Source organism: Aegilops tauschii, chromosome 4, assembly GCF_002575655.3.
Source record: "Aegilops tauschii subsp. strangulata cultivar AL8/78 chromosome 4, Aet v6.0, whole genome shotgun sequence".
In the NCBI taxonomy this organism is placed as follows: Eukaryota; Viridiplantae; Streptophyta; class Magnoliopsida; order Poales; family Poaceae; genus Aegilops; species Aegilops tauschii.
The window spans coordinates 179371-240318 of NC_053038.3; the positions used below are offsets into that span (position 1 = coordinate 179371).

Here is a 60948-nt window from a genome sequence, read left to right on the forward strand (position 1 = left end):
GCCCTTCAATGATATGACCGTTAGGTGGGTAGATATTTTGGGACAGCTGGCGCGTAGCACAGCAACGGTCGGAATTTTGAGTGTCAAATACCTGAGGGCTATCATGTTCCTCACTGTGTAGGAAATCCGCACTGGCGAATTCCTAACTCCTCAGTCAGAACAAATTCCTCAGAGACCAGAAGAACTTCGTCTCTATCACTGAAGAATATGACTGAACTGTATGAGATTTCCAATGGCTTCACTCGAAGGGATTGGTAGGTGTAGGATTTTGAGTTGAGCATCACATGGAAATTTTTCCTTAGTATTTCCTCGACCCCCTTTAACAGTACGGTGTTTCCTATGACTCAAGAAAGAGAAAATGAAACTACGAAAACAAAAGTCTTCACGCTTCATGTTCCTCGAATGAATACCAAGTCTTCAAGGTCACACCATTTTCTTCACTTTCGAAGTCTTCAGAAAGTCTTCATAATCCAAAGTCTTCAGTCGAAGAACTTCATTTTTAGGGGTCGAATTTCTCTGTAAATATCAAACTCCTCATAGACTTATAGACCTATGTACACTCACAAACACATTAGTCCCTTAACCTATAAGTCTTCAATACACCAAAATCACTAAGGGGCACTAGATGCACTTACAATCTCCCCCTTTTTGGTGATTGATGACAATATAGGTTAAGTTTTCAACGGGGATAAACATATGAAGTGTAAATACTGATATTGAGGAATTTGATTGCAAGATATAGACGAACTCCCCCTGAAGATGTGCATAGTGAGGAATTTGCTTTTGAAGCAATGCACACTTGAAGAGTAGAATCATGGAGATCTCCCCCTATATCTTGTAATTCATACACGCATTTGACATATAACATGAAGAATTTGAAATGCATGATGAAATATGGTGACTGATGTAATTCAGCATGCGTGAATTAACATTAACGAGGAATAAGCATGCAGAAAACCTCAGCAAAAGTATCAGACCACCATAGGGTTTAAGTTTACAACTCGATTGAATAAAGTCTCAGAAGAACGAGAGTTGTAACTTAGCAAAAACGCCCATATCGATAGACCCGCTTGAAGACTAACTCAAATCTCTCCCCCTTTGTCATCGAATGACCAAAAGGATCAAAAAGTGAGGACTAACGCCCCTGAAGAATATCAAGATGATGGAGGAGCGCCAGCGTTGTTGGGATCGTTTGTTGTTGTAGGGCCTGCCGCATTGTCGTCCAAGTCTTCATGCTCATCGGTTTCGCGTGATGAAGAATATGAGCTGGCCACCAAAGAAGGAACCTTGACCTTCTTGAATTTCTTCGGTGGAGGAGCAGACCAGTCAAAATCCTCCCGGAGACCCATTTGCTTCAGATCTTCTTCACCATATAGATGTGACAGAATAACCCAGGTGCGACCGAAGACTTCATGGAGGTAGAAATGGTTTTTCTTCACTGCATTATGTGTAGCAGTCATGTTGTGAATAATAGAACCAAACTGATGCTTAACCCATTTGTGGTTTCGATCCACCTTCTGGTGAAGACTAAGAAGAAGCTCACGGTCAGTCATCACCCTGGGAGCAGTGTCTTGAGGATTTGGCTTTGATGCATGAGCGGCAGAATCATGAGTGGCAGAGTCATCATTGGTAGAATAAGATGCAGCTTTGCGAAACTGACCATCCAATGGACGAATGCCTTCATCAATAATAGCAGGTGCCTTGCCCTTGTCATCAGCTGAGGAATTTGTCCGCTTGAGGACTTCAATTGGGGGCAAGTAGCTGAGGTGATTCTGAAAATCAGCCTTGTAGTTGAGTGAAGACCTTATTTTGAGGAATCTCATAATCCAAGGTGCGTAAGGCTTCAACTCGAATGGAGAGAGTGCAACATTTTCCAGAGTCCTCATGAAGAAATCATGATAATTGACAGGAATGCCATGCATGATGCCAACGATTTCCTCATCAGATGAGTCGTGGCCTTTGATAGGACTCAAAGTCTTCGTCAGAATGCGATAGACTGTTCTTGGTACATACAACAATTCCTTCACGAGGAATTTGGTCCTTGGGGCTTGACCGGGCTTCAGAGGCTTCATTAGCACTTGCATGTAATGAGCAGTGAGTTCAGGCTCTTGGTACAAACAACGAGCACCTTCAAGGGGAGGACTGATTGGCAGGGCATGAAGTAATTCAGAGGCCGGTGCTTTGTAATGAGTATTTTTGGTCATCCAATCCAATACCCAAGTGTTGATATCGTCAGCATCACCTGTGACATGCAGCGTTGCGTAGAACTGAAGAATAAGCTCTTCGTTCCAATCAACAATGTCAGAGCAAAAGTTGAGCAGTCCTGCATCATGAAGCACACTGAGGACTGGAGAGAAGCAAGGCAGTGATTCCATATCCATGTGAGGAATATGCTCGTGGTCGAAGACTTTGTCTTTGTTGAAAAGCAGTGAAGAATAGAAATTGGCCTGGCTGGCAGTCCAGAAACGCTTCCTTCTAAGACGAGCAGAGTCATATGGGTTGAAGTTGGTGAAGAAGCCATGCTCGCCGAAGAAGTCATCAGCCTTGAATTTTTGCTTCTTCGAGAAGGGATCCTTTGGCTTAGGCTGAGGAGTATCGGTCAATTGCATCACCACCTCAGGACTCGCAATCTCAGGATCCACCGGCTGAGGAATTTCAGTTTCAGTGGCAGCCTGGGTCTTCAATTCTTCATTAACATTTTCTTCAGCACTAGTGGCTGGAATTTCTTCATGGACAGACGGTGTATCATGAGGTTCTTCAGATCCCATTTGTACTTCAATTTTCACAGGGGACTGAGGAATTTGTTGCAGAGGTGTGAACAGAGGAGAGTTGGGGTGCTGACTTTCCCAAAAGTCATCATTCAACACTGGTGTTGTACATCCAATGTCCACATCTTCTTCTTCACTCTTTTCCTCAACGTCGGCCTCTTCAGCAGTGAACTGAGGCATGGGCGATAAGACTATTGGGGTTGAAGGGATTGCATCCGCTTCAATTTCTTCATCCAACTGCTCTGACGAAGCAGCAGAAGGAATCTCTTCATCCGATTCACTTGGAATCACATATTCTTCATCAAAAGGAACAAGGTCCTTTGATGGCATGGATGAGACCGGAATAGCATCAATTGGATTCTCAAAAGAGCTAGTCAATGGCTTCATCTTCTTTGGAGCTGAAGAATCTGATGAAGTTGATGCTTTCCTTTTCTTCACAGCTGCATGCTCTGCAGCCTTGGTTTTCTTCACATCTAATGCAGACGGAAGAATCAGAGGAATTTGGTTCATTTACTTCAGGCACAGCGGCAGAAGCTTCAGCTGGCTTGACAGTTTCTTCAGGCGCAACAGTAGTGGTTGCCCTAGCAATTTCTTCAGCGACTAGAATGCAGTCATCAGCCCTGACACTAGTAGTTTCTTCAGCAGCCTGACTGTCATCAGCGGTGCTGGCATGCTCTTTAGTAGGCTGAGCAGATGCCTCAGCCTAAGGAATTTCTTGTTGCGATGGGGCTGCAACATTGGAAGTGAACTTCTCAGTTAAATTCACAAACCTGACTTTGGCTCCAAGCCAGTTAGCGCGGTATACATCAAATTCATCACTGAGTTTCTTGATCTCAGATTGAATAGTGACAAGTTCTTCAATTGTCATAGAGACAACGTTTTTCTTCAGGAAGCGCTCCTTCTTGTACTGCGCTTTCTTCAACTGCCTGTCCTTTTCAAATTTCCATTTTTCTTCCTGAATAAAGGCAGTCAGCATGTGACTTTGGCCAGGAGTCAACTTTAAATCAGGCATAGGAGTGTTGGGGTCCTTGTGCCAAAGATCAATGTAATCAAGGATCAATTTTGGATCCAAAAGTAGAGGCACATTTGTGCCTTTGGCTCTAGCGGCCTTGAGCTGCCTGTCTCTGATGAATTCAGCAAGTTCTTCATCATCAGCTTCATCTTCATCAGACGGCACTTGAAAGGCGACCTGCTTCTTGTGAGGACTTGGTCGAGAGCCTCGTCCAGCAGTGGCCTTTTTCTTCAGCAGAGAGGGGCTAGTTGATGAATTTTGTGGAGCTGAAGAACTAACAGAAGCTCCTGAGGCAATAGATATGCCTGTTGTCCTTTGACACGTGGCAAGATGCACATGTGTTGAGGATTTTGTCGGAGGAGCTGAGGACTTTGGCGGAGGAGCTGAGGACTTTGGAGGAGCTGGAGCAGCTTGAGGAGTTGGCCGTGAGGGCATTGAAGAATCTGGCCGTGAGGGCATTGCTGAGGAACTTGGCTGTGAGGGCATTTGGGGTGAAGCACTTGGCTTATGAGAAGGCTTCTTTTCCATGGCCTTCTTTGGCTTGCTTGCAGAGGCCTCAGCAGTGGTAGCAGCAGCAGCAGAATCTTCATTAATTTTCCTCACTGCTTCCTTAGCCATTTTGGCTAGCATGGCCTGGCGCTTGGCCCATTCATCAGGATAGTCCTCACCACGCTTGAGGCTGGTGGGATCAGCTTCTTGGCCAGGTGCCAATGGAGGTCTTGGGCATGGAGGATTTAGAGCGAATTTCTTCATATACTTGGGAGTAACATACTTGTACTCCCTCCATTCCCGTGCCCATCTCCTCTCTATCCTTTGTATGCGCACCTTGCGCTGATTTTTGTCCTCCTTGCCAAACTTGGCCTCATCAGGAGTGCAATAATCCTTCTATATGTCATCAGGGATCTCGAAAGCAGTATTGACCTCAGGCCTCTTTCCTCCCTTCTGTGGCTTCTTACCGTCAGCCATTTTCTTCAGCTGAGGAATATGAACAACAGAATTTTCTGAAGAGGTGTGCAACTTTTCTTCGAGGAACACTGCAAATGAGTTAAGTTGATGAGAACCTAGTGATTCAGCAGTGGACATGAGTACCTGTGAATAGAGTATAGTTGCGAGGAATATGGAGAGGTCATATGCGTTCCCAGAAGTTTTTCAAAAAGAACAAGTTCGAGGAATTTGACCAGATGAGTCTTGAAGAATTTCACTAAGCGTTCTTTGTCTTAGGTTCCAGAGTTGTACAGATCGAAAATCCACACAATTGAGGAATCTTGAAGAAAAATGTTGCTTAGAGAAAAGGATCAAGAATAGATGACATGTGAGGTGTTTAGTGTGTGAAGATTTGAAGTGTAAACACCTTTTGAAGATTTTGTAGAAAACATTTGAATCAAAGAGGGCAGTAAAAGTAACGTTTAATTACCCTTGAAGAAGAACACGATGAACTGGGAAGTGTAGATGTGAAGCTCGTCAGTTCAGATCTTCCACGCCCTAACTTGGCTGAGGAAGACAGCTACGGCGGCGGCGGAGTGAAGAAATCCGCAGCCGGCGCGAGTACGAGGACGACGAGGTCGAGGCAGTGAAGCTCTTCCTCACCGGCGATGATGGAAGTAGCGGCGGTGCTAGGGTTTGAGAAGCTCGAGCAGGAGAGAGGTCGAGCGGAGTAAAAACAAAGTGAGGAAGGGGAGGGGTATTTATAGCCGAAGTGAAAAACCACTCGTCCGAAGAAATTGGACGAACGTGCCCCTGACCCTTCTCATTTGCTTGACATGTGTCACCCACGTACTGAGAGGTGGCGATCGTGTGAGATCGTGGGTGAGTAGATAAGTATTATCGTGGGATGTGGAACGGTTTGAGCGGCAAGGGCCGAAAATTCAGATAAGATAAGTTTTAAAGTTCCATTCACAAATTCTTCAGCTGACAAGGACACAGTGAAGATTTTGAACGAGTTTCAAATAGAATGCACATCAAGAATTTGTGAATAGACTGGGTTGAGTTTAGCATAGAGGGGGAAGGGTCCGATCACATTCACTTAGTAGAAAAGGCAACTTGAAGAAATAGCAATAAGTGAATGATGTAGAGGACATAAAACTCTCTCTCACACACACACACAGATATATATATATATACATATATATATATATATATATAAGAAAAATGACAGAAAGAGTGAAGACAATGCAAAGTTGAAAATGAACAACTGAGGAATTTCAGAAATGAGGAAAAACTCAAATTGAAGATTTTCAACTTTTGGTGGTGGCGTGACCCACCGTGTAAGAATGATGATTTTAGACACCGCGTACAATTATCGTAGGGCTCTGAGAATCAAATTCTTCGTTAATTTCTTCACACTTAGAGTGTTAATCTTCATTGATTGAAGAAAAACGTTTCTTCATGTGTTGCACATCTAAGTCATCAATTTTGCAGAAGAGTTAGGATGTGTGTCCTTTTCAAAAAACATTCAAAGATTCTAAGATATTTGTGAAGATGTCGGCTAGCTGTTCTTCAGTCTTCACATGCTCAATAGAAATGTCGCCCTTCAACACATGATCATGAAGAAAATGATGACGAATCTGAATGTGCTTTGTCTTCGAGTGCTGAACTGGGTTATGAGCAATCTTGATGGCACTCTCATTGTCACAGTAGAGAGGCACATTCTTCACGTTGACGCCATAGTCCTTGAGAGTTTGCTTCATCCATAGCAGTTGAGCACAGCAAGAACCAGCAGCAATGTACTCAGCTTCAGCAGTCGACAGTGATACGCAGTTCTGTTTCTTCGAGGACCAACAGACCAAAAATCGTCCGAGGAAATGGCATGTGCCTGATGTTGACTTGCGGTCCACGCGATCACCAACATAGTCAGAGTCTGAATATCCAATGAGATCAAAAGCCGAGCCCTTGGGGTACCATAATCCAAGTGTTGGTGTGTGAGCTGGATATCGAAGAATATGCTTCACAGCCTTATGGTGTGATTCCTTCGGTGTAGCTTGAAATTGGGCACACATGCAAACACTAAGCATAATATCTGGCCTAGATGCACATAAGTACAATAATGAACCAATCATGGAGCGGTATACCTTTTGATCGAAGTCAATACCATTTTCATTAGTGCATAGATGGCCATTGGTGGGCATAGGAATTTTGACCCCTTTGCAATCTTGCATGCCGAATTTCCTCAGTACATCCTTGAGGTATTTCTCCTGAGAGATGAATATGCCATTGCGCTGTTAACGAATTTGAAGACCTAAGAAGAATTTCAATTCTCCCATCATAGACATCTCATATTTCTCCCTCATCATATAACCAAATTCGTCAGTGTAACGTTGGTCAGTACAGCCAAAGATAATATCATCAACATATATTTGGCACACAAACAATTCACCATCATAAGATTTAGTGAAAAGAGTAGGGTCAATTGAACCGGGTTTGAAGCCTTTCTTCATGAGGAATTCCTTCAAAGTATCATACCACGCCCGAGGGGCCTGCTTGAGGCCATAGAGGGCCTTATTGAGTCTGAAGACTTTGTCGGGATGCTTTGGATCTTCAAAACCTGGGGGTTGAGCAACATATACTTCTTCCTCAAGCTTACCGTTGAGGAATGCACTTTTCACATCCATTTGATATAAGGTGATATCATGATGGTTAGCATAAGCAAGTAATATGCGAATAGCCTCAAGTCTAGCAATAGGTGCAAAAGTTTCATCGAAATCAATTCCTTCAACCTGTGTGTAGCCTTGAGCTACAAGCCGTGCCTTATTCCTCACCACAAGGCCATTTTCATCTTGCTTGTTGCGGTAGATCCACTTTGTGCCAATGATATTGTGCTTGCGAGGATCTGGATGTTTGACCAGTTCCCAGACGTTGTTGAGCTCGAACTGATGTAATTCTTCTTGCATAGCTTGAATCCACTTAGGCTCCAGAAATGCTTCATCTACCTTAGTGGGCTCTGTGATAGATACGAAAGCAAAGTGCCCACAAAAGTTAGGCAAATGTGAAGCTTTTGAGCGTGTGAGAGGACCTGGAATGTTGATGTCGCTGATGATTTTCTCAATTTGCACTTCGTTTGCAATGCGAGGATGAGCGGGTTGTCGTTGAGGAATTTGATCAGCATTTTCTTCAGCACCATTTTCTTCAGGTGCATCAGCATGACGTTCTTCACGTTCTGGAATGATTTCTTCAACAGATTCTTCGGTAGGAATGACATCCTCAGTAGCCTTGAACTTGATAGTTTCCTCAGGTGACTGTTCATCTAACACAGAAGGTAGGTGCTCTCTTTGCGAGCCATTAGTTTCATCGAACCGCACATCTACAGTTTCAACAACTTTGTGGAGAATGTTGTTGAAGACTCTGTAGGTGTGCGAGTCCTTTCTGTAACCAAGCATAAAACCCTCATGTGCTTTCGGTGCAAATTTAGAACTGTGATGAGGATCTCTAATCCAACATTTAGCACCGAAGACTTTGAAATAACTCACATTGGGTTTCTTGTCAGTGAGGAGTTCATAGGCAGTATTCTTGAAGAATTTGTGAAGATATACCCTGTTGATGATGTGGCATGCAGTATCAATTGCCTCAATCCAGAAACGACGAGGCGTCTTGTATTCATCAAGCATAGTGCGAGCCATCTCAACAAGAGTCCTGTTCTTGCGTTCCACGACGCCATTCTGCTGAGGAGTATAAGGAGCAGATAACTCATGAGTAATACCAAGTTCATCAAGATAGTCATCAAGACCAGAATTCTTAAACTCAGTTCCATTGTCACTTCTGATGTGCTTAATCTTCACACCAAAGTTGGTTGAAGCCCTCGAGGAAAATCGTTTTAAGACTTCCTGCACCTCATGTTTGTAAGTGACAATATGCACCCATGTGTAACAAGAGTAATCATCAACAATAACAAATCCATATAGAGAAGCATCATTTGTAACTGCAGAATAATGATTAGGACCAAAGAGATCCATGTGAAGCAATTCAAATGGTCGAGTGGTAGTCATGATTGTCTTCGTTGGATGTTTGGCCTTGGTCATCTTTCCAGTTTCGCAGGCTCCGCATAAGTGATCCTTGAGGAATTTGACATTCTTAATGCCAATGACATGATTCTTCTTCACGAGCGTGTGCAGATTCCTCATGCCTGCATGACCAAGTCGTCGATGCCATAGCCAGCCTTCTGAAGCTTTTGCAAGTAGACATACGGCTGGTTGAGGTCCTGTAGAGAAATCAACAATATACAGATCTCCTCTCCTAAAGCCTTCTAAGACTTTGGAATTGTCAGCTTCCATGATCACAACACAACGATACTTGCCAAAGACAACAACCATATCAAGATCACAAAGCATTGAGACAGACATGAGGTTGTATCCTAAGGACTCGACAAGCATGACTTTGTCCATGTGTCGATCCTTTGTGATCGCAACCTTACCTAGACCCAATACCTTGCTTTTGCCTTTGTCAGCGAAGATGATATGCTTCAGATGTGGTGGAGATAAGGGAACATCCATCAGTAGATTCTTGTCACCAGTCATGTGATTTGTACATCCACTATCGAGGACCCACTCAGTGGCTTTGGGTTGATCATCCTGCAGATGAATTAGTGCAGCTTACGAACTCATATACTTCATCAGTGAAGAATATGACATCAATTTCATCAGATCAATTTCATCAAGCAAAAAAACAGATAAAACAGTATGAGGACGTGAGAAATGAGGATTCATTTCTTCATGATTAGCCTGCGTCCTTTCAGGCAAATTCAGGTCTCCAGCAAATTCTTCAGACGTTTAAGCACGTCTAGAGACCTGACCCTGCATAAGAGATTAGTTCCTTTTATTCACCACCCACATCTGAAGGGGTGGCAAAGAGTTCATCACTCTGCGAGCTCCATACGAGAAAGGTGGCATAGAAGCCAGTCCACTTCGTTTCACATAAGAGGAGTTATGATAAGCATATGAATAAGCAGAGAAATTCTTCGAGGACTTATGAACATAATGGTTAGAAGAATAATGCTCATATTCATAGCCCTTAGCTCTTCCCTGCGAAACAGAAGTGTTAGCACGATGATGTTCATGTGAGGAATTTGATCCATGTGAGGAATTTGGTCCATATGAGGACTTGGATCCATATGAAGAATTTGGTCCATATGAAGAATTTGATCTGGGGTTCCTATTCTTCACAGGTGGTGTCATGATGACATTCACCTGAAGACTTTCAAGGCACCTTTTGGGAACCCATATTTTCTTCATAGGGGGACCGTTCCTGCAGTTAGTGCCAACATATCTAGCACTACTTCACCATTCTGATTTTTGAACAGTTTATAGTTGGAGTCAAATGACTCATTAGAAGAATGAGGAGATTCACATGTAAAGCCAGATAAAGTGGATGGATCTACTGGAGGTCCCTTTGCAGCAACCCATGAGGTTTTGGGATACTGCTCAGGCTTCCAATAGGTTCCATCAGCATTGATTTTCCTCTCAAAGGCAATACCCTCTTTCCTAGGGTTCCTGTTGAGGATCTGCTTTTTAAGCACATCACAAAGAGTCTGATGTCCTTTGAGGCTTTTGTACATGCGTGTCATGTACAATTCCTTCAGCCCTGCATAATCAATGATACTAGCAATGTCCTCAGATGAGGAATTAGTGATAGCAGAGACAGGTGAAGAATTTGTAGCATTAGAAGCATTAGAACATCCAGGTGAAGAATTAGCAGAATCACGTTCAATGTTCTTCAAACATGGAGGAACAAATTCTTCCTGGGTAGCGCTGATATGTTGAGCAAGTAATGAATCACGCTCCTTCTGAAGATCTTCATAACTCACTCTTAGCTTTTCAAGATCTTGCTTTCTTTGAAGAAATTCATAAGAAAGCCTCTCATGGTCAGATAAGAGAGTGTTATGATGACTTTGAAGGTTGTCAAACTTAGACTGAAGTCTCTGAAGATTTTCAATCAAGGTTTTAGTGCGATCCATTTCTTCACCTAACATATCATCACTTTTGTCTAGCATGTTTTGAACCTTTTCAAAAGCCTTTTGTTGTTTCACAGCAATATTAGCAAGTTTAGAATAGCTAGGCTTGAGGTTTTCATCAGATTCATCCTCACTTGATTCATAGGAGGGGTATTTGAGTACCTTGGCACCCTTTGCCATGAAGCAATAGGTGGGAGCGTAGTCATCATTGCCTTCATCAGCCTTGTTGGTGAAGCCATGTTCTTCAGAGTTGAAGATGGACTTGCTGACGAATGCAGTAGCGAGAGCTAGACTCGCCACACCAGACCCGGACTCCTCAGATGCCTCCTCTTCCTCATGTTCCTCAGATTCAGCCTCAGAGTCCATTTCCTTGCCAATGAATGCCCGAGCCTTCTTGGAGTTGCTCTTTTTGTGCGATGAAGACTTTGAGGGTTTTGATGTTGAAGACTTTGAAGATTTTTTCTTCTTCTTCGCATCATCAGAACTATAATCCTTGTATTTCTTCTTCTTTGATTCCTTTTCCCACTGAGGACAATCTTGAATGTAGTGACCAGGTTTCTTGCATTTGTGGCATAGCCTCTTCTTATAGTCACTGGATGAGGAATCATTACTCCTTGAGGATTTTCCAAAGCGACCACGTCTTGAGAACTTCTGAAATTTCTTCACGAGCAGTGCTAGCTCCTGGCTCAGTTCTTCAGGATCACCAAGGCTGCTACCAGAATCTTCATCTTCAGATTCAGAGACTGCCTTGGCCTTCAGGACACGTGATTTGCCATAGCTCGAACCATAGAGATCTCTCTTCTCAGCAAGCTGGAACTCATGAGTGTTTAGCCTCTCGAGGATATCAGCGGGATCAAGTGACTTGTAATCTCCATGTTCTTGTATCGTCAGTGCCAGAGTATCAAATGTGGAATCAAGCAATCTCAGCAAATTCTTCACCACCTCATGGCCGGTGATGTCAGTGGCACCAAGTGCTTGAAGCTCATTTGAGATGTTAGTGAGGCGATCGAAGGTTTGCTGAACATTTTCATTGTCGAGTCTCTTCAAGCGGTTGAAGAGATTGCGAAGAACGTCAACTCGAGAGTCACGTTGAGTTGAGACTCCTTCATTAACCTTGGACAACCTATCCCAGATAAGCTTAGCAGTTTCCAAAGCACTCACTCTTCCATACTGCCCTTTGCTCATATGGCCACATATGATGTTCTTCGCTTGTGAATCGAGTTGCTTGAATCCCTTCACATCAGTAGCGTTTAGAGAAGGTGAGACTGAGGGAACACCATTTTCCACAACATACCAAAGATCGTTATCAATTGCCTCAAGATGCATTCGCATCTTATTCTTCCAGTAGGGGTAGTCCGTCCCATCGAAAGTAGGACACCCAGCAGAGACCTTGATCATACATGCGGTTGACATAACTAAAACTCCAGGCAGTTAAACCAAAATCACACAGAACAAGGGAGTACCTTGCTCTGATACCAATTGAAAGTGCGTTATATCGACTAGAGGGGGGGTGAATAGGCAATTTTTATGAATTCTTCACTAAGGAATTTCAGGGTGAGGAAATTCCTAAGCGAAGAACTGCTTGCAGCGGAATAAGTACTCAGATGCATACATGACGGAAGATAAACATGGACATCATGATGAAATGAAAACAGACACAGAGTACAGGAAGCGTAAGCACGGGATAAAACAGGATGAAGACAAACACACTGAAGAAATTGAACTGAGGAAATTGAGAAAGTCTTCAGTCAAAGTCTTCGAACAGATATGAACAGGCACATGATACGTCTCCGTCGTATCTACTTTTCCAAACACTTTTGCCCTTGTTTTGGACTCTAACTTGCATGATTTGAATGGAACTAACCCGGACTGACGCTATTTTCAGCAGACTTTCCATGGTGTTATTTATGTGCAGAAATGAAAGTTCTCGGAATGACCTGAAACCTCACGAAACGTCTATTTGGAAATAATAAAAAATCCTTGCAAAAGATGAAGACCAGGGGGCCCACACCCTAGCCACGAGGGTGGGGGGCGCGCCTGCCCCCCTAGGCCGCGCCCCCCTACCTCGTGGGCCCCCTGGAGCTCCTCCGACCTCAACTCCAACTCTATATATTTGCTTTCGGGGAGAAAAAATCAGAGAGAAGGATTCATCGCGTTTTATGATACGGAGCCGCCGCCAAGCCCTAAAACCTCTCGGGAGGGCTGATCTGGAGTCCGTTCGGGGCTCCGGAGAGGGGGATTCGTCGCCGTCGTCATCATCAACCATCCTCCATCACCAATTTCATGATGCTCACCGCCGTGCGTGAGTAATTCCATCATAGGCTTGCTGGATGGTGATGGGTTGGATGAGATCTATCATGTAATCGAGTTAGTTTTGTTAGGGTTTGATCCCTAGAATCCACTATGTTCTGAGATTGATGTTGCTATGACTTTTCTATGCTTAATGCTTGTCACTAGGGCCCGAGTGCCATGATTTCAGATCTGAACCTATTATGCTTTCATGAATATATGTGAGTTCTTGATCCTATCTTGCAAGTCTATAGTCACCTACTATGTGTTACGATCCGGCAACCCCGAAGTGACAATAATCGGGACCACTCCTAGTGATGGCCGTAGTTTGAGGAGTTCATGTATTCACTATGTGCTAATGCTTTGTTCCGGTACTCTATTAAAAGGAGGCCTTAATATCCCTTAGTTTCCATTAGGACCCCGCTGCCACGGGAGGGTAGGACAAAAGATGTCATGCAAGTTCTTTTCCATAAGCATGTATGACTATATTCGGAATACATGCCTACATTACATTGATGAATTGGAGCTAGTTCTGTGTCACTCTATGATATGATTGTTACATGATGAACCGCATCCGGCATAATTCTCCATCACCGATCCAATGCCTACGAGCTTTTCACATATTGTTCTTCGCTTATTTACTTTCCCGTTGTTACTGTTACAATCACTACAAAACACCAAAAATATTACTTTTGCTACCGTTACTTTTGTTACCGTTACCACTACTATCATATTAATTTGCTACTAAACACTTTGCAGCAGATACTATGTTATCCAGGTGTGGTTGAATTGACAACTCAACTGCTAATACTTGAGAATACTCTTTGGCTCCCCTTGTGTCGAATCAATAAATTTGGGTTGAATACTCTACCCTCGAAAACTGTTGCGATCCCTTATACTTGTGGGTTATCAAGACTATTTTCTGGCGCCGTTGCTGGGGAGCATAGCTCTATTCTTTGAGTCACTTGGGATTTATATCTGCTGGTCACTATGAAGAACTTGAAAGACGCTAAGACAACAATTTATCCCTCAACTACGAGGGGAGGTAAGGAACTGCCATCTAGCTCTGCACTTGATTCACCTTCTGTTTTGAGTAAGCTTGCGACACCTAAACCTGCCTCTGCTATTCCATCTGATATGTCGCATGTTATTAATGATGCCACTTCTACTATGCATGATACTTATGATGAAACTACTTCTATGCTTGATACTACTGTGCCACTTGGTGAATTTCTTGATGAACAAATTGCTAGGGTTAGAGAGAAAGAAATTATTGAAACTGATTATATTGATGAAAGTGATGATGAAGACTTGCCTGTTATTCCTGAGGGTTATGTTTTTGATAAAGAAGCTACTTTAGCTATTTTAGCTTGCAAAGATAGATATGAACTAAAGAGGTTATTAGCTAAATGGAAGCAGCAATCTCTTAATGATAGGATGAAACCTGACCCTGCTTTTGCTACTTCACCTATCTGTGTTACTGATAAGGATTATGAATTCTCTGTTGATCCTGATATAATTACTTTGGTTGAATGTGATCTTTTCATGGCTATGAATCTGAAACTGTTGTGGCACATCTTACTAAATTAAATGGTATAGCCACCCTGTTCACTAATGATGAGAGATCTCGCTACTTCTATATCCTTAAAATATTTCCATTCTCATTAAAGGGTGATGGTAAGATATGGTTTAATTCTCTTAATCCTGGTTGTGTGCGTAGTCCCCAGGATATGATTTATTACTTCTCCGCTAAATATTTCCCTGCTCATAAGAAACAAGCTCCTTTGAGGGAAATATACAACTTTGTGCAAATTGAAGAAGAGAGTCTCCCACAAGCTTGGGGGAGGCTTCTCAAGTTACTTAATGCTTTGCCTGATCATCCTCTCAAGAAAAATGAAATACTTGATATCTTTTATAATGGACTAACCGATGCTTCCAGAGATTACCTGGATAGTTGTGCTAGTTCTGTTTTCAGGGAAAGAACACCGGATGAAGCTGAAATTCTATTGAATAATATGTTGACAAATGAAAATAATTGGACACTTCCTGAGCCAGCTCCTGAGCCTATTCCTAAACCAACTCCGAAGAAGAGAGGTGTTCTATTTCTCAGTCCTGAAGATATGCAAGAGGCAAAGAAATCTATGAAAGAAAAAGGTATTAAAGCTGGAGATGTTAAGAATTTACCTCCTATTGTAGAAATACATGGTCTTAATCTACCGCCTGTTGAAGAAACACATGATCTTAATCCTTCACCTATTGAAGAAACTCATGGTCTTGATAACCCGACATAGGTAGTAAAGGTAAATTCTCTCTATAGATATGATAAAGCTGAAATCCCTTCTACTAAAATTGCTAGCCAATGCTTGGATGAGTTTGATAACTTTATGGTTAAGAAAGAAGATTTCAATGCTTATTTTGGTAGACAATTAAAACAAAATGCTTATATGATTGAACACTTGGGTGATTATATGTCTAGAGTTAAAGGTGAACTTAAACTCATTACTAAACATGCTTCTATGGTTACTACTCAAGTAGAACATGTACTTAAAGCTCAAAATGATTTGCTCAATGAATTGAATAGTAAGAAAAATGATTATGCTGTTAGAGCGGCTACTAGAACTGGTAGAATGACTCAGGAACCTTTGTATCCTGAAGGCCACCCTAAGAGAATTGAACAAGATTCTCAGAGAAATAATATTGATGCACCTAGTCCTTCTAAAAAGAAGAAAAAGAAAAATGATAGGACTTTGCATGCTTCTAGTGAACCTATTGCTGAACCACCTGAGAATCCAAATGATATATCTATTTCTGATGCTGAGACACAATCTGGTAATGAACATGAACCTAATGAAAATGCTAATGATGATGTTCATGATGATGCTCAACCTAGTAATGATAATGATGTAGAAATTGAACCTGCTGTTGATCTTGATAACCCACAATCAAAGATTCAACGTTATGATATGAGAGACTTTGTTGCTAGGAAACATGGTAAAGAAAGAGAACCATGGGTTCAGAAACCCATGCCTTTTCCTCCCAAACCATCCAAGAAAAAGGATGATGAGGATTTTGAGTGCTTTGCTGAAATGATTAGACCTATCTTTTTGCGTATGCGATTAACTGATATGCTCAAAATGAATCCTTATGCTAAGTATATGAAAGATATTGTTACTAATAAGAGAAACATACCGGAAGCTGAGATTTCCACCATGCTTGCTAATTATACTTTTAAGGGTGGAATACCAAAGAAGCTTGGAGATCCAGGAGTACCCACTATACCATGCTCCATTAAAAGAAACTATGTTAAAACTGCTTTATGTGATCTTGGAGCCGGTGTTAGTGTTATGCCTCTCTCTTTATACCGTAGACTTGATTTGAATAAGTTGACACCTACTGAAATATCTTTGCAAATGGCTGATAAATCAACTGCTATACATGTCGGCATTTGTGAGGATGTGCCTGTTGTGGTTGCAAACGTTACTATTTTAACGGACTTTGTTATTCTTGATATTCCCGAGGACGATAGTATGTCTATTATTCTTGGAAGACCTTTTCTGAATACTGCAGGGGCTGTTATTGATTGCAACAAAGGCAATGTCACTTTTCATGTTAATGGTAATGAGCATACAGTACACTTTCCGAGGAAACAACCTCAAGTCCATAGTATCAATTCTATTGGAAAAATTCCATCGATTATATTTGGAGGTTTTGAATTTCCTCTTCCTACTGTCAAGAAGAAATATGATATTCTTATTATTGGGGATGTGCATATCCCCGTTGAGGTAACATAGTGTTATTCGAAATTTCTCCGGTTCCATGTTATTCGGAATGAGTTTGTTAACAAGACTTGATCAACCTTGTTAGTGGATTCCTTTTGATGAGCATGAGATGGATGAAACTAGAAGGCACAACCTTCTGTACCCTCTTTCTACTTTCTGTTATTTAGTTGAAATAAAGTAAAAATAGTATTTTTTCTGTCTGTTTTCTGATTTATCCGTGCAATATAAAAATACCCCAAAAATAAAAGTTCTCCAAATGCCCTGAAAATGGAATATGATTTTTTCTGGAATATTTGAGAATATCTGGCACTGAGAACACAGCAGGAGGGATAAGCACCTGGCCACGAGGGTGGAGGGGGCGCCCTACCCCCTGGGCGCGCCCCCTGCCTCGTGGGCCCATGGTGGCCCCCCTCCACTTATTCCTGCACCCACACACTTCTTCTTCCTCCCACAAACACCAATATCCAGCTCAAGCACGAGTTCTAGCTCATTTTGCTGCGATTTTCGATCTCCTTGCTCAAAGCACCTCTCACAAAACTGCTTGGGGAGATTGTTCCTTGGTATGTGACTCCTCCATTGATCCAATTAGTTTTTGTTCTAGTGCTTTATTCATTGCAAATTTGTGCTGCCTAGGTGACCATGTTCTTGAGCTTGCATGTCAAATTTATATGGTTCCAAGTATTTTTAATGCATGATATAGGCTCTAGGCACTTGTAAGAGTAGTTGCTATCGATTTTGTTGAGTTTGGTTTACTTTTGTTTGAAGTTACTAAAAATTTCAGAAATTTTTCAGAGGAAGAAATATGCTTAGGAAAATGTTCCAAGGTGGTTCTTCAAGGAAGCAAGGACCCAGGCTTGCAATGCGTGATGCTGACGATGAGCCACCAAGGGACGCTCCAGTGCGGCCTTGTGAGTGGCCTTCAGAAAACTTTATGGATCGAGCAGGAATCAAGGAAGAATTTAACGCATATTTGCGTAACGCTGATCTTGTGAGCTTCGAGGCAGAGAAGTGCAGCCAATACCATCAACTCACTAGTTCATTTGTGAGGACGTTTGAATTTTCATCTTCACGTAATTCTCCAACTGTCCTGTTTGATCTTTATGAAAAATCTTATACTATGGACTTAGAGGATTTTACTACTGCTTGCAAACTTCCACAATGGGGTAGTGCTAGTGAACCCCGCAAATCTTGCTAGTATAACTGTGGGGGAATCTAGAGATATAGCACAAGCTACCATAGGGAGCATTCATTTTCCCGCTATACATTATTTTGCTCTCTTCATAGGTAGGTGCATAAATGGTAAAGATGGAGCATGTCATATGTGTGTCCCTGACCTTAGTATTCTTAGGAGTGCTGTGTTAGGAGACAAATCTTATAATTTGGGAGCCATTGTTGCACGTAGGTTGCATCATAATAGATTTAATGGAGATCTCTTTGGAGGAATTTATGCAACCCGCTTAGCTGATTTTCTTGATGTGGACGTTCGTGAGGATGATATTGAGTTGCCTCCTACTTATTTAGACTATAATTCTATGGTCTACCACCAGTTTGTCGAGAGGAATGAATCACCTCTCCGATATCGCTTAATCTTTGACAGACGCCATGTTGTCCGTATTACTCTCCCTGCTCCTGCCTTCTTTGATTATTAGGCAAAAGGAAGATATGTTATTACCAGAGAGGAGGCAGATGAGTACGAGAGGAGGGCGGAGGCAGCTCGCCGCCACGCTGCAGCTCAGGAGGCGATAGCCTCTGCATCTCAGTACGACCCCAGTTACACCTACGGATATCCGCCAGGTCATCCTTGGCAATAAACCAACTTAGGCCAAAAGCCTAAGCTTGGGGGAGTATCTATTTCCCACAGACATTACATTTATGTTCACACACTCATTGCTAGATGTCGGTGCTCATACTCTTTCACTGTAATATCCATGCTAGTTTATTTTCTTTTTCTTGCTTTCTTCTTGTGTGTTTAATAAACCTTAAGAAAAACCAAAAAATTTATTAGTAGTAGCTTTTAGTTAGTTTACTTTTCTTGCTGTAGTAGTAATAATTAAAAAGAAAACCCAAAAATATTTCCCGTTCTTCTTTTGCTTGTTGGGAGCTTTCCCGTGTAAATAGTTTTATTTCTTTTCTTTTCTTTGGGGGTCGATAGGAGAAGACCATGATTAAATTGGTGAAGTGGCTCTTATATGCATCATTGTTGATTTAACCAAGAGCCCATATTGCCTTGTCTTCTCCTGTTTATTGAATGCTCACAGATTCCAGCTTAATCCAATGCACGTGCACTCTTATTATTTTCACATCGTTCGGTCGTGCAAGTGAAAGGCAATTATGACGATATATGATGGACTGACTGAGATGAGAAAAGCTGGTATGAACTCGACCTCTCTTGTTTTTGTAAATATGATGAGTTCATCGTTCCTGATTCATCTTATTATGAATAAACATGTTTGCAATGACAATTAGAGATCATAGTTGCTTGTGCCATGCTTGATTAGCTATGAGTTATAATGGTTTACCTTGCGTGCCAACATGCTATTAAAATGGTTGTGATGTGGTATAGTGGGGTGGTATCCTCATTTGAATGATTTAAGTGACTCGACTTGGCACATGTTCACACATGTAGTTGAAACAAAATCAACACAGCCTTCACGATATTTATGTTCATGGTGGATTGTATCCTACTCACGCTTGCATCCAATGTTTATTAATTTTAATGCATGTTCATGACTGTTGTCGCTCTCTAGTTGGTCTCTTCCCAGTCTTTTGCTAGCCTTCACTTGTACTAAGCGGGAATACTGCTTGTGCATTCAATCCCTTAAACCCCAAAGTTATTCCATATGAGTCCACTATACCTTCCTATATGCGGTATCTACCTGCCGTTCCGAGTAAATTTGTATGTGCCAAACTCTAAACCTTCAAATAAACATTCTGTTTTGTATGCTCGAATAGCTCATGTATCAACTAGGGCTGCCCTTATCTTCCATGCTAGGCGGGTTATTCTCAAGAGGAGTGGACTCCGCTCCTCACTCACGAGAAAATGGCTGGTCACCGGGATGCCCAGTCCCATGCTTTATGCAAACTAAATCAAAATAATTGCAAACAAAACTCCCCCTGGGACTGTTGCTTGTTGGAGGCACTCGTTGTTTCGAGCAAGCCATGGATTGATGCTTGTTGGTGGAGGGGGAGTATAAACTTTACCATTCTGTTTGGGAACCGCCTATAATGTGTGTAGCATGGAAGACATCGCCATCTCTTGGTTTTTATGTTGACAATGAAAGTATGCTGCTCAAAATATTATTTATCTCTATTTCAAAACCGAGCTCTGGCACCTCTACAAATCCCTGCTTCCCTCTGCGAAGGGCCTATCTATTTACTTTTATGTTGAGTCATCACCCTCTTATTAAAAAACACTAGCTGGAGAGCGCAGCTTTCATTTGCATTCACTACTATTAATTTATATTGGGTATGACTATGATTGGATCTCTTTTACCATGAATTACAATGTCTGGTCAGTCCTTGATCTTTAAAGGTGCTCTGCATTTATGTTTTGCGGTCTCAGAAAGGGCTAGCGAGATACCATCTTGTTATATCATATTATGATTGTTTTGAGAAAGTGTTGTCATCCGAGATTTATTATTATGACTTGCTAGTTGATTATGCCATTGATATGAGTAAACATGAGACCTAAGAGTCATTGTGAATGTGGTTATTCATAATCTTTGCTGAAAACTTGAATGCTGGCTTTACATATTTACAACAACAAGAGCAAACAGAGTTTGTAAAAGTTTTTCTTTATCACTTTCAGTTTGTCAACTGAATTGCTTGAGGACAAGAAAATGTTTAAGCTTGGGGGAGTTGATACGTCTCCGTCGTATCTACTTTTCCAAACACTTTTGCCCTTGTTTTGGACTCTAACTTGCATGATTTGAATGGAACTAACCCGGACTGACGCTGTTTTCAGCAGACTTTCCATGGTGTTATTTATGTGCAGAAACAAAAGTTCTCGGAATGACCTGAAACTTCACGGAACGTCTATTTGGAAATAATAAAAAATCCTTGCAAAAGATGAAGACCAGGGGGCCCACACCCTAGCCACGAGGGTGGGGGGCGCGCCCCCTACCTCGTGGGCCCCCTGGAGCTCCTCCGACCTCAACTCCAACTCTATATATTTGCTTTCGGGGAGAAAAAAATCAGAGAGAAGGATTCATCACGTTTTACGATATGGAGCCACCGCCAAGCCCTAAAACCTCTCGGGAGGGCTGATCTGGAGTCCGTTTGGGGCTCCGGAGAGGGGGATTCGTCGCCGTCATCATCATCAACCATCCTCCATCACCAATTTCATGATGCTCACCACCGTGCGTGAGTAATTCCATCGTAGGCTTGCTAGACGGTGATGGGTTGGATGAGATCTATCATGTAATCGAGTTAGTTTTGTTAGGGTTTGATCCCTAGTATCCACTATGTTCTGAGATTGATGTTTCTATGACTTTGCTATGCTTAATGCTTGTCACTAGGGCCCGAGTGCCATGATTTCAGATCTGAACCTATTATGTTTTCATGAATATATGTGAGTTCTTGATCCTATCTTGCAAGTCTATAGTCACCTACTATGTGTTATGATCCGGCAACCCCGAAGTGACAATAATCGGGACCACTCCCAGTGATGACCGTAGTTTGAGGTGTTCATGTATTCACTATGTGCTAATGCTTTGTTCCAGTACTCTATTAGAAGGAGGCCTTAATATCACTTAGTTTCCATTAGGACCCCGCTGCCACGGGAGGGTAGGACAAAAGATGTCATGCAAGTTCTTTTCCATAAGCACGTATGACTATATTCGGAATACATGCCTACATTACATTGATGAATTGGAGCTAGTTCTGTGTCACCCTATGATATGATTGTTACATGATGAACCGCATCCGGCATAATTCTCCATCACCGATCCAATGCCTACGAGCTTTTCACATATTGTTCTTCGCTTATTTACTTTCCCGTTGTTACTGTTACAATCACTACAAAACACCAAAAATATTACTTTTGCTACCGTTACTTTTGTTACCGTTACCACTACTATCATATTACTTTGCTACTAAACACTTTGTTGCAGATACTAAGTTATCCAGGTGTGGTTGAATTGACAACTCAACTGCTAATACTTGAGAATATTCTTTGGCTTCCCTTGTGTCGAATCAATAAATTTGGCTTGAATACTCTACCCTCGAAAACTGTTGCGATCCCCTATACTTGTGGGTTATCAGCACACAACACAGTAATGAGGAAATGAAAGAGTTGAGGAAATAGAACCAGTAAGCTTGGTGAAGACAATGATTTGGTATACCAGTTCCAACTGCTATGTCAGTTGTACGTCTGGTTGGAGCGGCTAGGTATTTAAACGTGAGGACACACAATCCCGGACACACAGTCCTCACCATATTCTCCTTGAGATAAGGTCACACAGACCTCGCCCAATTACTCGTGGTAAGTCTTCAGGTGACTTCCAAATCTTCACAAACACGGTCACTCGGCGATCCACAATTTCCTCTTGGATGCTCTAGACCATGACGCTTAACCGTCTGGAAGAAGCACAGTCTTCAAAGGTAACAAGCGTCGGATCTACGCAAGATCAATCTCTTCAGTGATGCTCAATCACTTTGGGTTTGTAGGTGTTTGGGTTTGGGTTTTCCTCACTTGATGATTTTCGCTCAAAGTCCTCGGAGGATGGGATGCTCTCAAATGACAAGTGTCAGTTTCTCTCAGAGCAGCCAACCAGCTAGTGGTTGTAGGGGGCGGCTATTTATAGCCTAGGGAGAAGCCCAACATGATAAGACATAAATGCTCTTCAATGATATGACCGTTAGGTGGGTAGATATTTTGGGACAGCTGGCGCGTAGCACAGCAACGGTCGGAATTTTGAGTGTTAAATACCTCATGGCTATCATGTTCCTCACTGTGTAGGCAATCCGCACTGGCGAATTCCTAACTCCTCAGTCAGAACAAATTCCTCAGAGACCAGAAGAACTTCGTCTCTGTCACTGAAGAATATGACTGAACTGTATGAGATTTCCAATGGCTTCACTCGAAGGGATTGGTAGGTGTAGGATTTTGAGTTGAGCATCACATGGAAATTTTTCCTTAGTATTTCCTCGACCCCCTTTAACAGTACGGTGTTTCCTATGACTCGTGAAAGAGAAAATGAAACTACGAAAACAAAAGTCTTCACGCTTCATGTTCCTCGAATGAATACCAAGTCTTCAAGGTCACACTATTTTCTTCACTTTCAAAGTCTTCAGAAATCCAAAGTCTTTAGTCAAAGAACTTTATTTTTAGGGGTTGACTTTCTCTGTAAATATCAAACTCCTCATAGACTTATAGACCTGTGTACACTCACAAACACATTAGTCCCTTAACCTATAAGTCTTCAATACACCAAAATCACTAAGGGGCACTAGATGCACTTATAGACTGTTTATGCAGGTATTCGGTGACTTCTGCGTTGTCTCCTACTGAATTGATACCTTGGTTCTCAAACTGAGGGAAATACTTATCTCTACTTTGCTGCATCACCCTTTCCTCTTCAAGGGAAAAACCAACGCAAGCTCAAGAAGTAGCAACTTGCTACAAAATCATTGCTATTACTGTTACCATTACTATTGCTGTTGTTACTACTATCAAAACTATCATACTACTTTGCTTCTGATCACCATGCTGCAGATAATTAATCTCCAGGTGTGGTTGAATTGACAACTCAGCTGCTAATACTTGCAAATATTCCTTGGCTCCCCTTGTGTCGAACCAATAAATTTGGGTTGAATACTCTACCCTCGAAAATTGTTGCAATGCCCTATACTTCTGGGTTATTACCTCTTCTCACCGGCAAGTTTGAAATCATAGCTGAGTTCTTTGATTGCCCAATAAGCTTTATGTTCTAGTTCAAGAGGTAAGTGACATGCTTTTCCATAAACCATTTTATACGGAGACATACCCATAAGGTTTTTATAAGCAGATCTATAAGCCCATAATGCATCATCAAGTTTCTTGTACCAATTCTTCCCGGATCTATTAAGGGATATTTAAATTAGTGCCCCTGGTTCCTTAGTTGTGCTCACTTTTCCCCACGCTCCAAACTTTTGCTCACTTTCCCCCTCTTCCTTAGCTGAAACTCTCACAAATGCTCATAGCGGGCGTTTGCCGTCTTGACCGTCCATTGACCGTTAATTGCTGACGAGTGGGGCCGAGTCTTCGTCTGACTGTTGCTTGCTGACGGGTGGGACCGCAAGGAGACACGTATTGGGCAGCTTGTCTGAATCTGAAACAAATCTAGACAGGCCGCACTGCACCGCGCCGCCCCTCCCCCTCCGCCGGCGTCGTGCCGCGTCCACCGCAGTTGTTTCCTGCACCCTATGCCCCTATTCAGTTCGTCGGCGATGCCGTGTCTTCGCCAGATATAGCCCACCTCCCCACCTGGGATTACATAGCGATGTTGAGTGAGGACGGCCGGAATGCAGTCGACCGTGGAGAGGATTGGGTGGAATCTGCGGCAGATAATTCATGGATTGAACCTGGGTAAGCATTGTTTCCTCTCGAATTGACGTTCTAAGTCGTATTGTAGGCCGTATTTGACTTCTGTTTGCTTGAATCATTTGAATTTGTGCTTGATTTTACCCGGCTAACTGAAGCCTTTGTTTCCTTCAACAAAATAGGATTGATCCCGCGCTGGCTTTCCGGCTAGCGATTAGAATGGAAACTAGTGTGCTGCGTGGTACTAAACCGCATTTGATTTCATCATTTTTCTATCCCAAAGTGGTAGAAACCAGCATATCTTTCAAAGATTTGTGAGCTGAGCTCTGAAACACCTATCCCTGGAGTGATGCCGATGCTGTTGAACTGAATTACTTCAGCAGTGACGAGCAAAGATTTCTCCCACTAACTTGCGACAATCATATGCCGTTGCTTTTTGCTGGGATTGCTGGCTGCCGATTTGGTAAACTCCAAATCGATGTGCTTCAGCCACGCGCAGAACGGGCGAAGGGGAAGGGAGTTCAGACATCATCTGTCTGTGCTAATAGCCAGCACCCCGGCACTCCTTGTAGGTCGACACCAAGTAAAGCAAGTGGTTCATGGAGCCAGAACATGCCTGCTGCCAATTCTGGTTCCGATTCAGCTGCTGCTTCTCGTGTACCTTCTGCAGTTGGTGTAGAAGAAGATGCAGAACCTGACGAGGCAGTGCCTACAAATGAAGATGAAGACGAGATGATGTTTCCTGAACTGGTCGATGTAGCCAGTCAGCAAGCAGTGGATGACGAATATATGGGGAGCCCAACAGCCAAGCTAGGTTTGATGACACTGACGATGAAGAGAAGGTGGAGAACATGGACAGCTTAATCGAGGATGAATACGATGGTGATGACATGCCAACAATTGAGTGGAACAGCGAAAAACCTGAGCTTAGTGTAGGTACCATTTTCCAATCAATGGTGGACTGTCGGAATGCAGTGACAACATGGTGCATTATATCTGAAAACACCTATAAGATTAAAAGGAGTGAGCCAGCAAGGTTCACAGTATTTTGTCCATATCCTAGGTGTAGGTGGAAGTTGCATGCATCTTGTATGATCAAGAGCAAATATATTCAGGTAATCCAAGTTCAGTTAGTAATTTAGTTTCAGATCATTGAGTAAGGTTTCTTAACTGCTTTTTACCCTTTTATTTTGTTTCAGATAAAGAAAAACCCACACAAGCACACATGTCCACCTGGAGGGGGAGGGGGGAAGGCCAAAACCAAGCTAGCAAAAACTAGGTGGGTGGCAGATGCTATATTGGATTGGCTGAGAGAAGAACCTGGACTTGGTCCAACAGCACTCCATGGGAAGCTTTTTGAGAAGTACAAGATAGAAATTCCTTACATGAGAATTTTCAATGCTAGGGAAAAGGCTCTTGACAGAATTAATGGTCAATGGAATGACAGTTTTCAGCTGCTTTACACTTTCAAAGCTGAAGTGGAAATGGCAAGTCCAGGGAGTGTTGTAGAGATTGACAAGCATACAGTTCCATTCAAAATAAAAGGGAAGTCATTTCAGAAGGAGTGCTTCAGAAGGGCTTTTGTTTGTTTCAAGGCTTGCTGGCATGGGTTTCTAGATGGTTGCAGGCCCTATTTTGCTGTAGATGCTACACATTTGACTGGAAGATGGAGAGGACAGCTAGTAGCAGCTTCTGCAGTTGATGGACACAACTGGCTATTCCCAGTTGCATTTGGTGTGGTGGAGGCAGAGTCTGAGGAAAGTTGGGTCTGGTTTCTGCAGCAGTTGTGCAACATTATAGGCACACCCCCAGGTTTAGCTATACACACAGATGCTTGCAAGGGTTTAGAGAGTGCAGTGGAAATTGTATTCCCTGGAGTGGAGCATAGGGAATGTATGCGACACCTAGCGCATAATTTCAAAAAGAAGTTCAAAGGTAAAGTTTATGATGAGAACTTATGGCCAGCATCGTACACATGCAGCAAAAGGAAGCATGAACACCATTTGAGAGTGTTGTATGCTCAAAATCCTCTTGTGAAGGAGTACATGGATGCACATCATGGTAAGGTGTGGTCAAGAAGCCAATTCAACGAAATCTGCAAAGTAGATTATGTGACCAGTAACCTTGCAGAATGCTTCAATTCAAAGTTCAAGTCAGTGAAAGGGCTCTTGTTGTGGCAAGCATTTGACAAGATGAGGCAAATGATCATGATAAAGATGGCTCTTTGCAAAAGAATTGCAGAAACACAATATGTTGGTCATCAAATGCTCCCATCACTGATTAAGGCATTGCACTTGAAGGCAAGAGGACTGGCGATGAAATGTATTCGATCTGGTACATATGAGGGAGAGGTTACATATACTGACACTAAAAATAGGGTATGGAGGTATCCTGTGAACCTAAGTACTAGAGAATGTACTTGTAGGCAATGGCAGATCCGTGGGAAGCCATGCATACATGCCCTACATCTGATGATCGTTATCGGGGGTGCAGATGGTGAAGTTGATCAATATTGCTCTGAGTATTTCTCTGTTGCCAAATTTATGTCTGCTTATGCTGACAATGTGCCTGCACTATTGGGGAAAGATCAATGGAACATAGTAGATCCAGGGTTCAAACTCCACGCTCCTGTCATTACTAGACCACCAGGAAGACCAAGGAACCAGAGGATTAGAGCAGGTGAGGAGGGTCGTCTACCAAAGAAGCGTGCTTGCAAAAAATGTGGAGTTCTGGGGCATATTGCTAGGCTTTGTACCAATGCAGTGGATGCATCATTTGGAGAGGAGGAAAGATGGACAGCAGCCAATGCTGAGGAGAATGCAGCAGCAATGGAGACTGAAGATGCAGTGGAGAATGCAGCAACAAATGAAGCATCTTGGTATGTGTTTGCACCCTTTGTAGAATGCAGCTACCCTTTTGTTTGCATTTGTTGTCTTTTTTGCCTATGGCTTATAATTTTATTTACCAGCTCTAGGGAGAAAAGGCCAAGAGATGAAGAAGCAGAAGATTTTGAAACCATGGCCTTTGATGGTTTTGAAGCTATAAGAGAGGAAGAGGAGGGGGTAATTTTTCCAACTGTGCCTTTAAAGATTATTGAACCCATAGATGACCGTCAAATGGTCGTCAAGTGCTCGGCGAGTGGAACTACTCCATCAACACCTCCACGGGGAAAACCCCAAGATCAAAAGGAACAAGAGTCTGAAAGAAAAGAGCATCTCAACTAGGGAAACCAGGAGCAAGACGGTGAAGCCAGCTGCAAACACAAGGAGCAAGTCGAAAATTTGAATTAAGTTGTTGGGAAATGTTTGTGTTGTCAATTTGAGGGCGAGTCGATCGCTTAAAACTTGGTAGATTTGTATTAAGATGTTGGATCTTAAAACTTGGTATATTTGAGCTACTGTGAAAACTTATCAGTTGTAATAAGGGATCCCTTGTAATAATGTTGCTTCTACTTTGGTTTCTTATTTGTGTCAGAATTCAAATTTCCATCAAAATTTGAATTTAAATCAATATTTTAATTTGGGCCAAAATTTGGATTCGAGCCAAAGTTGAAGTTGAACATTGGAGGTTCATTGCTCTGTGCGGTGTATTTGATCGAGCATTTGAAGTCCAATATTCGTAGGTGAACAGTCCGAATGAGAAATGTGCTAGAAACAAGCTCGAAAGCTAGGGTAAACAGCCCTATTTGAAATCAAGTTTTTTTTACCTTGGCTAAATGAGGCATATATATTTTTATTAACACTTGTCCCATATATATATGGTAAAAACGAAGTCTCACTATTTATTGATTAATATTCATATTACTACATTTTTTTGAAAAAATATGCTTTTAATTCAAAACCGTGAAATAACACGTTTTAGATATGAAAATGAAAAAGTAAGTTCAGATCCTTCTTATTCACTCGAAAATGAAGCTATGGAGATTTTTCTGATTTTTTTGAATTTTTTGATTTTTTTCAAACCCTAAACCCTCTCTCCCTATTATACGAACTCTGAACATGTTCATAGGTGATAGCTCATTTGTGTGAAGCCTTTTTTCATGAAAATGACCTACACCAAGTTTATATTTTTTCTCATAACCTTGTCACATATGACGGCTATGTGCACAAGAATTACAACATTTTGAGTTTTTTTGAATTTTTTAAAAACATTTGAACTTGATTTTGACAGATCACTTCAAAAAATGATTTTTCAAAAAAATGCCCCTATACCGATTTTATATTTTTTTATGGTAACTAGGTCTCATAAACGGATGAACTACGTTTGTTTTATATTTTTGCGATTTTTTCTAATTTAGTTATGGCCATTTGAAATCTGGTCAAACCCTAATAACCCCGTTGACTCGCTCATAACCCCGCAGAAATGCTCCAAACCCTAGCGTCGAACGTCCGCCGTCGGATCCTACCAAGTGCCAAACACCACCCGTCAGATGTGGGCAGGCATGCGCGATCCGCGTGATGCATCCTGATTGGCTACTGCACTGTCCTTCTCGGGTTTTTACGATCTGCCCCACTTTACATATGAAATTGTATTTTTCGCACATGACCACCACATGTCAGTGTTAAGAGTTGGTTCAAATATTCAAACTACAAAATACAATGTGGCAAATCGTCAATATAGCTTCCCCTTCTCCTCTTCTCCATCTGACAGACAAAGGCATCGAGCAGATCGGGCAATTCCTCTGTTTCTTTCCCCATCTTCTCGTTCTTCTTCCTCTGGAGCAATTCCTCTGTTTCTTTCCCCATCTTCTCGTTCTTCTTCCTCTCGAGCAATTCCTCTGTTTCTTCCTCTCGGGCGATATGTTGACCTCCTCGTCAGCCCCCCGTTCCACGTGGCCGGTGTATGGTCCAGTGCCGATGACTCGATGCACTGACTGCCCACGGATTGCGCCACTGAAGTGGTTGACTTCGAAGGAGGAGAAGAATGGGAACTTTGGGCGTGAGTTCGTCAAATGCGAGAGTAAGCCGGAGGGGCAGGTTAGATCTGAGTTTTCCTCGCATCCTTTATCTCTAATTTCTCAAAAAATCTATCAGATTTCGTTTTCAGATCGTGAAGAAATGCCACCATTTTGAGTGGATGGATGATTACATCCAGAGGCTTCAAGGGTTGGGCTTGCTGGATTCGAGGGGGAATGCAATCCGCGAGTTCAATCTGCCCCATGACAGTGCCGCTCCGGCAGCAGCAGCGCGTCCGGAATACCCGACGGTGGTAGATGTCAAACTGAAGACGGAATTGAAGAAGATGAACAAGAACTTCAAGCAGCTGATTGAGTTGAAGAAGCAATCCAATCTGATAGCTTTAGGAATACTTGCTCTAGGAATTTTTTACTTGATGGCCATCTCTCGTTAGAGATGTTTGTCTACTGTTGTTGCCATTGTTTAGCAATCCAAGTCTGTTTATCTCAAATGCAACTCTGTTTAGTGCAACTGTCGATCTCTGAATGTATGCAGTTTACTGTTAAGTTTCGACACTTTCAGTTTCGGCAGAAGACAAGTACCAGTTCAGTGATAGGATTATTTTGTTAGCAAATAACCTCGAGTGTTGGATCATACCCTAGCTCGTCAGATGACAGTAAGCAGTACTTGAGCAGCACAAGGGATATACATCAAGTTCATCTCTTCTCTCTCGCACTTGCCAAACTTTTGTCCTCGAGTTCGTCAGTTCTGCTAGAAACCTAGTTCGCGGGCCCAAAGAGAATCAAGCTGCAATAGGCCCACAAAGGATAAATGAGGCCCAGAAACAAGCGATGTTTCTTTTTTTTTGTTTAGGAACGATTGCTTTGTCCTTTTTTGTTTCTGATTGCTTTTTTCATTAATTTGATTGCCCAATCTCTTCTATCTCATTGAGGATTTTTTTGCTTTCCTTTATGGGTCCCTTCATTTTTTAGAATCAAAGTATTTGCAAACCGCAGTATTATTATGCCTAGCGAACCAATACTTCATGATTGGAAAAAGAGGTCCAACCCTCTTTTTTATATACTTCAAACATAGTGTAGTTTTCTACATATTAAAGTATATAAAACTACACTTTTGACTAAAGCCAAACATCTCAAAGTATTTGATACTTCAATATTTCTGAAAACCAAAGTATTCTTGGAATACCTAAAAATACAGAGCTCTCAAACCAAAGCCGTGTACAAATGTACAATATGTTCTTATTTTTAGAAGGCATCTATGAACACATCATTTTTAGTTAGTTTGGTTAATTTTCCCACGCCAATTAGCCGTGTCTAAACTTGGGACAAACAAAATACAAACATAACAAAGCATTAATATAACACACATAAATTAACTTAGATAGGGTTGCTAGGGCAACAAACATAACAAAGCATTAATATAACACACATAAATTAACTTAGATCGATAGGGTTGCTAGGGCAACATAAGTTCTTACATAGCTAGGTCGGGCAACACGCACACCAAACTCACACTCACACTACATAGTAGATAGGGATAGGGTAGCTAGGGCAACACGCACACCGCCGGCTTCACCGTCTTCTTCGCCGTCGGCTTCAGTACTCCTCCTCCTCAAGGCCGTTGTCGCCGACGTAGTACGGGAGGCTGTGCATGCGGTTGCGAGCGGGGAAGACGCTCTCGAAGTCCGTGAAGATGTTATGGGTGGTGAATGCGATGAACTCGCACCCACACCAATACACCTTGCTGAGCAGGTAGTAGGCATCGAACCTGTTGGTGAAGTGGACGACGAGCCCTACCACTGGAGCGTTGGCGTGGGGACGCTGCTCCACGAGGTTGAACATGGGCGGCGAGCCCGGCGGGAGGTGGTGGAAGCCCGCACGGAGGAACCCCCGTGCAAGCTCAGTGCTACCCCTCCAGCGTGAGATCGCCCACACGCGGAGCGATGCCTCGACGACGACGTTGGCGGGGTACCGCCGTTCCGGCATGGTGGGCGGCGCTTGGAACGTCGGCCCATTGTACTGCATTTGAAACGCTTCGCTGAGTGGAACGGCTTTGGCTTTTGGGGGAAGAAGAGAAGTGGGAGGCGCAGATGGATCTGTAGAAGAAGAGGCAATGAAGGGCAGTTTAAATAGCCAGGAGAGACGGAGTGGGTACACGCGCAAACGGCGTAGATCGTGACTCGGTGCGTGCGTGAACCGATGCGATCATAAATGTGTGAACGTGGATCCATGCGAACGTGCTTTGCGTGCTCTGCGTTGGCGGCTGCCTGCCTCCCCCTTCTGCGTGCTCTGCATTGGCGGCTGCCTGCCTCCCCCTTCTGCGTGCTCTGCGTTGGCGGCTGCCTGCCTCCCACAACTGAATCGAGCGGCACTCGTGCGGCGTGAACCGATGCCTCGACATAGACGCGAGCGTGCGTGCAGCCTGCCCCTTCTGCCACCGGCACGTAAGCCTGCGACGCGTGAAACGACGCTGCGGAGCGACTGAATCCACCGGCAACCGTGCGGCAAGGATCGATGCGTGCGTCTCGGCGTGCATGCATGCGTTTAGGTCTAGGTCACTAGATGCGTGCGTGGCGGTGTTCGCATGCATAGCAGGCTAAATCGATGCCAAAGCCGGGCATGCATAGCAGGCTGCATCCATCGATAGCAGGCTTTTTTAATTTATTCCCAACAAACTAACGGGCCCGTCCTATGAACACAAACACGGCCCAACCAGCGAAGCCACAATCACAGTCAACAGAGTCCAACATGGCCCCACAAGTCAGTTAACGGCCAAGACGGCAAACGTCTGTTATGAACATTTGTGAGAGTTTCAGCTAAGGGAGTGGGGAAAAGTGAGCAAAAGTTTGAAGCGTGGGGAAAACTGAGCACAACTAAGGAATTGGGGGCACAGATGGAATAAGCCCATCTATTAATAGTGTTTTGCAAAATCAATTTAATATCTCTATTGCTCAATTCTACTTGACCACTAGACTGAGGGTGATAAGGAGATGCAATTCTATGGTTGACATCATATTTAGCAAGCATTTTACGGAAAGCACCATGAATAAAATGTGAACCACCATCGGTCATCAAATATCTAGGGACTCCAAACCTCGGAAAAATAACTTCTTTAAGCATCTTAATATGTTCCTCTGACTATGAGATTATGCAACTCCCGAATACCGAAGGAACACCTTATGTGCTATCAAACGTCACAATGTAACTGGGTGACTATAAAGATGCTCTACAGGTGTCTCCGAAGGTGTTTGTTGAGTTGGCATAGATCGAGATTAGGATTTGTCACTCCGAGTATCGGAGAGGTATCTCTGGGCCCTCTCGGTAATGCACATCACTATAAGCCTTGCAAGCAATGTGACTAATGAGTTAGTTACGGGATGATGCATTACGGAATGAGTAAAGAGACCTGCCGGTAACGAGATTGAACTAGGTATGTGGATACCGACGATCGAATCTCGGGCAAGTAACATACCGATGACAAAGGGAACAACGTATGTTGTTATGCAGTTTGACCGATAAAGATCTTCGAAGAATATGTAGGAGCCAATATGAGCATCCAAGTTCCGCTATTGGTTATTGACCAGAGATGTGTCTCGGTCATGTCTACATAGTTCTCGAACCCGTAGGGTCCGCACGCTTAACGTTCGATGGCGATTTGTATTATGAGTTTATGTGATTTGATGAACGAAGTTTGTTCGGAGTCCCGGATGAGATCACGAACATGACGAGGAGTCTCGAAATGGTCGAGAGGTAAAGATCGATATATTGGAAGGCTATATTAGGATATCTGAAAGGTTCTGAGTGATTCGGGTATTTTTTGGAGTACTAGAGAGTTACGGGAATTCGCCGGGGGAAGTAGTGGGCCTTAATGGGCCATACGGGAAAGGAGAGAAGGGCCTCAAGGGGTGGCCGCACGCCCCCCATGGCAAGTCCGAATTGGACTAGGGAGGGGGCGGCGCCCCCCTCTCTTTCCTTCTCCCTCTCCTACTCCTTCCCTCTCTCCCCTCTTGGAAAAGGAAGGGGAGACTCCAACTAGGATTGGGAATCCTAATTGGACTCCCACTATAGGCGCGCCCCTCCTAGGCCGGCCTCCTCCTCCTCCCTCCTTTATATACGTGGCCAAGGGGGCACCCCAAAGCACAATAGATAATCTCTTAGCCGTGTGCGGTGCCCCCTCCACAGTTTTACACCTCGGTCATATCGTCGTAGTGCTTAGGCGAAGCCCTGCGCCGGTAACTTCATCATCACCATCACCACGCCGTCATGCTGACGGAACTCTTCCTCGGCCTCAGCTGGATCAAGAGTTCGAGGGACGTCACCGAGCTGAACGTGTGCAGAGCGCGGAGGTGCCATGCGTTCGGTACTTGATCGGTTGGATCGCGAAGACGTTCGACTACATCAACCGCGTTATTAAACGCTTCCGCTTTTGGTCTACGAGGGTACGTGGACACACTCTCCCCGCTCGTTGCTATGCTTCTCCTAGATAGATCTTGCGTGATCGTAGGCAATTTTTTTTGAAATACTACGTTCCCCAACAATAGGGACATGGGAATTAGATCATATGTGTATGACTTGTGTCGTCTACGGCCCTCACCCCTTGATTTCTATATATAACAGGAAGCGCCTAGGGTTTACATAGGTCGGTTGCATCTAAGGTCAAAAGTGGTAAAGATGACTTCTAAATCTTTGGAGTACATGCCAAGTCTTCGGAATTTCCCATCTTGGCTCTCCTAGGCCTGAAGAATGAGGCCCACTGGTTTATCTTCAAGAGGGGTTCTGGGCTCAACCCATATGGCTACCAACCAATGTGGCTAGCACCCCTAGTATAGGACACCATTAGCGAGGTTTCTAATATCGGCCAGGAAGACGGACGGACGGGTGGTGTTCCCATGCGGGCGATGGAGTAGATTCCTCAGCAACCACACATGTTTAGTGAGGAGGTAGACGGACGGGTGCCATTTGAATATGCAGAGAAGGTGCGTGCACCGGGAAGCGGCGTGAGTGGCGCTCTTGACCGGCACGTCGCTTTAATGTTGGCTCCAGTAAGAGGTGGCGTCCGCTCTGAGCCGGCATGAATGCGGCGCTGACGCTCTAGAGTGGCGCTAACCACTTCGAACGGGAAAAGGATGCAGGCGAGGAAGAGGATTTTGTGTGGGTCCAAGGTGTGGCTGCGTGGCAGAGGTCCGGACAAGCGCCCTGACTCCACTAGTTTGCTTCCGCTTCATGGGGAAAAGGACGTCTGGACCGCTGCGCGGACGGATGAGGTATTGTGTTGTACGGCAAAACATGTCTTGACCGTCCTGGCTGAATGAGTCACCGTTGGAGATACCTAAGGGCACTGCCAACTGCTAAGGAAGACAAAAATACGTGCATGCCTTATTAATGGGACTGCCCTAACACTGGCACATGCAGTACTATACTAGTATACAGCTCATGCTGAAACATTAAATAAATAATAATTGATCACGTTCCTCCGAAAAAAGGAAAAGAAAAGAAAAGAAATGCAGAAAGGTCGTCCGTCTGGATTCCTATCCTATATAAAGAACACACAAATGGTAGCAGCAAGCAAGTCTAGGAAGGAAGGGAGGATGGAAAGAAAGACAAAATAGAAAAATTACCTAGCTAGTGTACGTGCGTGATGTGGAGGTTAAAGATCGCCGGCCAGGCTAGCGGCGGGCCGTGGCTGCAGTCGGCCAACGGCTTCCTGGGTAGGCAGGTCTGGGAGTTCGATCGCGACGCCGGCTCGCCGGAGGAACGCGCGGAGGTTGAGAGGCTTCGTGAGGACTTCACCAAGCACCGCTCCCACAAGAGGGAGTCCCAGGACCTCCTCCTACGGTTGCAGGTAGTTTATCCTTTTCATCTTTGTTATTTACTAGTGATAATGTATGTGCAATGCACGTTTATATTAGATAGGGTATTAGTTGCGCGTTATATTAGGTAAGATATATTTGTTGCATGTTGGTATTTGGTAAGATATCAACTACTTTTTCGCGGGAATGATAGGATATTAATTACATGGCAGATTTGAAGGGATAGCGTTGAGTCAAGACGTGTTTATAACCAATGGCAGTGGTGGGTAATTAGAGTGTTAAACGTGTTTGGTGTTCAACATTGGAGCGATTTGAACCGCTAGATAACATGATTTGACGGTCGAGATGGTTTGAATCTGCCCATTTGGGTCTTTTTATATTGGTATATAGGTGTATATTGTTTGTTCCGTCCATCATTTTTTGCCTTTTGTCTACACCATACCACAAAATAGTTAGTACTACGTCTTAATGTATAACGTTTTTTTGACACTGTCATCAGACGTCTTTTAACACGGTCATAGACTTTAAAAATGTCTTGTAACGAAGTTACATAAAGTAGCTAGTACTCCCTCTGTAAAGAAAAATATATCATTTAAAACACTATACTTTAGTAGCATATGCGTATTAATTGGCCGGATTCCAGTTTGCAAAAGGGACGGCAACAACCTGCACGAGGACTGAAAAGGGTGCACAAGTCACGGAGAAAATGATAACGACTTCATTGAGGCGAGCTCTAAATCAATATTCTGCTCTGCAAGCACATGATGGGCATTGGCCTGGTGACTTGAGTGGAATTTTGTTCATTATGCCCATGCTTGTAAGAATTTTGTTAACTTCACTCTCATAAACAAGATGTATCCTTATTTTATTTTATTTTATTTTCCTACTACACACAACACGCTATATATTGCCTTGCAGATATTCTCTTTATATGTTACTCGATCACTTAACATGGTCCTATCATCAGAACATCAACACGAGATATGCCGCCACATTTACAATCATCAGGTATGCAAATTACACCTTGCAATTTCACCAGAATACAACAATGAAACTAATTTCATAAAAGTATTATATATGACTTGTGCAGAACGAGGATGGCGGTTGGGGAACACATATTTGGGGACCTAGTAACATGCTTGGATCATGTTTAAATTATGCAGCCTTACGGCTGCTTGTTGGCGAGACACTAGACAACGATAATGATGTGTTAATCAAAGCGCGTGCTTGGATTTTATCTCATGGAAGCGCAACTGCAGTACCACAATGGGGAAAGATATTTCTCTCGGTATGCATCATAAGAAACATGACAGACAATCATTCTCTATAATAACTGATGACAATGATCAGGAAACTTTAATAAGCTACATTACCACATTTTTATTGTTTCCTTCCTAAGTAGGTGAAATAAGAATCACCATAAAACAAGAGTCTTACATTCTAGTACTATTCATAAGCATTATCAAGCACATAAAGAAAATACTATTGACTGAACTAGTGTGTATTTAAGCTATTAATTCTTCTATGTAACGTGATGGCAGATACTTGGTGTCTATGATTGGTCGGGCAATAATCCAATCATTCCTGAGTTGTGGTTGCTTCCACACTTCCTTCCAATCCATCCAGGTGCATGTTCCATCCGTGGACCTAAGATAGAATATCAAGTTGATCCATGTGCCGTGAACCATAGTGCAACAGTATAGCCATTTTTTTAGCATTCCAACATTATTTCAACTTGCACTAAGTTCGGTAAACTTGCTTATCTTATCGATCTAATAATTAGCTGAGCCCTAATGAGTTTGTCAAATTTACACTTGTCATAATTTATCTTTATAAATGTTGATATGTATCTTGACAATGCCCTGAGAAATTTTGAACAATGTCAATTAACCCACCAAGCGCATTAACGAGATATTATTCCGCCCTTACATGTTTGGTCCTAACCCACAAACAAGCAAACCACCAAGGAAGAACCCACATGACTAGCTGCTGAGGCAGCCAGACTGGTCCACATTGTGCATAGAGGATCTTTGCAAAAAAAAAGACATTCTTGTGGATATCCAATTCGGATCTAGGGAGCATGCTCATGTGTGCCACAAATGTTTTTGCAAATGTAAAAAAGAAACATTTTTTTGTTAGACATGTGCATGTTAATGTAGAAATCCTATCTCCAAATGTTTAGGGGCAAATCCCAAACATTTTGACCTGTGCAAAAAACAAAGTTGAATGCCAAATTTTCGCATTTCTATACCATTGAATTTTGCTCATTTACTGATGAAACGCTACCGCTCCGTATCGCATGAATATAGGCAGCAACGTTTTGGACACTAACATGATCATGTATAAAAAAATCAGAATTTTTTAATCTTGTTTGCCATTTGTCTGAATTTACTATTCATCCTATGAGAAAATACTTCCAGAGCCAAGACGGCGTGCCCACATTCTTGGGCCCTTCCGCTACCCCTTCATAGGCGATATTTGCACACATTGTTTTTTTAGAAAAGGAGGTTAAACTCACGGCCTGTTCGTCGTCGTGATGCACACTACCATTTTTTATTAAAAGTAGGGAAACATTATTTTTGCAGGCATTGCATTTCCCTGAAAAAACATCCATATATGCGATTTTTGTTAAAACATTTTGCGATGTGCCTTATTACAAGTGTGTTTATAGAGATATCGGTATAACATTCTCCCATTGTCGCCATAGATATATATTCTAAATTTCTTACAGAAGTTACTTTCTTTATTCATAGGACGATTTTGGTGCTTTTGTCGATTAGTATACATGTCAATGGCATATCTTTATGGGAAGAAATTTGTTGGGCCCATTACTCCAACTATAACGGCACTACGAGAGGAGCTCTACAACACACCTTACAGCAATATTGATTGGGGAAAGGCGTCTAATTGTTGTGCCGAGGTTTGTTGCTGCCATAAATACTAAAGTTATGGTACCTTTGGATATCAGGAGAAGTATACATGGTTAATGTTTTTCATTGATCATGGAAAATTTTGGGTATCCTTTTCGTAAGAGATTAAAAAAAATCTGGGACAAGGATTAATACACGTACCAAAAACTAGGGATAAAATTCCGAGGGTCTTAAAACATGTCGCACGTGGACTAGCCATTTCTAGAATAAACTCTGCATGAGGACAAGTGTCCCACACAAAGTTGATTTTTTTTCAGACGGGATGTGGAATTGATGTAATGTTGTAGTGCATTGGAAGACCTATATGTCTCATCAAAAACCTAGAAACTCATAGGGGCACACATGCATGGGGCCGTCGGATTGCTTTAGAATTTCTAAACTTGTTTGGCCTTATGGCCTTTGATTATTGTAGGACGGGGTTCATCCATGCATGCTTCTGGTAACTTTTGCCAGATTTTCATGTGCCATCCACCCCACCTTTCATGCTTTTTCATGTCTTCTTAAAATTTCAGTCTACTATAACTTTAGAACCGAAAGTCCGATTTATGTTTCATTTGCATATTCATGTTCCTTGTGGCATGGACTTCCAAACAAGACCACTCTTAAAAACATTTTGACAACTTATTTTTTAATCAAGTTTCAAATATTAAAACTTGGTAGTCATAATATCAAGTTTTTGCCGAGTTTCACCAAGTTCCATTTGCTTTTAAGGTTTACGGTTTAGGGTTTAAGCTTAAGTTTCTGAAACTTACTAATTTATCATTCGTTCCTATTAAGTTTAGTAGTTGGTACTTGGTGAAGTTTTAAAACTTGTCAAACATATTCAAAAGTGGTATTATTTCAAAGCCCTTGTCACAAGGAACACAAATATGCAAACAAAATATAAATTGCACTTCCGGTACAAAAGATATAATAGGTTCAAATTTGAAAGTCAAAACAATAAGCATGGGATGTGGGATGGGTGGAGCTACCAAAAGTTGCGGAAAGTTGCATGCATGGACCCCATCTAAGGTAATTAAGGCCTAAAGCACATGCAAATAGCAACCAATTTGTGAATCACGAGGCGATCAGACGACCACAAATTCGTGTGCCCCCGGACGGGTGTGCCATAAATCGCCTCCCATCAAAAAGCTATATGTTCACCAGACTAAACCATGAAGAATTTGTGGTCACTTCCTCTACTATGCAAAGTAATATGTTGTAAATATTAAATATCTAGATTATGTAAGTTAGTTTTCTTCTTTACAGGAGGACCTTCACAATCCCCGCTCACAGGTACGAAATATTGTACTTGTTTGTCTTAAAAAGTTTGTGGAGCCAATGTTAAATTGGTGGCCAACAAACAAGCTAAGAGGAAGAGCATTGAGTAAGCTTATGGAACAAATTCATTATAACAATGAAACAACTGAATACATAACCATTTGTCCCGTGGACAAGGTAACTTCGTAAGTGCTTATATTATGCTAAATATGGAGTGTTTCGAGTAAATCAGTTGACATCTTGTTGGCTATTAATTAGGCACTGAATATGATTTGTTGCTGGGTCGAAAATCCAAATTCAGATGCATTCAAGAAACATCTTCCAAGGGTTTATGATTATTTGTGGATTGCAGAGGATGGAATGAAAGCTAAGGTATTAGTATACCGTATGTTGTGGAAGTACTAAAAATGGTTGTGTCCATAGTTGGGTGATCACTAAATTTTTATTATGTGGAATTCTTTTGTCTCAAACATCAATGTCATAATAGGCATGGTTCAGACATACACTACACTCATCACCATTGAGGAAAAACTAAAGTCAAAAAGGTTTTACTGCATTTCGTGCAAAAAAAGTTTTACTGCACAACTGGAATATCAACCAAAATTATGCCCTACAATCAACTTTCTATTTAGAAAAGATTTTATCATATGAGAAGTGGACACTTTATATTAGATTTTTGATGTGTGAGAAGCAGACCTACCGGAATGGTTCCACTATTGCATCGATTACACATTCCACACGCCTGTGAGGCATGTAAAGTCATTTATTAGTTCATGTTCATGGAATGAAAACTTGAAAAGTTTATTTTCCACATTTGCTTTTACGTAGTTTTTATGCATGCTCATCTCGCATGCTTCAATGCCATTAATTTAAAGTTCTATTGCATGCACACATGTTTTTAAATTTTAGAACGAGATGATTTCTTTCATGGAATGCAGATAATCCCATATGTCATGTTGGCAAGAAAACTTATGGTATTATATCAAAACAGATATATGATGGCTGCCAGAATTGGGAGACACCATTCATAGTTCAAGCAATGTGTTCAACAAATCTTATCGATGAGTTTGGCCCAACAATAAAAAAGGCTCATGATTTTATGAAAAAGTCACAGGTTCATTATTCTCCTTAGTCTTTACATTAAAATACTTGAAAACAGACCTAACATACTTTTTCTTGTTCTTGAAGGTTCTTAGAAACCTCCCAGATTATGAAAGATTTTATCGCCATAGATCGAAAGGTTCATGGACCCTTTCAACTATAGACAATGGTTGGCCTATATCTGATGGTACTGCTGAAACTCTTAAGGTAGTATACGTTACCGATGACCTTTGGTACAATAATATTTACTCAGTGATATTAGAAATGCTAATTGAATGGTATTGGACTTGTGAGCTCAAAGAAGATAATATCGTTCTTGTAGACATTGTTGTCATTATCAAATATTTCTGCCAATCTTGTTGGAGATCCAATAGAAGAAGAGAGGTTGTACGATGCCATTGACTTTCTCCTATCTTTGATGGTATGACCACCTTAATCTAAGTCAATGGGCATCAGGTTACATTGGTGAATGTCCTCTCATCCTGTTGAAAACTGTGGTACCATGTATTTTATATATAAGATTGTATAACGATATTTGGTATGCATCCAACATTACCTTGTCCCACCAACCCCACAGGAAAATGAATCACTACATAAGATGATTGTTAGTTTGTTACCAGCCCCTTATTTGAGTGAGGAACCAAAGTCCTCTTGCTGCTACTACCAACTACATCACATCACTGATCCAAACTCACTACTCACACCGTACAGCCACCTCCAAAGATCCCTCTATATGATTTGATCAAATTTGAACCCTACGATCGTAGTTGGCAATGAAGAAGAAACATTGGCACATATCTCCATGCAGATCACAAAGGCGTCGCCAGGTTTTACTAAAAATTTAGTACAGTATTCTTTAGAAAATCCATATGAGATAATATTTTTTTGGTGACCAACATATGAGATAATATAAACATGAGCTACAAAAGGTAAGCACGAATAGTTCCATCTAAGCAACAGAAACTGGTGCAAATTAAGTGCTCATGAGAGAAATCCATATGGGCAGTTTTGTAACGTTGAATTGTTGTCTTTTGAGCCATCTCTTGATAACATGGATAGTTATCATAAGAAAGAAGATGGTATTTTCCAAGGGATTTGACAATTTCTAACTTTCCCTATGTATGCATAAATTTTGCCACGCCTTGCAAAGGAATTAAAACATTAATGTTTTAACAAAAAAAATCTTGATTAAAAGTATGATATGGTCAATCTATTATTCTTCGGGCCCAAATAACTTTTGGTCCTTCAGTACTTGTTGAATGCCAACTAACTGATGCTCGCTTTCATCTTTCATGATTAAAGAACAAAGATGGTTCTATTTGTACATATGAACGTAGAAGAACAGCCACCTGGGTAGAGGTAAGTATTTTGCCTTGTACTATGATCAATTGAACAACTAGGGGACAGGGATGCGGTTAGTTTATTGCACTGTATCTTATCCATAAATTTTAGTTTGAAATACAACAAGTTCTAGAAAAACTAACATTCGAGTATGCAATGTTTGCTAACATTGAGCCAAAAGTAATAATTTCTCTAGCATAGGAAATTGTCCTCTTATATATTTCCAACATTTACATAAAAGGTCATGCAAACCTTTTTTTTAAAATCACATCATATATGAATAAAGTAATGTTACAATCACTCTCAATAACACTCGTCATACAGACAGAACACCACCCACTAATAACCCATTAGATTCACAAGAATAGCAAAATTCAACAACTCATGAGCCACCATATTCACCTCTCTCTTATGTTTTTCCAATTTAAAATTTAGTAGAAAACTCATAACACCAAGGGTCTCCTTGTTCAGATGTACATAAAAGCCGAACTGTCTCAGTTAGCATCAGGTGGAAAATGATACACATAAAAGCCATCAGTCTCCATAATAACCACAATAATATACATGCCCGGTAGACAGGCCTCCTCACCACTTGCACATCTCTGGAGGAAGTCCAAAGGCAGTAAAAGCAACTCCCCTGGGAACCACGAACAACAATCCCAACGCTGCATGTACCATTGTCGGTGATAAAGCTTGCATCCGCACTAATCTAAATAAAATAAGGAAGCACAAGGTTCCCACGTGGAGAGAGGATTTACCTTTACCAACACGTGGAGAGGGGAGCATCAATATAGGAATTCTATAGGATAGGATTTGCAAAGGAAAAATTCCTTTAAAGCCTTTTGGTTTGTAGGAATGGATTCCTATTCCTATGTAGGATAGGAATCAATCCTTCACGTTTTGGAGGAAAAAACATTAGCCTAGACTTACTGGAAAAATTCTTATCCTATGCACCAAATGACATCTCTTCCTCTACAGGAATTAAGATGCATGTCATCTCACTTCCTATGATTTTTCTATTTCTATAAAATGTCTATCCTATGAACCAAAAGAGGCCCAAAAGTTGTACACAAAAAGTAACTCATAGATGCTACAATGGTAGCCTTCGCTTCACCAAAAGTTGCATCATTACGAAGGCAAGCAACATTTGCTTCTACCAGTTATTGAATTAGTCCCGGCTATGGAACTTATACACATTTTCTTAATACTCTGGTTTTCTCTATACGTAACAGTACAACACTTACTAAGTAAATCTACATTGGCGTTTTTTACCAAATAAGTAGTTGATTAACATCATGAATCATGGTCAACTATTTTACCAAATAAGTAGAGGCGTAACAGGAAAAAACATAATATTTTGTTTTCATGACCTCCTTGTTATATTATTTTGAAAATTATTCATATTCTTGAGTACTAACCTTTATTTGGTTTGAAAATATATAGCTTCTAAATCCTTCTGAGAGCTTTAAGAACATTGTCATCGATCATCCGTAAGTACTCTTTGATTTGATGAAAGTTATAGCTGCTTATATTTTCCTCTTTGCTCAAGTAAACTTTTGCAAAACAATTGGTAGAACTTCTGAATGCACGGCATCGGTGATTGATGGTATGGTATTATTTAAAGAGCTGTACCCACAGTACCGCAGCGAAGAGGTAGGCAACTGTATAAAAAATGCTGTTAAATATGTCGAGGGAAAACAGTTGAAGGATGGTTCATGGTAAGCATTACTGTGCCATTTATTTAAAGAGCTACCGTATGCTGTTAAATATGTCGAGGGAAAATCACTTCAAAATTATCATTATTTATTTTATCATGTAGGTATGGCAGTTGGGGTATTTGTTTCACGTATGGAACCATGTTCGCAGTTAAAGGATTAGGCGCTGCCGGAAGAAATTACTACAATAGTTCTTCTATCAGGAAAGCATGCAAGTTCCTCTTGTCAAAGCAACAAAGTACCGGTGGATGGGGAGAAAGCTATCTCTCTAATTATACGCAGGTAGGCCATTTAATTGTGTTCTATACCTACCCAGATGTCTTAATTTTGGATTATTACTTGCAATGGATATTAACCATCTTTCTAACTATACAGAGGTAAACCATTTAATCGTGATCTATACCCACCATGATTTCTTGAATTTGTACTATTATAGTAAATGATACTACTTAAAATTCTTACTGTGACATTAGTGATCCCATTTAAAAATAATGACGCTTTTCACCCCATTTTTCTCTTTAATGACACTCGTTTTAACTTTTTGGATAATGTTTTCCCCAAAATTGTTGCCACCTAGGCTGCCATGTATGCGCTATGTAAGCAGATGAGGTGTCATAAATCAAAATTATGACAACAAATAGGGAACTTACTCCATTAGATATACACTTATTTGTTTTGCACAACAAAATTTAACAGGAGTATGTGGACAGCGGCACTCCTCATACAGTGGAGACTGCTTGGGCAATGCTAGGTTTAATTTATGGTGGGCAGGTATGTTCATGTTTCCCTCCCTTGATATGCCATCACTCACTTGTTATGAAATTATTTCACATAACTATGAAAATATTGTTAGAACAATTGCATTATTATCTCACAAGGTGGATTCATATTTTCATCAGGCTGAAATAGACCCGGTGCCACTGTATCGTGCAGCACAAGTATTGATGAGCATGCAGCTAGAAACGGGCGAGTTTCCACAGCAGGCAAGTTTTCAGTCTAGTTATTAACTCTCTTTTTTTCGGGGGGATGTCTAGTTATTAGCTCTTACTCCTTCTATCCGGGTATGTAGGACGAGCATGGGTTTCAGGGTCTTCATTTTCAGTTTTTCACTAATGAAATGTGTGTTAGGGCATGGAGCTAAGAACTTTTAGCATCAACCAAACTAGGTTTTTTTTATTAAAAAAATGTTAGCACATGCGTGCTACAATGGCTTAGCACCTAGTTTGGTTGATACTGCTAAAACAAAACCTACTTTGGTTGATGCAACTCCTATGGCGCCTTAAGCGTCAAATAGAGTGCTTTCTGTAAACCAGCGCACAACCCCTCCACAACACTGTGTATGAAAATGGACCGGCCCATGTAGGACTTTTTTCATTGTTTCTCATGAATGTTCTGACGGTTTTTCAGGGCGGATTTTCTTCAGGTTTTTCCCAGCATGGGTTTTGCCGGTTTTCTCATTTTGTTTTCCTTTTCTTTTTCTTTTTACTTGTTTTTTCATTTTTCATTTTTATCAAATTCGTGAATTTTCACAAATTTGAATTTTTCAAAATAATTTTGATCTTTTTCCTAATCCGTGAACTTTTTCGAAATTTTGTGAATGTTTTCGAATTTTGTGAACTTTTTAAAATTATGAAAAAATTTATGAACTTTGTTTAAAACAATCACGAATTGTTTTTGTTTTTTGTGAATTTTTATTATGTTACAAACTTTCCAAGTCTTGAATGTTTTCCAAATTCATGAACTTTTCTCAAATATGTGAATTTTGTCCAAATGTCATGAACTTTTTCTTTCAAATCTGTGAAATTTTATCTTTTTTGAAAAGTAAATGGTCAACTCTCCGTGGTCAGCAGTCGCAAGTCCACTAGTTAAGCGATTTAAAACAAACACTTTGTCTAATTCACATCTAGATGTTTTCTAAGGATGTCACATCTAAGCTCCCACAAATAACACAGCAACAAGGAACAAAAAAAAGTTAGGACAAAAAAATAGACCACAAATATAGTGGACATCTAGACAGGCCCTAAAACAAAACACAGCTGGGCTGGGCCATATACTCCCAGGCAAGCGACTGTTATCTTAGCTGGCGCCAAAGGCGCCAAGTAGGAGATCTCTCTTGTAGTGGCACGTGTGGATGTGGAGCTTAGTGTTTTTTTAGCAACAGTGGAGCTTAGTTGAACCAAAATTAGGTCGTGGCCTGCCCAAACTTGGGCCAAATCATTGAATAGGGAAGGTGAAATTGGGCCTTGGAAGTAAAAAGTTACGAGTATTTTTCACTCTGGCCTGCCCAACAATATTTTGGTAGCTCCACCATTGACTCAGTAGTAGAACCAAATTCTAAGGGCTTGTTTGGGACTACTCTGCTCCACCAAAATCAGTTTCAGTCCACCAAATTCACTTTGGAGCAGTTTCATACAGAAGTTGCAGCACTACCAAAGAGAATGTTTGGCTTCCATCTAGCTCCAGCTTCAAGAATGAGAAATTTGATGAAACGGAACTATTTGATTGGATGAGGGGTGAGAAACAAAGGGGTATCCACTTACTGGTGGCAGTGGTGGGTAATTTCCACCCAACTCCAGTTTCCAGAGTATTTTGGAGCACCCCCTGAATAGCTTCATAAAAAACCGAAAGTTGTAGCCTGGATTCTAGTTTTTTTGCGGAGCGGCATATCATGGAGCTATCCCGTTTGGCTCGTGTTTTTTAGAGCGGAGCTGAATTTTAAGGAACAGAGCAATCCCAAACAGGCTCTAAAAGAGAGTTGACCATAACTGGGGCCCAAGATAGAATAAATATGGTGAAAAAATGCTATATTCTGACATGTGGGCCCAAAAGTAGATGCTAAGGGAAGTTCTACATTAGAATGAATTTGGTGTTCATAGAACTCGGTTCTACCTATTTCTTAGAACATGTGACATTACACATGCTCTTATATGTCATCAAAAATATATCATTGGATTCGTCGTTGAATGAAGTTTCTAGACATATGTTTCCTAATTACATATAGCACATATTTCACTAGTCAAATTGATGACCTAAAAAATCAGGCATGGTTTACTAAGCTGGATGGAGGGCGTACCACAAGTGAGTGCAAGATTTACGTTTGTTAGCTGTTAATAAACTGAAAATTATGGCTGTCATTTTGGTGACAGGAGCACGCTGGATGCGCCAACTCTGCCTTCTACTTCAACTATCCCAACTACCGGAACTTATTCCCTATTATGGCTCTTGGAGAGTTTCGTCGCCGACTTGTTGCAAACAAGAACTGATGTGTAATCGTGCGGCAAGCGTGATAAGCCCTTCCAAACCAATCAACAAAAAAACAGGAACCGATGTGGATGCATGTGATTAAATTATAGTATTGATGTGTGTGCGCAAATATGTGGGATTTGTTAGCAATAAACACTATATGCTATTATGGGCACCATTAAATTATATATTGAGTTGGTGGGCCGAGCAACCTAAGTGCAAAGTTGGTCTTTCTTTTCTTTTTTCTTTTTTATGATTTTGCTCCTCGTGCTAATGTTACAACACTGCAAAACAAGTAAGTTTGAACCAGATCACAAAGTAATGAAAAGATATGATACCTACCATCAAAACATGGTTGACTTGAAATGCGGCTCTCCATGATGCATGACGCCATGTACACTAAGGCAGCGGCGATCCACTCGTGGTGCGGATGCTTCATCGGTGCCTTCTCATTAGTTGCCACCATCACCACCTTCTTTATGTTTCAATCAAGCGCCGGGAAGATGAATGACTTGAGCAGAGTTGATGCCACTGTGACATACATCCTAATAGCCGGGGCTTTTGTCCTAGCTAGAGATGGTAGCATTGTTGGGGATAATGGGATCAACATGGACATGTGCTTTCTTGCGTGCTAGAAGATGGGATCGGCTTCACAGCGTAATCGTATCTGTTCGACAACATGTCAAGGCAACAGAAAGAAGCAGAAGATGGTAAGGTTCCATTGGGCAGCCTAAGTCGCTGATCTTGTCAAGAAATGGCAAGGAGCACCAACATGAGAGTCTAGGCAGAAGCACAGCATGGCTGTTTGTGTTTGGAACTTTGGATGAAAAGGCTTGTGGCACAAGTTGCACCTCTTCAACTTCTCTAGATCACATGTGATATCAACAAATACCAAGGAGTTGGTGCGGGGGGAGATATTCAGAATGGTGAGGGCATGTGGAGGCGAAGAGGATATCATGAGGAGTTCAATGGTAAGATGCCCGGGTTACATGAACTACGTGGATTACCGATTGTCTACAGGCTCCGAATGAGTCCACATTTTTAGAGAAAAGGCATCAACCAAGCCCGACATGGGCTCGAGCCTAGCCCGACTTTGAATTAACAAAGCCATCAACCGGCAAGGATTACAGATCACAAGTAACCAAAGAAAAGAAATACAACACGACAAGATACATAGACGTTGGAAAGCATCTAACTAGCCTCAAATGCTACAAGCTAGAGGATAAATCGGAGAAACATGCAGTTGAAGCCATGGAGGCCCTCTGAGAACGAAGCACCAGGGAACTAGGACCATGCTGGCACGGAGGAGAAGGGGGTGACTGCAATCAACAGGGAGTATGGTCACCAAACAGCTATGGACCCCGGCATGGCACAACCATCCAATTCCATCTCCAAAGAAGACCACAACCTCCTCGCCTAGCTTGATAGGCGCTGCACCGTCAGAAGATAGAATGTTCCACCTAGAACAAGAATGGTTGCCGCCGGAGGATGGCCACATAGAGAGGATCCACGCACTCCCGACGAGCCGCCAATGCTTCTCTCAAACAAAATTTCCCATGGCCCAGTCGTAGAGGAGGGATAGCATCAAGCTTGGACGAAGAGGACACACCACTGCCGCCGCCGAATGCACACCAACCGAACAGCTCCCAAAGGCGGCGCCTTCAAGAAGGAGAACGACGCCGAGAGCGCCACCGCCGCCCACCGAGGTTAGGGCTTTCACTCGAGAGGCTAGAGGATGGTGGGTGGAGGGAGGCAGACCTGACCAACGCCTCCAAGGAGGAAGAACGGTGCCCTCGGGCGTCGCCTCCGCCCACCGAGGTTAGGGCTTTCACCCGGGAGGCTAGAGGATGGTGGGTGGAGGGAGGCAGACCTGACCAACGCCTCCAAGGAGGAAGAACGGTGCCCTCGGGCGTCGCCGCCGGCCACCGAGGTTAGGGCTTTCACCCGGGAGGCTAGAGGATGGTGGAGGGAGGGAGGCCGACCTGACTGATGCCTCCAAGGAGGAAGAACGGTGCCCTCGGGCATCGCCGCCGCCCACCGAGGTTAGGGCTTTCACCCGGGAGGCTAGAGGATGGTGGGTGGAGGTAGGCAGACCTGACTGATGCCTCCAAGGAGGAAGAACGGTGCCCTCAGGCGTCGCCACCGCCCACCAAAGTTAGGGCTTTCACGCGGGAGGCTAGATGATGGTGGGTGGAGGGAGTCAGACCTGACTAATGCCTCCAAGGAGGAAGAACGGTTCCCTCGGGCGTCGCCGCCGCCCACCGAGGTTAGGGCTTTCACCCGGGAGGCTAGAGGATGGTGGGTGTAGCGGGGTAGACCTGACCAATGCCTCCAAGGAGGAAGAACGGTGCCCACGGGCGTTGCCGCTGCCCACCGAGGTTAGGACTTTCAACCGGGGGGTAGAGGATGGTAGGTGGAAGGAGGCAGACCTGACTAATGCCTCCAAGGACGAAGAACGGTGCCCTCGGGCGTCGCCGCCGACCACCGAGGTTAGGGCTTTCACCCGGGAGGCTAGAGGATGGTGGGCGGAGGGAGGCAGACCTGACTAATGCCTCCAAGGAGGAAGAACGGTGCCCTCGGGCATCGCCACCGCCCACCGAGGTTAGGGTTTCACCCGGGAGGTTAGAGGATGGTGGGTGGAGGGAGGCAGACCTGACTAACGCCTCCAAGGAGGAAGAACGGTGCCCTCGGGCGTCGCGGCCACCCACCGAGGTTAGGGCTTTCACCCGGGAGGCTAGAGGATGGTGGGTGCAGGAAAGCAGACCTGACTAATGCCTCCAAGGAGGAAGAACGGTGCCCTTGGGCATCGCCGCCGCCCACCGAGGTTAGGGCTTTCACACAGGAGGCTAGAGGATGGTGGGTGGAGGAAGGCAGACCTGACTAATGCCTCCAAGGGAGAAGAACGGTGCCCTCGGGCGTCGCTGCCGCCCACCGAGGTTAGGGCTTTCACCCGGGAGGCTAGAGGATGGTGGGTGGAGGAAGGCAGACCTGACCAACGCCTACAAGGAGGAAGAACGGTGCCCTCGGGCGTCGCCGCCGCCCACCAAGGTTAGGGCTTTCACCCGGGAGGCTAGGGGATGGTGGGTGGAGGAAAGCAGACCTGACTAATGCCTCCAAGGAGGAAGAACGGTGCCCTCGGGCGTCGCCGCCGCCCACCGAGGTTAGGGCTTTCACCCAGGAGGCTAGAGGATGGTGGGTGGAGGAAAGTAGACCTAGCTAATGCCTCCAAGGAGGAAGAACGGTGCCCTCGGGCGTCGCTGCCACCCACCGAGGTTAGGGCTTTCACCCGGGAGGCTAGAGGATGGTGGGTGGAGGGAGGCAGATGTAACGCCCCAAGACCGACGCTTCAGACGCCTTCCATGTTTTTCGTTGTCGTCGTGTGTTTTATTTGTTTGTTGCATTTCATCATGGCATCATCGCATTGCATCGGCACTCGTTGCCGTCATTGTTTTTAAAAACTGCAATCGTTCGTAGTTTCCGCTCCTCGCTTGTCTTCGTCGACCTTTTGACATGCCCCTTTCTCGACAGCGACCTCCAGGACCACCGCCGCGCCCTGCTTCTTCCTCCTCCTCGAGGAGATGCCCCTCGCCTTGAGCTCCAGCGCTACGAGGCCCGCCTTCTGCAGTTCGTCGTCGCCGGGGTTCCCCACCACCAGTAGGTCGCCGTACGTCTTCTCCGTCCCCTCCTTCCTATCTCCCCCTCGCACCGGACTCCCACTGTCTCCTCTGTAACAGAGCCGTCGCCTGAGAGGCTCCTCGTCCGCCGCGCCCAAGCTCCTCCGTCCGCGCTGCCGTTTGCCCGGATCCGGCGCCAGCTGACCGGATCCACCCGTCTTCGTGTTCCCGGCGCTGCCGGAGCCCCAAGTTCCAGCGTCGCCGTCCTGCATCAAGCCCTGCGCCTGCGCCGCCCGCCAAGTCCCCTGCTTCACCCGCTGCCGCCTGCTTCGTTTTGGTCAAGCAGAGCGCTCGCCCGCGCCATTGACGAGTCGCCCTGCTGCGTGGGCTGCCTTACCACAGCGCCAAGGCCCAGCCTCCCCTCGGCCCATCCGCGCGAACCCAGCTCTGCCAGCCCACTGTGAGCAGACGCCCCCCCCCCCTTGCACTGTTGGGCTAGCCAGTTTTGGCCCGTATAGTGTTTTTACCTCTGGACGGATTTAATCAATTATCCCAGGATTTAATGTTTTACAAAAAACCCTCCATGCATGTTCATGCATTTAATATCTCATAAACCGTGCATCAGATTAAAATACTTCTTATATGAAAAATGTCTAGAATTTCATCTAGTTTCATAATATGCTGCTCTCATCCAGGTTTAAAATGTTTAAACTTGCTGTTTATTTAATTTTTTTAAATGCCATGTTAAAATGATTTATTTCATAACTAATTAACCGTAACTCGGATTTAAATAAACTTTATATGTAAATGGGGTAGAAAGATGCATAGAATAACATGGTGCATTTATTTTCCTGTTTAACAACAATAAAATATGGTTTTAGGGCAGAACAGTACCAAATCTAAAATATGGACATGTGGATTTTCCGGAATTGTTGTTTGTTATTTCCGGCCTCATTTAACTTGCTTAAATAGTTAGTTTACTTATGCTTCACCCCTTGCCATGTTTAATAACACTTAATATTGTTGGGTACATAAACAAGAGCGAACTAAATAACTTGAATGTGGTGTTTCGTCAATATGCAACTTGTTACATATTGAGCTCCACTTAATTTGTAGTATTGTTTGTTGCATTTTGCCATGCCATGCCTCATTAAATCGGACATGCATCATACTTGTTTGTGCATCATGCCATGTGTATGTGGTGGTTGTTTACTATGTTGTTTGTTTCTTTCCGGGTTGCTTCTCTCGTTACCTTCGGTTTCGTTCCGGAGTTGTGAGGATTCGTTCGACTACATCCGTTTGTCTTCTTCATGGACTCGTTCTTCTTCCTTGCGGGATTTCAGGCAAGATGACCATACCCTCGATATCACTTCTATCTTTGCTTGCTAGTTGGTCGCTCTATTGCTTTGCCGCGCTACCTACCACTTGCCATATCATGCCTCCCATATTGCCATGTCAAGCCTCTAACCCACCTTTCCTAGCAAACCGTTGTTTGGCTATGTTACCGCTTTTGCTCAGCCCCTCTTATAGCGTTGCTAGTTGCAGGTGAAGTTGAAGTTGGTTCCATTTTGGAACATGGATATGTTGGCATATCACAATATCTCTTATTTAATTAATGCATCTATATATTTGGTAAAGGGTGGAAGACTCGGCCTTATGCCTGGTGTTTTGTTCCACTCTTGCCGCCTTAGTTTCCGTCATACCGGTATTATGTTCCTTGAGTTTGCGTTCCTTACGCGGTTGGGTGATTTATGGGACCCCCTTGACAGTTCGCCTTGAATAAAACTCCTCCAGCAAGGCCCAACCTTGGTTTTACCGTTTGCCACCTAAGCCTTTTCCCTTGGGTTTTCGCGAGCCCGAGGGTCATCTTTATTTAAACCCCCGGGCCAGTGTTCCTCTGAGTGCTGGTCCAAACTAGAGCCCTTTGCAGCGCCACCTCGGAGAAACTTGAGGCCTGGTTTTAGTTGTACGGACTGCTCATCCGATGTGCCCTGAGAACGAGATATGTGCAGCTCCTATCGGGATTTGTCGGCACATTCGGGCGGCTTTGCTGGTCTTGTTTTACCATTGTCGAAATGTCTTGTAAACCGGGACTCCGAGACTGATCGGGTCTTCCTGGGAGAAGGTCTATCCTTCGTTGACCGTGAGAGCTTATAATGGGCTAACTTGGGACACCCCTGCAGGGTATAAACTTTCGAGAGCCGTGCCCGCGGTTATGTGGCAGATGGGAATTTGTTAATATCCGGTTGTAGAGAACTTGACACTTGACTTAACTAAAACGCATCAACCGCGTGTGTAGCCGTGATGGTCTCTTTTCGGCGGAGTCCGGGAAGAGAACACGACTTTTGAGTTATGTTTGACGTAAGAAGGAGTTCAGGATCACTTCTTGATCATTACTAGTTGACGACCGTTCCGTTGCTTCTCTTCTCGCTCTCATTTGCGTATGTTAGCCACCATATATGCTTAGTGTATGCTGCAGCTCCACCTCATTACACCTTCCTTTCCTATAAGCTTAAATAGTCTTGATCTCGCGAGTGTGAGATTGCTGAGTCCTCGTGACTCACAGATTCTACCAAAACAGTTGCAGGTGCCGACGATGTCAGTGCAGATGACGCAACCGAGCTCAAGTGGGAGATCGACGAGGAACTTGGTCGTTACTATGTTTCGTTTCCTGTTGATCAGTAGTGGAGCCCAGTTGGGACGAGGGGATCTAGCATTTGGGGTTATCTTATTTTCATTTGGATTCGACCGTAGTCGGTCTATGTGTGTATCTTGAATGATGTATGATTTATTTATGTATTGTGTGAAGTGGCGATTGTAAGCCAACTCTTTATCCCATTCTTGTTCATTACATGGGATTGTGTGAAGATGACCCTTCTTGCGACAAAACCACAATGCGGTTATGCCTCTAAGTCGTGCCTCGACACATGGGAGATATAGCCGCATCGTGGGTGTTACAGCAGAACTGACCAACGCCTCCAAGGAGGAAGAACGGTGCCCTCGGGCGTCGCCGCCGCCCACCGAGGTTAGGTCTTTCACCCGGGAGGCTAGAGGATGGTGGGTGGAGGAAAGCAGACTTGGCTAATTCCTCCAAGGAGGAAGAACGGTGCCCTCGGGCGTCACCGTCGCCCACCGAGGTTAGGGCTTTCACCCGGTAGGCTAGAGGATGGTGGGTGGAGGGAGGCAGACCTAACGAATGCCTCCAAGCAGGAAGAACGGTGCCCTCGGGCGTCGCCACTGCCCATCGAGATCAGGGCTTTCACCTAGGAGGCTAGAGGATGGTGGGTGGAGGGAGGCAGACCTGCCAACGCCTCCACGGAGGAAGAACGGTGCCCTCAGGCGTCGCCGCCGCCCACCGAGGTTAGAGCTTTCACCCGAGAGGCTAGAGGATGGTGGGTGGAGGAAAGCAGACCTGACTAATGCCTCCAAGGAGGAAGAACGGTGCCTTTGGGTGTCACTGCCGCCCAACGAGGTTAGGGCTTTCACCCGGGAGGCTAGAGGATGGTGGGTGGAGGGAGGCAGACCTGACAAATGCCTCCAAGGAGGAAGAACGGTGCCCTCGGGCGTCGCCACCGCCCACCGAGGTTTGGGCTTTAACCCGGGAGGCTAGAGGATGGTGGGTGGAGGGAGGCAGACCTGACCAACGCCTCCAAGGAGAAAGAACGGTGCCCTCGGGCATCGCCGCCGCCCACCTATGTTAGGGCTTTCACCCGGGAGGCTAGAGGATGGTGGCTGGAGGAAAGAAGACCTGACTAATGCCTCCAAGGAGGAAGAATGGTGCCCTCGGGCATCGCCACCACCCACCGAGGTTAGGGCTTTCATGCGGGAGGCTAGAGGATGGTGGGTGGAGGGAGGCAGACCTGAGTAATGCCTCCAAGGAGGAAGAACGGTGCCCTCGGACGTCGCTGCAGCCCACCGGGTTTAGGGATTTCACTCGGGAGGCTAGAGGATGGTGGGTGGAGGGAGGCAGACCTGACCAACGCCTCCAAGGAGGAAGAACGGTGCCCTCGGGCGTCGCCGCCGCCCACCGAGGTTAAGGCTTTCACCCGGGAGGCTTGAGGATGGTGGGTGGAGGGAGGCAGACCTGACTAATGCCTCCAAGGAGGAAGAACGGTGCGCTCGGGCGTCACCGCCGTCGCGGCCAGCCATGGATTTCTCCTAGTCTAGCTCCATACCACCATCCCACCCACAACACATAAACCGATGATCGAAGAAGAACACCGACCCAGGGCCGGAGAGGTGGGATCGCATCGCATCGAAGATGAAAGGGGCCGCCAGATCTGGTGCCGCCGGCCGCCGGGACCGTTCCAGGTCCACGTCCACCGGATCCCCGCCGTCCTCACGGCCAGGGACACCGGCACCACGCCTGCGCCCTCGCTCGCCACAGAGCCGGTGGCGCCACTCTGACCGAGGCCGCCGCCGCAGATCCCGCGGCCCCCTACGAGAGAGCAGAACAGCAGATGCCCCACCACCACCTTCCTCGGCGGTGCCCCGGGCTTGCCTCAGGCGGCGGCGGGGGGGGAGTGAGACAGGAAGGGAGGAGCTTTGCGGCGATCTAGGGTTTCGCCCCCGAGACACCCGGATTGGGAGGGGGGAGCCAATTCCGAATGAGTCCACATGAGGACGCTGGCACTAATTTTAATGAAAAAGTCCTTGTCTGGTACATTGCGACAAAAACATTGTTGTCATGTCATGTGGGAGTGTGGCAGCCAGGTCCAGGTGATGACGATGCTGAGGCAGTGTCTAACTAGATGTACATGCATGGTATTCCTCCCCCTTGATGAACGTCCCTACATGCATGCTTCCTGCCCCACATATGCTGCTTCAAAGCCCAAAACTTGCACCTGATTGTATTTGCATTTGTATGAACTCGGCTCATATGCCCAACTACATGTTTGTTTGTTTGTTTGTTATACTCCCTCCATACGAAACCAGAACCTAAGACCTTTTTGTCAGGACCCCGATCCTAATTCACACCGATCTAGCATGTAACACATCATATCACTTTGCGGCCTCACGCACGGTATTCCCACGGGTGCCACCTTACCTGGCCCAGGACCGTGTGCGTCTTTTGGCTCACGTATATGATAGTGTCGCTAGCATCCATATGACAGAGAACCCGGGCCGACATGACTAGTCGTGAACCCAAAGTGGCACTAACTTACAGCGACAGGCATACATGACCCAGCAACGAACCTGTCGGTCATCAGCGAGTGAATTTGGGCTGTAGCAACTGGGCTAGCAGGACTCCGGGAATCCGGGCTGTAGCAGGCTAACAAGACTCTGAAAGACACCGCGTGACATTTCCCTGAAGGGACAGACACAGGATCGAAGAAGGACACATGCCGGCTAGTCTAAGTGTTCCGGAGCAGTAGCAACTGGGCTAACAGGACTCCGGTAAACCGGGCTGTAGCAGACTACCATGGCTCAGTGGAAGCACTAGACTACATTTCCCCATAAGAGAGGCTACCCATAGCATGAAACATATGGATCCAAATCAGCCCCTTACGAAGCAACGCATAAACTAGGGTTTAAGCTTCTGTCACTCTAGCAACCCATCATCTACTTATTACTTCCCAATGCCTTCCTCTAGGCCCAAATAATGGTGAAGTGTTATGTAGTCGATGTTCACATAACACCACTAGAGGCTAGACAACATACATCTCATCAAAATATCGAACAAATACCAAATTCACATGACTACTAATAGCAAGACTTCTCCCATGTCCTCAGGAACAAACGTAACTACTCACAAAGCATATTCATGTTCATAATCAGAGGGATATTAATATGCATAAAGGATCTGAACATATGATCTTCCGCCAAATAAACCAACTAGCATCAACTACAAGGAGTAATCAACACTACTAGCAACCTACTAGTACCAATCCCGGACTTGGAGACAAGAATTGGATACAAGAGATGAACTAGGGTTTTGAGAGGAGATGGTGCTGATGAAGATGTTGATGGAGATTGCCCTCTCCCGATGAGAGGAGCGTTGGTGATGACGATGGCGATGATTTCCCCCTCCCGGAGGGAAGTGTCCCCAGGCAGAACAGCTCTGCCGGAGCCCTAGATTGGTTCCACCAAGGTTCCGCCTCGTGGCGGCGGAGTCTCGTCCTGAAAGGTTGCTTATGATTTTTCCCTGGACGAAAGACTTCATATAGCAGAAGATGGCCACCGGAGAACCAACAGGGGGCCCATGAGGCAGGGGGCGTGCCCTGGGGGGTAGGGCGCGCCCCCCACCCTCGTGGGCAGGTGGTGGCCCCCCTGACGTATTTCTTCCGCTCAGTATTTTTTATTATTTCCAAAAATAACTTTCGTGGAGTTTCAGGACTTTTGGAGTTGTGCAGAATAGGTCTCTAATATTTGCTCCTTTTCTAGCCCAGAATTCCAGCTGCCGGCATTCTCCCTCGTTATGTAAACCTTGTAAAATAAGAGAGAATAGGCATAAGTATTGTGACATAATGCATAATAATAGCCCATAATGCAATAAATAACGATATAAAAGCATGATGCAAAATGGACGTATCAACTCCCCCAAGCTTAGACCTCGCTTGTCCTCAAGCGGAAGCCGATAACGATAAATATGTCCACATGTTTAGAGATAGAGGTGTCGATAAAATAAAATACGGACATGAGGGCATCATGATTATTCTCATAACAGCAACATATATGGATATTGTCATATGATTTCTTATGCTGAAGTAATAATCCATTCACAATGCAAAAGTATGAATCAAAAACTTTATTGAGAACTAACAAACTATAATCTCAGTCATTGAAGCAATTGCAATTTATCATAACATCAGAAAGAGTCTATGTCAGAGCTTTCTAGCAAGTCCACATACTCAACTATCATTTAGTCTTTCATAATTGCTAACACTCACGCAATACTTGTGGTTATGGAGTTTTAACTGGACACAGAGAAAGATAGGGGCTTATAGTTTCGCCTCCCAACCTTTTACCGCAAGGGTAGTGTCAGCAATAATAACTCATGCTGACTTACATCCAATTAGATATACCTATCAGGATCATTCCAACACACTGTGCTTGCCAAAGGATAAAATATAAAAAGGAAAGGTGAAGATCACCATGACTCTTGCATAAGATAGAAGATGATAGTAACAGATAGGCCCTTCGTAGAGGGAAGCAGAGGTTGCCATGCGCTTTCAGGGTTGGATGCACAAAATCTTAATGCGAAAGAACGTCACTTTATATTGCCACTTGTGATATGAACCTTTATTATGCAGTCCGTCGCTTTTATTTCTTCCACATCACAAGATCGTATAAAGCTTATTTCCTCCACACCAATCAATCATACATATTTAGAGAGCAATTTTTATTGCTTGCACCGATGACAACTTACTTGAAGGATCTTACTCAATCCATAGGTAGATATGGTGGACTCTCATGGCAAAACTGGTTTAAGGTTTTTTTGGAAGCACAACTAGTATCTCTACTTGGTGCTAAGAATTTGGCTAGCATGAGGGGGAAAGGCAAGCTCAACCTGTTGGATGATCCATGACAATATACTTTATCTCAGATATAAGAAAACATAACCCATTACGTTGTATTCCTTGTCCAACATCAACTCTTTAGCATGTCATATTTTAATGAGTGCTCCCAATCATAAAAGATGTCTACGATAGTATATTTATATGTGAAACCTCTCTTTCTTTATTACTTCCTATTAATTGCAAAGATGACCAAAACTATGTTTGCCAACTCCCAACAACTTTTACTCATCATACTATTTATATGTGAAGTCATTACTCTCAATAAGATCAATATGAGCTCTTTGTTTCTTTTTATTCTTCTTCTCTTTTCTTTTATTCAGTCAAGATCATGGCAAAATAATCAAGCCCTTGACTCAACACTAATCTTTATTATATAGCTCACGGACTCGATTACATAGAGAGATCATAAAGCAAAACTCAAAACTAGATCATGCCATAAACTTTATTCTAAACGGTAATACGATACCGGGGCACCTCCCCCAAGCTTGGCAGTTGCCAGGGGAGTGCCCATACCCATGTGATTATATCTCCTTCTTCGGGGATGGTGTAATATTCTTGGCGATGATGCCTCTCAGGATACGATTCTCCTCCTCGAGCTTATTGACTTGCTGCTTGAGGTCCATTATTTCCTTACGAAGCTTTCCTGTAACCGCTAAAGCTCCTTTCACCCAAGGGTGTTGCATAGCTGCGGGAGAACAAGTGACACTCTTCTTCATATTTTCATAAGAAAGAAATTTAACATTGGAAGGGATAACCGAGTTTGGAATAGCTGAGCTCTGTAGTTCGCCCATCGTGAACCCAGCTCGGAAGCGAGAAGTGACTTCTTGATCCTCCATGGCATCTATCCTCATCAAATCAGCCTCCATCTCTTCCTCCGTTGCTGGCCCAAAGTGGTCAGCATCACGTTTGTCCTTGGTTCCGATGCCGGATGAGACACCCGGCTCTCCCCGACTGACTCTTGAGAAGACATCTTGCTCTAATCTGCAGCAGCAACAGCTCGAAACAAGAACAGAGGATATTTGCGTGATAAAGGGGTCAAAACCTTCGGGAGAATATATAATGAATTTTTACCGACCAAAATACGTATCGTGCAAGAAAACGGAGCCTGGAGATCACACAAGGTGCCCATGAGGTAGGGGGCGCGCCCAGTAGGGTAGGGCGCGCCCTCCACCCTCGTGGAGGCCTCGTGTCCTTCCCAGACTGCTTCTTATTTTTCTATTTTTCTAAATATTCCAAAACGGAGAAATATTGCCATAAAAATTGTTTTGGAGTCGGTTTACTTACCGTACCACATACCTATTCATTTTCGGAGTCTGAAACGTTCTGGAAAGTGTCCCTTATGTATTCCTCCGGGGTTACGCTTTCAATAATATTGGTTTCAACATTTATAGGATTACCTGAGATATAATGTTTGATTCTTTGACCGTTCACCACCTTCGGATTTGTTCCTTCGAAGTTGTTGATTTTTATGGCACCGGAACGATAGACCTCCTCGATAACGTAAGGGCCTTCCCATTTAGAGAGAAGTTTTCCTGCAAAAAATCTTAAACGAGAGTTGTATAACAATACATAATCACCTACATTAAACTCACGCTTTTGTATCCTTTTGTCATGCCATCTTTTAACTTTTTCTTTAAACAACTTGGCATTTTCATAAGCTTGGGTTCTCCATTCATCAAGTGAGCTAATATCAAATAACCTCTTCTCACCGGCAAGTTTGAAATCATAATTGAGCTCTTTAATGGCCCAATATGCCTTATGTTCTAGTTCGAGAGGTAAGTGACATGCTTTTCCATAAACCATTTTATACGGAGACATACCCATAGGATTTTTATATGCAGTTCTATAGGCCCATAATGCATCATCAAGTTTCTTGGACCAATTCTTTCTAGATCTATTAATAGTCTTTTGCAAAATTAATTTGAGCTCTCTATTACTCAATTCTACTTGACCACTAGACTGTGGGTGATAAGGAGATGCAATTCTATGATTAACATCATACTTAGCAAGCATTTTACGGAAAGCACCATGAATAAAATGTGAACCACCATCAGTCATTAAATATCTAGGGACTCCAAACCTTGAAAAAATAACTTCTTTAAGCATCTTAATAGAGGTGTTATGATCAGCACTACTAGTTGGAATAGCTTCTACCCACTTAGTAACGTAATCAACAGTAACTAAAATATGTGTATATCCATTAGAGGCAGGAAAGGGTCCCATATAATCAAAGCCCCAAACATCAAATGGTTCAATAACGAGTGAATAGTTCATAGGCATTTCTTGACGTCTACTAATATTACCAATTCTTTGACATTCATCACAAGATAAGACAAACTTACGGGCATCCTTGAAGAGAGTAGGCCAATAAAAACCGGATTGCAATACCTTATGTGCAGTTCTATCTCCAGCGTGGTGTCCTCCATAAGCCTCGGAGTGACACTTGCGTAGGATCTGTTCCTGTTCATGCTCAGGTACACAACGTCTAATAAGACCATCTACTCCTTCTTTATAAAGATGTGGGCCATCCCAAAAGTAATGTCTCAAATCATAGAAAAACTTTTTCTTTTGTTGATATGTGAAACTAGGTGGTATAAATTTAGCAACAATATAATTAGCATAATCAGCATACCACGGAGTACTATGAGAGGCATTTATGACATTTAATTGCTCATCAGGAAAGCTATTGTGACGCCCGGATAATTAAGCTACAGTAAACCTCTGTTAACGATGCCACGTCACCATGATTACTGTTGCTAATCTCGCGTTAGTTCGAAACCGGTTCGAATTCAAATTCAAAATCAAGCAAACAATAAAATATTTTCGAATATTAAAACTAAAATGTTGGGGTGTCGCCGAATAATTCATGAATAATAATGGTGGGGAAACCAACATTTCTTATAATATTTAAATTCACTAAAATAACCAAAGCCTAGGGCAAAACAATTAATTTAATGCCTTTTATAAGTTATAATAATATAACTAGTGTGCCAAAATAATTATTGCAGTGGCCTAATTAGTAATACTAATTTAGGTGCTACTTGACATTTTATAAAACTAAAATAATAGAAACTATAAATGAAAACAGTAAAGAAATAAAAGAGAAAAGGAAAAGCAAATCAAGAGAAAACAAAAAAAAGGGAAACCCCCCCCCCCCCCGCGGGCCCCTTTGGCCCAGCTAGCCGTCCA

General features: G+C 43.4%; 1 protein-coding gene across 1 annotated transcript; it reads left to right on the plus strand.

The window, feature by feature from the left end:
* Window positions 1-34863: 34863 nt before the first annotated feature.
* On the plus strand, window positions 34864-48411 carry LOC109770264 (achilleol B synthase-like). The gene is made up of 18 exons (XM_020328970.4): window positions 34864-35067; window positions 35679-35852; window positions 35954-36043; window positions 36126-36323; window positions 36577-36661; window positions 37789-37955; window positions 39214-39402; window positions 39484-39597; window positions 40217-40339; window positions 40414-40533; window positions 40649-40747; window positions 41629-41685; window positions 43111-43157; window positions 43242-43385; window positions 43487-43664; window positions 44079-44153; window positions 44282-44365; window positions 46529-48411. The coding sequence occupies exons 1-18, from the start codon at window positions 34864-34866 to the stop codon at window positions 46643-46645; spliced, it is 2265 nt and encodes a 754-aa protein (XP_020184559.1). The 3' UTR covers window positions 46646-48411.
* Window positions 48412-60948: the final 12537 nt, after the last annotated feature.

What these genes read in the sequence shown, in the direction of transcription:
- LOC109770264 (XM_020328970.4), top strand. Translation starts at nt 34,864, where the DNA reads ATGTGGAGGTTAAAGATCGCCGGCCAGGCTAGCGGCGGGCCGTGGCTG. An exon ending in CCATTTGTCCCGTGGACAAG is followed by an intron (nt 39,403 to 39,483) that starts GTAACTTCGTAA and finishes GCTATTAATTAG; the next exon opens with GCACTGAATATGATTTGTTG. An exon ending in ATTTTATGAAAAAGTCACAG is followed by an intron (nt 40,340 to 40,413) that starts GTTCATTATTCT and finishes TTGTTCTTGAAG; the next exon opens with GTTCTTAGAAACCTCCCAGA.